Genomic DNA, 72,089 nt, shown 5'->3' with positions numbered 1-72,089 from the left:
AAACAAACATTTTTCCTGTTATATCTAACAAGGCCATAATACTACTAGCACAGGCTATTTATTTCTAAAAAATCTTTTTCCAGTGAGACAGCCGTAAGTCTACGGAGTTGAACGCTAAAATTTAGGGTTTCATTCCCCGCGGTGAAAACAGCAGATAGCTTATCTCAGTGTGGTTCTACTCTAAAATAAACAAACTAAAAATTAGAACTTAACAATATCAAAGTCTTACTATTTTATTAATCCAACTTATATGATCTTTATCATATCTAAATAGTACATTAGTAGCTATAAGTTAGAACATTATCCATCTATTTGAAAAAATCATAAATCTCTATAACTAAAATATTATTACACACATCATGTACTAGTTTTATATATCCTGCCATTAGCCACGAAATTTATTGGTTGGAAACAAGGTAAATGAAGCCAATTATTTCCAACATTTGATAAACCCCAATTTATAATGAGATTTTTGAAAGTAAACAAATACTGATAGATCGTATTCAACGGCGTCCTAGAGAAGAGATAGTCTAATGATTACAATGCGGACAAAGTTTAATCTGTTTTAAATTCCGCATATAGTTAATTACCCGGGGGCTATCCGCGCTTACTGTTCCTAATTTAGCAGGAAAAGACTAGAGGGAAAACCCTTGGACTATCCTTTTACCAATGAATAGTGAGATTAACTGAAACATTATAATGTTTCAGTCAACTGAAAGGGCGAGCAAGTTTAGTGGGGTGGGGATTCGAACCCTTAACCCCTCAGACTGCGAGTCAAACCCCCTAACCACATGGCCATGCCAAGCCTGATTTTGAACTGACAGACTACGAGAAAGCAGTTTCTCAGTGGCTTCTGTGGTAAGAATCCAAGAATAAATACATAGTTATCTAAGATTTAACAAAGGTGGCTAGTATATAACTCACACTTTTATTCCTTTCTCCTCTATCAGATGTTTCGCTTGATCTATAGTTTGATTTTTTTATAACAAATAGTTGCATAGTTGTTTATTATCCTGTATGTATATATTAATTATATGACATTAATGAAATATTATTGAACAGTCTCAGTATTGAACCACATTCCTCTGTGTCTTCTAAGAAACAGCATTTCTCAAGCTTCATCCGATTTGTTGGAAGATTTGGTATTTCATTAATAATTGGGAAATACTCTTTAGTTTTCACCAAACATCCTGTTCAGAAAAGATAAGAAACTAAATTATTTTTCTACCTTATATATATATATAGACACATATAAAGAATTCTGTGAACCATCATATTATTTGTAAGCACGACTTTTCATCTGTTTCTATTATTTTCATTTGTTTCACTGTATGTTTCCTCCCTTTTTATGTGCTTCTTCTGTCAATTATATTATGATTTTGGCTATCTGACTATCATAACTTTGTTTATACGTCTGAAAACGGTGTAGTAAGTTAGGAGTTGTAAAACTTTCGTGAAGAGCCACTTATTGATTTTCGTCCATTTACACGAGCAGACCCAGCTGACGCAACTTTAACAACTATAACGACACATCGGACAAAATGCTAGTCAGCCTAAGTGTTTCTCCCTTGTGTATCGTAAGTAGGGCAGAGATGGATCCGAACAGAGCTTTAATAGATAATTCTCAGTTGTAACCAATAAGCCGCCAACATCGAATCTATTGATTACTGGGACTCCTGGCGCCTATTACCGGCTAATGATAGGTTCTATTGGTTGCTCAGTGATGGCAACAAACCACTCAAGCCAATCAAATTTTGTAGTTTTTGTATTCAGAATGGAAGTTTAAGCACAGATTTCGTGTTGTTAAACGTATTCAGCTAACGATTTGGTGTGTGTGCTTACATAATTACGGAAACAAAGTAATTTTCTGGCGATACGCCACGATCCATAACCTGTACTTTATACATCTAATTTGTAATATTGACTCGTTCTAAAATACCTTGAAAAAGTAGTTTCGCACTTTTCTTTTTCTATTATATATATATTTAACACAATAATGTGATTTTCGAAAATATAAGAAAACGTTTCTTTCATTCTACTACAATGACAAAACCAGAGCATTATCACAAAATCCTAAGCATTTTAAGACCTACAAACATAGTTTGTATGGCTTCATCTTTTCTTCAACTCTAATAAAGATGTTAAGTTAATGACGTAAGTATGCTTCTGCAGCCCCCGCAATTACAGGGGATGGCGAGCTAAAGGGGCACCCGAAGGGGCTCACAAACTTAATAACTGCCAACAAGGGCAGAGAAATACAATTTAATACGTTTAAACTAAAGAGCACTTGCACCATTCTGTTAAGTTAATGATATAAATTAGCTAGAATCCCAATTACAATTATAGAGAAATAAATGTAGGGGCTCAATTACTTTTTATGCAAGGGTGGTGGTTATCTTTTGTACTTGGGCCATGGTGTTAAGTATGAACGTTTAAATGGTGAGAAATAAAACAGTAACTTGATTGTTAGAAGTGGTTGAGCTTGTTATTTTAAAACTACTGACTCTCATAATGTTGTTGCAATCTATGTCTCCACATCCGTTTATGCTCTATTTAATGAACGAGCATCTTGTTGAAATCTCTGCAGCATAGTTCCACTGCAAAATGCTATGTTGTGAGGTTGTCATGTCCAACACATACTATACATCCCTGTTGATTTTCATTTTCCATCTAGTGAACGAGGACGAAGATTTGCTAGTGCCCATCTCAGTAGTCCAATCACATAAAAACTATAGATGCAGCATTCCGCGACTTCACTGAAATATCTTCATATGAAATAACATGAATATCTGCTACATTCTCCAGCGTTTTTCAGGTATGCAACCTTCGAACACGTATTCCGTAGAAGTAACTTGTATGCACGTGACTTATGCCACTTTTCCATTCAGAGATTTTTCTTGATTATGTTGAATACTATTACACGTAGCAGGTCAACAGCTTCTACTACTGACCTTTGTGTACATCGTTTCTCACATATTACAAAATGCCATACTTTTTTACCTCTGCTGGAGTACAACTCACCCCAGATCTATTTCTGAATATTTCTAGTTTACCAAATTGCTTAATATTTCTTGGTTTTCAAGTGTCATTAAATACAATGAATAATGTCCCTGTTTTAGAAATTATAATTCCCTGATATGTACACATCTGAATGATCTGAAAGTATCAGTATATTTCATCGGAAAGGGATGTCGCATACCCTTACCAAAAATGATATATTTTGGAAAGCGTTACAACACACCAAAATGTAGTTCTGTTACTGTAGTTCAACTCCGACTTTATGTTTTCCGTGATTATCACATGACTTACTGATTTGCTTATTCAAAATGATTCTAACTTAATATTTTCAGTGCCCTACACAGATAAACAACTTTAATGGGCATGAATGGCCTGGCATGGCTAAGCGCGTAAGGCGCGCGACTCGTAAACCGAGGGTCGCGGGTTCGCGCCCGCGTCGCACGAAACATGCTCGCCCTTTCAGCCATAGGGGGCGTTATAACAATCGATCAATCCCACTTTTCGTTGGTAATAGGGTTGCCCAAGAGTTGGCAGTGGGTGGTGATGACTAGCTGCCTTCCCTCTATTCTTACACTGCTAAATTAGGGACGGCTAGCGCAGAAAGCCCTCGAGTAGCTTTGCGCGAAATTCAAACAACCACAATTAACCTTACTAGCTAACACAGTATATTTTCTTACAAAATATGTCAACATGTAAACAAATGGTAATATTTTCACACTACTGGATATACACAGCCTACCATTAATTAAATAAACACCCACAGAAAGAATGCCATTTTATTAATTAAGCAAGCATAAAACAAGGAGTAGACAAAAACTACCATTTTTTTTAGATTTTGTTATACTTAAACCGGAAGAGTATGGTAACATCAGCAATGTTCAACTTTTATTGATCTACGACACTACCTGGAGCTAGAAATGTGTTCCATATACCTACTATAACATTGTAATGAATAACTTGTCATGATAAGAGGTCCATTTACATCTGTCCTTCAACAGCAGAAGCCTGTTTCGATTGCACTCCACTGTTGCTGAATAATGTGAATGACAGCTCATTGAAGCTGGATGTTCCAGACAGTTTTGCAGGGAATAGCCAAGAATTTACCACAATATCTGTCAATTGAACTGACCATGAGAATGGTAATGCTCTGACATTCAAACCATCGATTTGTGATGTATTGAACAAAGGAGATCATATTCTCTTACTACTATAATCGTTTATTTGCTCAAATTGCAGTCTACGCTGTCTGCACTGAACATAAATAATACCATATTTCGTCATTATGTAAGAAAGGTTCAACAAAAAGTTCTTGGAGGATAGTTACCAAATGCAGGTACATCCGCTGTACAAGAATAATGCCAAACTGTACTTGTAGGAAAAACAAACTTAATGTTACAAAAGCAAGTGGGTATGATAGCATCCGTGATACCTACAGTTGTGCTCCCTGTATTTATGCAGTTTTTGGTCACTGATGTCAGACCTAGCTGGCCATGTGATTCTGTAAACATATGGTATAGGGTTTTGTTATTAACTTTAGCTTAGATTGTCTGCACAATCCTCAACTAGTAAATACAAGTTTATTTGTATGTAACGGTGTAATTCTAGATGTATGACATTGCACAATGGGCAGCTAAAGTGAAAGGAATCGAATGACTTTCTTTAACAAATTGGTGTGAAAACAACATAAAGTTACAAAATTTGAAAATTACTATATTAATACAGGTAGGTAAAAATAGGTAATATGTTGATGTACAACAAACTTGCACTAAGTTGTTTTTAAGCCAAAGAAAAAGATGGTTGTAGTTCACATAATTAATTAAAAATGAACTTTAAAACATACCTAATTACCCCCAATAGTTTAGCGGAAAATCTGAAGGCTCATAACGTTAAAATCAGGTTTCGATACTTGAGATAAGTATAGCACGGACAGACAGTTGTGTAGCTTTGCACTTAACAACAAAACAAACAAATATAACAACTTTCAACCTTGTATAACAATCTGTATGCTGACAAGTGATTAAATATCTCGTATAATACTACTCACAAAATGCTAGTTGGACAACATCCCTGCAATGATCTACATAATAAACATTATGTAAAGCATAACGTCATTGACAAACTGTAAAAATAATTTATTATGTTTTTTATTCTATATTAGTGCACTTTATCATAGTTTGAAGCATAATTCATTCAAAGCAATATCGTGCTGTATACCAGATATTAATAATTCCGTTGTTCTATAATTATCAAAATTTCCTGAATACAGATAGTATACAGACTATAAAATGTATAAAGAGCTATCCCAAAGTCTCTCGGTGGACCAGTAGTGAGCTTTAGAGTTCGTAACAGTAAAATTCGGTGTTCGAATCCTGCGACTGTCACAGCACTGATAATTCATTGTAAACCTTTTCGATAAACGACAAAGGAAAAAAAAATAAAAGTTATGCAAACGTCTTTTTTTAACTGTCTTGCTTTTATATAAAGATTAAAATACATAGCCTATCATTCAGCATTTTTTACCAGAATTATAACTTAATTTCTCTTATGCATAATACTTTTCTTTCAACTATTTAATATGTTAAATGCACTCTCTACAAATGTGCATTATAGAATCGAATAGAATGTATTATTTAAACTGTTTGAAGCTTTGTATTGTTAGTTTCGGTTTGTGTTTTGGTGAACGGTCCTGAAGAAGATGTAAAACGACCCGTTGAGTGTCTAATTAAATAAAAACAATATTTTGGCGTTGCAAGAATGAATTATAATATTTGATTTAATCTAATAGAAAATTTAAAATTGCCCCATTCACTTACAGTGTTAGTAGAAGTTAGTAGGTTTGATTAATGTGCATTATGTATCCACCATCGTTTGCTATTTCATGGAGAAAGAGCAGATATAATTCTGTATTGACTGATTTGCATGAGTCATCAAGACACCTTTGTAAAATTACATAACAGCGCGTGCTGCTGCGTGAATTTTCTTGTAGTAATGACGTCATTTCAAAATAATGCCACGAATATTTACGTAACTTAACTTTATTTCATCTAATCAATGCCATTTCTGTTGTCTCGTCCATTAAGAAAATAACATCTGAGATACACGGAGCCTAGCTCCGAGCGCCACAGCCATTAACAGATTAACCGCATGCACTTTACTGGAATTGTAAACATGTTATGGCTGGCTTGTCACATAGTGACTGGTGATCTTTGTAACTGTTGAATGAATAACGAACACACGAAAGAAATTAGTGTCAATTTCCCCTCTGAAAGATAAAACAAGAGAACACTTCAGAATCTGCCTGCACTTTGGAAACATTCATAATTCATTAGTCTAAACAGTTGTGGTAATGGTGGTAGATTTCATTTCACATAATATTAGACAGAACAATAATAACCACTTTGCATATTTCAACGTTGCACTGTGTTGCTTTTATTTTTCTTTCTGTTCAATGTTTTTTAATTATTTTTGAAACAATTTTAGATAAAATGTTCACGCTACTTTACCTATTGTTAGTAATTATTTGGAATACTCAGCTTTTTTCAAAGGTTTTTTTAACGTATTTTAAACCAAAAATAAGATTCTTGTTAACCTGAAGATGACCTAAAAAGGTCAAAACGTTTTCTGTACTTTATTTTAATTTAAATTTTTTATACCCATACCATCCGTCTTTAGAATTCAAAAATGATCTTCCCACTCGAATGGCAGTTCGTCTGTAATTTACGATACGCCCCTCAGTGGCACAGTGTCATGTCTGCTGATTTACAATGCTAGAAACTGAGCTTCGATGCCCGTGGTTGGTAGAACACAGATGGCCTTTCGCGTAATGTCACAGAAAACTTCAAACAAATTTACGATAATTTCAAATCTATATTTATTTTATATTTCAGTGACTGTCCGTCACAGAGCCTTTTTGTTTTATTTGTTTCTTAATATCTGTTTAATTCTTTCTCTTAAATAGTTGTCATAAACGACTAATATAATTCAATCCGTTAGCAATATCGTATGATTAAAGTGTTAAGAGTTTGGAAAATTAAAATTGAGATAAGTTAGAATATATATCAAAACAATATCTAAGTTTTATTAATATAAAACGTTTATAAATCTTCGTATAATTTTGACATTGCCGAACATTCTGTAAAATAAGTCGATTTTTTACTAAACATTAGATTCTTGTCCAATGAAAAATCACATCTTTAAATTATTAAAAATGTACTCAATAGATGGCAGTAAACGTAGCCGTATATTTGGGATAAATGTTGTTCATTATATTGTATACTGAACAAGTCGTGCTTTATTAAATTTTCCATTCATTTCAAACTTTGGTGATTCGTGTCGAAAGGAACATATTCAAACATAATATAAAACGTGAATGAGTAAGGAGCTAGTTTTTGATTACAGTTGTTTCAGTGGGGGATACTTTGATTGTTCGTGGTTGTCTGAGTGAATTCATCCATACACTCACAACTATAAACGAATACATTTACAATTTATAAAAGGATAGAGAAGAATACGAATGAACAGAATAGTGTAAAAATCGATGTGACTATTGGTCAGAATATTAAAAACGTCACATACTTTCTAGAAAATCAAAGAACGTCGAGAAAAGTTGCTCAACCTTCAAATCATAATAAACTGAATTTCCTTTTCGTGTTAATAACCGTTATTACAAAAAAACAAAACACAACAAACAAAACTGGGTGAATATATTTGATTGTAATGTATTGAATACAACTGTGGTTAGTACAACTTCTAATGGCTCCTAACGTTTGTGTCATATTTTAGTTTCGTGTGATGTTACCGTGACAAGTCGAAGATGACTAAAACGTTGACTCATTTAGCAATATACGTGTAAATATGCTTTGGTGGGTATTCTATTAAAGATGTGTTACTTTTACGTTAAATTGTTTCCAAGCGACTGCTGCAATTCCTACTTCAGTTTTAGTAATAGTTTTAAACACTGTACTTAGGGCTTTTGTCAAAACGTGTAAAACTAAGCTAGTTGTCTCTTGTTTTGAGAATAACTGAACGTTTTCTAAACTGAGTTTATTACACAAAGTCGCGTAATGCTAAAACACGTTATCACGAGACGTTCTGTAGTAAATATAGTTTAGAAAACGTTTAGTTATTCCCAAAATAAAAGACAACTACATATCTAACTGTACACTGAATAACATAACGAAGGAAGAGTGGATTAAGTAAGAAAGGGAGGGAAAAAGAATCACTCGTGGTTGGATTACAGCGTTAATGTGCTTTCTTCATTTTTTTTTCGTCACCATCTTCCGTAAGGTGAAATTTGAGCACGCTAAATACACACTAGTCTGGATTATATTCTTACTTCAGTGTGTTTATAAAGACGTCACGGCTGACACGTGTATTCTTCAACATTGAACTATCTGTCAGTTTCTCCAATGTTAAACGTCTCAATCAGTCTTCTGAGATATACATGTACATCTTTTAGGCCTGGTTTAAACCTCGTAGTAAAACCACAGTTCACATATTATCTCCTGTTTTATAGCTCGCAGTAAAACCTCAGTTTACACATCTTCTCTTATGTATTTTTCATATGATAAAGATAGACATCAAAGATATCACATTTAGCCTATCGGTCAAGAGATTGCACCAAATTAAAAGCATTTCATTTCAAAACTTTAAATCAACCATCAATAGATACATGAAACGCCCCTTTACTAATAAAATAAACACGTTTATGTAAGATTATTTTATTTATTACTGCTTTCAGTATGTTTGTAGATAGTGATAAACCTGAAACAATATACATAGCTGGCCAAGAAGTAAACAGACATCTTCGAAAATTCAAATCCATTGTTTCTTTACGTCAAATCATGTCATAAAATAGCATACATGCCACTACGAACGAAAGGGTCTCAGAAATTAACCATAATTTCAGCACATCGCATAATTGGACAATGGTCAAAGTCAGATAGAAATTGTCAGGTCACATGAAATACACTTGTTCGCAGTAAAAAGAATAACTATGCAGCTCTAGTTACATCTGAAAACAAACGTTTCTACAAGACTTGCTCTCCCATATTCGACAAAACAGTCTTTGTGCTTCGAGAGAAAGAGTTTTAACAAGGTCGGACACAACTGTTCCAGAGTGGACGTAAGCTTCCCCGATATTCTAACGTGTTATTCTCATAGCTACTCTTCTCTCCATCCACTGTCGTATGCCCTATCTGCCTTTTGAGATAGGCCTGATATGGCCCAGTAATTAGAGCTCTCGACTCCCAATCTACAGGTCTACACGTGCTTTCTCTTTAAGTCACAAGGACCTTATAATGTAATAGTCAGTCCCACTATTCGTTGATAAAAGAGTAGCCCAAGAGTTGGCGGTTGGTTGTATTGACTAGCTACTTTTTTTCTACAATATCAATACTAAATTTGGAACGACTTGCGCAGAAAGCCCTCGAGTAGCTTTGCCAGAATTTCAACACGAATAAAACCTTTTGGTTCACTAATATTGTTTATAACTAGTTTACACATCTAGGTTGGTGACTACCTTACCAGAAACGTTCAATAATTCAAGTACGCAATACAATAAACAAAGGATGGTAATTCTATAATGGTGTGCCATTTGAGCAGCTGGTGGTGCATAAAGGGATAATCTCTCTTGATAAAATATACCAGTCTCTAGAAAGACCTTTTACTTGTTTATCCCTGTGACCATCTTACCAGACAACACAACTTTTTCATACAAGATGAGAATTTCTGCTCATTTAGCTTGAAGACAAGCATATTGTCACTATCCTGTGACTACGCCAATCACCGGATATCGAGCACGAGCGATTTGTCATTCCTAATCGTTGACTGAAAAAACATCCCAAACAACCTACTTCTATGGGGACGCCTTTATCCAAGTTTTTCACCAAGAGTGGAATGAAATCCCCAAACAAGCAAATTGAGAAGTAGGGTAAAATTTCATAGGCCTATATTTTAAATGTTAGTTGTAAGGATAGTGTAAAGTTATTTCTGTATTTAAAAAATTGCAAAGGGAAAAGACATCATATACTTATAGTAGCTACTTTTATAACCTTTTGTCTTTATTAGTTCCAATATGATGTCTGTAATTTCACTTTAATATATCATTGAGGTGTTTCTAAAGATGAAATGCTCAGGAAAATAAGTTTGTTTTATTGCACTGACGTAACTGTATAAACTGTACACTACTCGTCCACAGCTGAATAGTATGTCATATATACGTAACATGAAGCTAAAGCTATTTACGGATGAAACTTATACGTTAAATATAACATACCCGTTTTGTTCTTTAAAACGTGGAGTACTTTTGTACTTCGTTAAACAGAGAAAGTGGAGTGGTCTCTTTTAGAGGGAAAATACAACATTTAAATCAATTCCGAGTTTGTCAGCACATTCAACTTCACAGAAACATGTCAAGATATCTACGTACTCGGTTACGTTTAAGACTCACGTTAAAGAACAGTTTTCATGTTGAGGTAATGTTATACCAAGCGCCAGTGGTGTTTGATTTTGTTTTTTGGTATTATGACCGTTACAAGAAAATTGGTTTTGAATGCAATTTCTCTGGTATAGCATTGTTTATGCGGTGTGCGGATAGCAATTAAATGTTGTTTTCAACATCCCAAACACACTGGAAGAAGAATTAACGGAGTTTACATCAATGCTGCAACTACCAATGAACCAGTCTTGTGTCAGTTTATCACTGGCATTTCATCACTGTTTCTATCCCAAGGAGTTTTAATTATTGGAAGGTCCAGCATGGCCAGGTGGATTAAGACGTTCGATTCGTAATCTGAGAGTCGCGGGTTCGAATCCCCATCGCACCAAACATGCTCTCCCTTTCAGCCGTGAGGGCATTATAATGTGACGGTCAACCCAACTATTCGTTGTTAAAAGAGTAGCCCAAGAGTTAGTGGTGGATAGTAACTCTGGTCTTAGACTAATAAATTAGGGACGCCCAGCACAGATAGCTCTCGTGTAGCTTTGCGCGAAATTCAAAACAAACAAACAAAAGTTATTGGAAAGAGACGTTATCAAAGGAACATCAGTGATTGGTATCTTTTGTTGTTGTTGTTTTCTGTGACTGAATGATTTTTATATATTATAATAAATACTTTTATCTTATTATCATCAATCAACACAAAAATCCTTTTTATGAAAGCATTTGTTGTGTGAAAAAACCCTCGTCACCAGTGGCTTATCGTAGTTGATTACCTTTTTGTCACAGATATATAATAGAATTTCCTTCGAAAAAACGGCCCTCGAAATTTTAGTTTACTACAAACATATTGAATCTGTATTACGAGTATTTATAGAGATCCATATTCGTGAAAGATAACGGTTTATTTGTTTGACGACATACTGTTTTGGACAATTGTTTTCTTCCTCAGATGTGAAAAGGGAGGAAACTTAACACAATTTTGTGCATTGTTTCTTCAACTGCGTTTTAATAATAATAGTTTGTCACTGTTTACCGAATACTCGCGAATACAGTTTGAAACTATAGGTTTTGTTAAATCGGCAATTCTTAGTAATAATTTAAAATCATAGTTATGTTTGATTACACAAGGAAGGAATTTGTTTGATTGTTTGTTTGTTTTTTATTTTCGCGCAAAACTACACGAGAGCTATCTGCGCTAGCCGTCCCTTTTTTAGTAATGTAAAACTAGAGGGAAGGCAAGTAGTCACAATCAACCACCGCCAGCTCTTGGGCTACTCTATTACCAATAAATAGTGAGATTGATCGCCACATTATAACGTCCCCATGGTTAGCTAAAAGATCGAGCATGTTTGGTGTGACGGGGATTCGAGCCCGCGACCCTCAGATTACGAGTCGAGCGCCCCCTAACCACGTGGCCATGCCGGGCCGCAAGAAAAGGATTCTATTGCAATTTCTCTGTTGATAGTTTTGTGAATGTTATACCTCTAAAACATTATTGTTAATGGACCTCATGCCTTTATTTATTGTTTTATCAGCGAATTAAAGCGAGGTCCATACACTTCGCTGCCACTTACTTTCCATAACTATGCGACTCTTCAGAGGACCACCTAAAGGGATCCGTGGCCCACAGATCGAGAATTAATATGCTAAAGTAACAATCTCAAATGTGTTTATCGTAAAATATTTTACTTTGTGAAATTATTTTGCTACAGCAGACTCTCTACAGATTATTAAATTGCATCGACTGTTGGAATGTTAACTTTATTACTTGAGCAATGATTACATGCGTATATATTACTATGCTACTCTATAGGTTACACAAGGAAAATCTAATATCGCGAGGAAATACCTTACAATATCGATTCGCTCTTCTACGTAAAATATTTTCTCAACCCAAACGAGCCGTTTTTTACATAAATATCGATTCTTGATCAAAAACTATTTTTCTGATTAAATGTATTTCATTTCATAGAACTTAGCCACACAACATCTGCACGTGCACATTTGGTTTCAGAGCTTATAAGGTACGTATCGTCTACAGAGGTGTAGAGCAGGCAAAAGTTGTGGGGGGACAAGGTTTATTTGACCGAGAGAGGGGAGAGAATGTTTCCAACAGGCAAAACCATTACGTCTTCGGTTCTGGATTAAGTTTTATGTATTCTCCTATTTTTCCTGAGAGTAAGTTTCCTAATTTTAATGCATTTTCACTGGGGCAGATTAAAAACTCCCCCTTCATCGATTCCTACACCATTAGTCTGTCATCTTCAGGGGAGGTACTAGTGTACTCTTCGAAATAATTAAAAACAGTTTGAGTCTTAACTTCGTATATCAGTTACTTGAAAGAAAAATGGTGTAATAAACATAAAGTGTATTGTAAATAATTGTAAGTAATAGATGTAAGAAGCAAAATAATTTTTATCACTGTGCAAATCATATAAGTAAGAATATATCCGTGAAAGAATGGATACTAAAATAATACATTACACGTATTTTCGGGAGTTTTTAATAATTTCTGTTCTCCTTTTAACCAAACCCAGATGCTGAGATATATATTTTTTTAATTGTTTATGGACCAATTCAGGTTCCGCAGCCAATTGGACAACCTGTCATGGTTAAAAGCTACAAAGCTACAAAATAGGCTATCAACGCTCTAACCATCCTTGGTACGAAACCCGAACTTTACTGTTGTAAGCACTTAGATTTACCGCCGATCCATCAGAAAGTGTTACCGACGAACAGTATGTATAGTTTTGAAACACAAGAACTTACTAAAAACACTGATATCAATATAAAAAATTGTGGAAACAGTTTTGTAAAGATAAAATAACAGCACTTGAAAAGCCAAGATTACGTCAGGTCAGTTATCTTTACAAGACATGACAGTAAATAGTGCTCATTTTGTGTCGCTAGTTTCGCAACTTAGTACTGCCATCATCTACAACTTGGAAGCCAAGTTCCAGACGTGAGGCTGATATAAAGATCTAGATGTAAATGTATGTACTTCCCGAAAAAAGAAAACAAAACCAAGCCGAAAACGTTGCACAAGTTGCAACACAAAGATGTCTGTACAAAATACGAGTTGTATATCCTAACACCTCTTGGAAACCAAAAACGTCACGCAGTTGCGATCATGTGAGTTATGAAGAAACATTTCTTTTATTTCAAATCTGCAACAGAGCGAATTACAGCCTTTAGCGGTTCATAACCCGAGTACGGCTGTTTAATAGTGCATAGGATGTCCTATTTTTACGTGACTATGTAATACTAATTAGAAAGAGGGTTATTCATAAGTAGACCAATTCGGTTGTTCCACACCTTTCTTCATAATCGATGCATCAGATGTACTGGCTTTTTTATTATAAATAAATATCTCTTAGGTGGTTTGGTTCTGTTCCACCCGTACAGGACAAAATCTTGGATTCGCTTCTGTAATTAACTAAATTCAGACTGAAACACTTACTTAAACTAATGATGGTCCATAAAAGTTTAGATTATTACTCCTTCTATATGACTTAGTGGTAAGACTATTTCATTCTTAAATTTTCTTCGAAAACAATTAGATATTTTCTGAAACTGACATATTCATTTTTGTAGTAACTGACAGTTAACGCTACACTCATAAATACGAACTTAAAACTTAGGTGCAACATTAAAATCGCCTGTTCTTCGTATGTATAACTTAACTTTATTAATTGTTTCGTGTTTTTTTCGTATTGCGACTCATATCTTACAGTTGACTTAATACACGTTTTCATGTTTTCTTGAAGACACATTCAGATGAACTTGTTTTAATCAATGTCATACTTTGTTACTAGACGAATTCCGATGAGCCATAAAACTCAGACAGGACAGGTTATGCATTTCAAAGTAAAAATATGTCTAGTCTGCACCATGTAAATGTTTCCAGTTTATAAGTGCAAAATAAGTATAAATATACTTAATAAAAAGGTAAACAAAGGTCTCGCCGATTAATATATCCTAATTCTGCTCAAAAGAATTCAAATGTCGCGGCTATTGAGGATTCCCTCTTGTTTTATTCAATCCAGGTGTCTAATATTTATTTGGATAAATACACTATGTTCAATTGGCTCACTGAAGCCACTTTTAATGCGTTCCACCAGTATGTCAGGCCCGGCAGGACCAAGTGAGTTAAGGCGTTCGACTCGAAATTTGAGGATCGCGAGTGCGAATCCCTGTCGCATCAAACATGCTCGTTCTTTCAGTCGTGGGGGCATTATAATGTGACGGTCAATCCTACTATTCGTTGGTAAAAGAGTAGCCCAAAAGTTGGCGGTGGGTGGTGATGACTAGCTGCTTTCCCTCTAGTCTTACACTGCTAAATTAGGGACGGCTAGCGCAGATAGCCCTTGCGTAGCTTTGCGCGAAATTCTAAAAGAAACAAACCAGTATGTCACGAGGTCCATAACTAAAAGTCGGTTGTGACCCACGAATAGGGAACATGACAGCAAAATCGACAAGATCATTGTTTCAGTATAAAGTGGAAATACATTACCATGCACTCGTATTGTGTTTGTCTTATAGCAAAGCCACATTGAGCTACATGCTGTGTTCATAGAGGGGAATCGAACTTCCGATTTTATCGTTGTAAATCCACCGAGAGACTACAAATTTTTTTAGCTTAACCTTTCTGTACTTTAATGTCCCTGCTTCATTATATAAAGACTATCCTTACTAGATATGGCCCAGCATGGCTAGGTGGGTTAAGGAGTTCGACTCGTAATCTGAGGGTCGTGGGTTCGAATCCCCGTCGCACCAAACATACTCGCCCTTTCAGCCGTAGGGGCGTCGTAATGTGACGGTCAATCCCACTATTCGTTGGTAAAAGAGTAGCCCAAGAGTTGGCGGTGGGTGGTGATAACTAGCCGCCTTCCCTCTAGTATAAGACTGCTAAATTATGGACGGCTAGCGCAGATAGCCCTCGAGTAGCTTTGCGCGTAATTCAAAACAAACAAACCTCACTGGAACTGTATAGTGATACAAGTTTATTGTACTTACTGGTTTTATATAATCATGCAGTTTGTTATACTTAGCGTTCTTTATTTTAAGGCCTTCGTTTTCGTTATAAGGTTCCTCTTTAGGCTATAAATATTATTTCATACACTAAGTGATAGTTTACATCATTTTCTTAATAAACGTACAGCTAACGAAAAAGGAAGCACTTGGGAAGAACTATGCATATGTTTCAGTTTTGGTATTAAATACTTTAATCGTTTTCTTTATTAAAGGTAAAATCAGACATTTTAAGTAAGCCTAAAAAAGGAATAGGGCAGCAATATCTACTTTCATATTGAAAGGCAACAAACAAAAGTTCTATTTTTGAGAAAGTAAAATACGATCAAAAATTGGTATGATGGATCTTTTGTTTTATTACTTGAGGCATTATGACGTTTTTAATTTATAGTTATCACAAAATTGATTAACCATCTTATACAGAGATAATTATTCCGGTACACACGTATGAAGACTATTTCCAAAATAATGTGCCTTACAAGACTATAGAAAGTTGAAGACAGTGAAAACATTCAAGAACACTTTAACACTTAGAAATTTAAACGGAAAAACAAAAATTAAACGCTGTTACAGTTCAGACAAATTTGTAATCAGCACCACTACCAAATTTTCAGAAAAAAATCGCCAACGTTTGTCAGGACGTGGACTGTATTCATACGTCTTCCAATGTTGCTCAAAAGTCTTAGTCTCAGGAACTCCGCGTAAAAAAAAAAAAAAAGCCTCAAAGGTAACCACTGGCACTAATTCTCTCCACATCTTCTCACATCATATCTCGCATTGTTTGTCACTGAAGAAAATATTTATTAAAACAGCCTTGAGCAAAGAGTGAAGCCATTTATCTGTCGGTAGGGGGTAGAACTTCCTCTGAGTATTTGTACAATCTGCGTGCCATAATGATTCTACTCCTATTTTTAAATCTACCAAAGTAAGAAACAACAACACGTATTATCTGTTGTTGCATACGATTTTGTAGCCTGTAGATTTTGTAAAAACGTCTAGATGTTTGAGTACAATATCTTTGAGGTTTTGTGTGTGTGTGTGTAAGTAGAGAAAGAGAAAAAAGGATTTATTAATAATTATGAACGTTTCTGGTGAAATTAATTAGTCTTAGTGCCTCATACTGCCTGCTGTAGTTGTATGTGATAGTACTAAAATTATTTAGTATTTACTATAACTGCTTGCGCTAATCATAATTAGAAAATCAACTGACAATGCATTATATACAGGCTCTCCACATTTAACGCATATGTTAGGCTTAACACTGTTTGTTGTACTACACTAAAAGTGACGAAAAAAAACTCTAGATTAGAATATTTTCTGAATGGCTTCTGAAGTACCAAAGAAAGTTTTGAACCTGTATAGTTATCATCGTTTAATGTAATAACGCTGGTCTATAGAAAATACTGAAAGGCAACTCGCCTATACTCTCGTGTACAATCTCGTGCACTTTGCTTGATTAGTGTGAGGTCAGTCTCAAGAACGTGTGTGTATGATCTTAATTATAAAAATTGTCTGATGGTCTATGGTTGAAAGGAAAACTACTATATTGTTTTACTATTGGAAATTGAGTGATTTGTTAGGTAGTGAGAACATATTTTAAGACCATCCACTAGCTGGTAATATTGATCTGATTTAGTATTGTTCACACGGCCTTGATAGCTGAATTAGCCCGTACTTTTCCTTTTCGCGAAGTCCCCGTTCCGACGGACCCACCCTTCAAAATTTTGAGGCAGTCCTGTTCACATAGTATACTGCCATTGATCAAGTTGTAGCGGTCACCTGGGTTTAACTGATTGTGACACTTGACACAAGCAAAGCATTTCAAGTGGTAGACATTTCCTTGTGTCCTCATGACGAACTCATTGGCTGGAATTAGCTGACCACAGGCACTGCAAGCTCCACTGCTTCCGAACATTCTGAAATGAATCGAAGTAAATAGGGTTAGTTTAGTATATGACTCTTTTGAGTGTGTGATGTTCTTCTTGTAAGTTGTATTGTTCGAGTTACACCACATGACTTACATTGCACATGCTCAAATATATGACATGTAATCTAAACTGCACGAGCTTAACTAACCAATCGTCCACGAAATATGCATTTGCAATTAGTACATTACCTATGGTCTGTCAATAAGTTCAAATCCATCAGATTACCTACAGTATAAATGTTCAACTCACCGGGGCTTACAATATTCTCGTTTAAACTAACAATAGCAAAAATATATACACTCAATTTGTTGTAAGCCACATTTTCAATGTTATAATCTAGTTGCTTGCTAGAGGGAGCTTCTAATCCTGATGATGACATTAGATCTAGAAATTTCACAAATGACGCCCCAGAATATAAAAACTTCCCATACTTACCAGATATGACAATCGAGTACTTGATGATAGAAAAGAATTATTCCGATTACTGAGAGTTAATGTCAGCTAATAAGTTAATCAGTTTTGTTATCAATCAAGTAAAGTTGTGTTAAATGTTATTAGCAGTACTTTCAGATTTTCTTTGAAAAGTTATACCTTTAGATGAATAGGAAAGCAAGGCTGTAGTAAACGTTAAAGAAGAAAGAAAATTGCTTCATTATCGTTATCTCGCGTTATTTTTTTTTTTTGCTGAATAATTCAAAACAGTGGAGTTGAAAATTATGTTTTTTATTTGTTTTAAATTTTGCACAAAGTTACACGAGGGCTATCTGCGATAGCCGTCCCTAATTTAGTGGTATAAGACAAGAGGGAAAGCAGTTACTTATCACTACCCGCTCTATAAGACAAGAGGGAAAGCAGCTACTTATCACTACCCGCTCTATAAGACAAGAGGGAAAGCAGTTACTTATCACTACCCGCTCTATAAGACAAGAGGGAAGCAGCTACTTATCACTACCCGCTCTATAAGACAAGAGGGAAAGCAGCTACTTATCACTACCCGCTCTATAAGACAAGAGGGAAAGCAGCTACTTATCACTACCCGCTCTATAAGACAAGAGGGAAAGCAGCTACTTATCACTACCCGCTCTATAAGACAAGAGGGAAAGAGCTCTATAAGACAAGAGGGAAAGCAGCTACTTATCACTACCCGGACAAAGCAGCTACTTATCACTACCCGCTCTATAAGACAAGAGGGAAAGCAGCTACTACTCTATACTTATCACTACCCGCTCTATAAGACAAGAGGGAAAGCAGCTACTTATCACTACCCGCTCTATAAGACAAGAGGGAAGCAGCAGTTACTTATCACTACCCGCTCTATAAGACAAGAGGGAAAGCAGCTACTTATCACTACCCGCTCTATAAGACAAGAGGGAAAGCAGTTACTTATCACTACCCGCTCTATAAGACAAGAGGGAAAGCAGCTACTTATCACTACCCGCTCTATAAGACAGGGAGGGAAAGCAGCTACTTATCACTACCCGCTCTATAAGACAAGAGGGAAAGCAGCTACTTATCACTACCCGCTCTATAAGACAAGAGGGAAAGCAGTTACTTATCACTACCCGCTCTATAAGACAAGAGGGAAAGCAGCTACTTATCACTACCCGCTCTATAAGACAAGAGGGAAAGCAGTTACTTATCACTACCCGCTCTATAAGACAAGAGGGAAAGCAGCTACTTATCACTACCCGCTCTATAAGACAAGAGGGAAAGCAGCTACTTATCACTACCCGCTCTATAAGACAAGAGGGAAAGCAGTTACTTATCACTACCCGCTCTATAAGACAAGAGGGAAAGCAGCTACTTATCACTACCCGCTCTATAAGACAAGAGGGAAAGCAGTTACTTATCACTAGCTCTATAAGACAAGAGGGAAAGCAGTTACTTATCACTACCCGCTCTATAAGACAAGAGGGAAAGCAGCTACTTATCACTACCCGCTCTATAAGACAAGAGGGAAAGCAGTTACTTATCACTACCCGCTCTATAAGACAAGAGGGAAAGCAGCTACTTATCACTACCCGCTCTATAAGACAAGAGGGAAAGCAGCTACTTATCACTACCCGCTCTATAAGACAAGAGGGAAAGCAGCTACTTATCACTACCCGCTCTATAAGACAAGAGGGAAAGCAGCTACTTATCACTACCCGCTCTATAAGACAAGAGGGAAAGCAGCTACTTATCACTACCCGCTCTTGTGCTACTCTTTTTACCAACGAATAGTGGAATTCACCGTACATAATAACGCCCCAACGGCTGAAAGGGCGAGTATGTTTGTTGTGATAAGGGTTCGAACCAGCAGCTCTCAGATTACGAGTCGAGCACCCTAATTACCTGGCCTTGCTGGGCCAAAGTACAAAGGAGATAGAAAGAGGGGTGCTTGGCTAGCACGAACATTTTACAATGGGAGACTGAAAGTCTAAAAAGCTGTGAAAACCAGTTCAATCTAGGGGGTTTAGAAGCATGATCCTCAGAAAATTAATATAATAATATAATTTAAGGTTTATATGCAAGTCAAATACGTAAAAGTAGTGGTAGCAACAACACCCCCGATTCCAACGCCCCTGCAAAATAGCCCGCCGAACCACAAAACAACATTACAATACAGTTATTTTGATTACAGAACTTTGATTTAACTTCAACTTTTAAGGCACCCACTCTGGCACAAACCAATTTAGGAAACCTGCAAGAGATGATAAGTTAATGAAAAGAAGAAGAAACAGAAAGTGACGGAACTTTAAAAAGAATATTTAAAAACGGAAATTTAGAAAAAGGAAAATAAAAATAAAAACACAGAAAGAGTAGAACTGAAAGGATTAGTTTAACAATTGGTTACCCTGAATGAAATAAAATATAAGACAATAGGTGTCTTAAGCTCAACTTGAAAAGATATATTACCAAGAAATGAAAAAAAAATCTGTTTGGAACAAAACCTCCTACCAGGGAATACCAGAAAGAAGTGTTGCAGATGTCAGAAACCTGGCGATTACAGCCGAAACTGTAAGGAATCAACAGTTGTTAATAACTAAAAAAGACACTTCCCAGAGGACGAGTCTTTGAGCTCAGTCAGATCAAAGGAACAACAAAATAGCTAACTAGATACTGGTTAGTTGAACTTGTGAAGTAAAGTTAACAGAAATAATCCTATCTGTCCCAGATGAGATAAGTTCATTTTTTAAAAATATTATTCCACAGGATTTATTAGTTGGGAACCCTTGCAGTATTTTGATCAACACTAATTTTACATCTACAATATGGTAATGAAAGGTGGAGAAATTGTATCCAGTAATGAAGAAAGAACATAGAAAGTGGGAAGTCATCTTACTGCATGAAAAATTTTGGTTTTACGATAGGTGGATAATTAATATCCAAGAAGAGTGCATTTTTGGGGCCAATTTCATGGACAGACGTGAATGCAAGGTCAGGCTAGCTTCAAATAACTTCACAGTCTATGACCAAGAAAACCTCGTGTACCTTATGACAATAACAACACCAGAGGTTGAACTTGCAATGACAATAATAAGAGCAGTCACTGTACCATTAATAAGTGAAATACTCACACAGAAACTTATTAGAAACAGATTTATATCTAGTGGCTGGGCTGTAATAAAAACAAACACTCCAGCAAAACCTGATAGATTAATGCTTGGGAAAACTCTCGTGGATTGCAAGAGTAAAAATGTTATAATTAGGGCCATGAATATTACAAACCATAAAATTCAAGTCAAATCTGGATGGGCCACTGCAACACGGGAAGCTGTACAGGTGATAATTCTAAATCAAAGAACATCAGAATAGTTGAATTGAGGGAAGATGAAGGAAGTCTGATGTAAAGTCGTCATATAAGTACAGCTTTTCACCTCACTTATATGAGCTATACGACCACAGTTGTGAAGATCTTTCATTTGATCAATACCAGAGATTATGTGACTTGCTCATGGAATATTAAAATTAAGATCAAATAAATAAAATGTAAACTTGATGCTAGTGATTCAGCATTCTCTAGTCAAACGACCCCCACTTACAAAACAGCCTAAGGCTTTCAAGGCTGTGGATGAAGTAAGAGGACCTTTGTGACTATAATCTACGGCCCGGCATGGCCAAGTGTGTTAAGGCGTTCGACTCGTAATCCGAGGGTGGCGGGTTCGAATCCCGGTCGCACCAAACATGCTCGCCCCCACGGCTGAAAGAGCGAACATGTTTGGTGTGACCGGAATTCGAACCCGCGAATTACGAGTCGAACGCCTTAACGCGCTTGGCCATGCCGGGCCACGCATATCATGAAATGTTCGTCTATTCATATAACTTAATCTTGTACAGGATCAAAGGTACCAACAACACGATGTATTATGTATATAGGTATGTGCATTAAACATTATTACATAATTACCAGTAACAATATTCAAAATACAAATTGCACTGTACATGTTCGTATCTGGAACATGATGAATATTCAAGCTTACACTGTACGTGTAAGTCTGCCATCTATGTGCGATGTTTACAACAAAAATGGAAGAAAATTTAAAATGCGGCCCACATTTTGTATATTCAAACATACTATAAATTCCATGTTAAATATGTGTACAGCCAACCACAACATCTACATTGTACACGTTCAATTTGTTTGTTTATTAAACTTCGCGCAAAGCAACACGAGAGCTTTCTGTGCTAGACGAGAGCATGACCACCAACTGCCAAGCTAAATCTTGGTCTATTTCCGTCACCCCCCCCGAAGACTTGACTGTCACTCTTATTCGTGAGTTGTATATTCTAAATGGCGGTCTGTATTGAAAACAATATTTATAAGAAATTAGAATACTCATTATGAGAAAAGAAAAAAATCGTTTCTAAAGGGTAGCGTGGGTGTCATAAAACGAACCATGGCACTCAGTTAACATCACTGTATTTCAGGTTAGGAGATAGGCGTACGCATACAATAATGATGTTATACAAACAATATGGGTGTGACCTAATAATTCGAAGCAAAGTTACTGAACAAATGAATCACACTGTTTCAGTAAAACAGTGACAAATGAAACTGTCAAGTATTGGGAATTATCTTTTCCTGTGGTGGACCTATTTTGAGTTTTGTGCCTTCGCGAATTTACTTGAATTAAAGTCTAATTTTGTTAGTCTGATTTAGTTGTTTTTTTATGATACAATTTTTATTTTTAGCTATACCGATATACTTTTCATACAAAGCCTAAAATACCTAAACCATTACTGACTTGTAATCACGGACTATCACAATACAGTTGTTTAATTTGATTTTCAATTGTGAAATCTGTCTTAGCCTAGTTTTCAGTTTAAAATATATTGTATTTCTCTCTACGTACATCTGTTATTTCCATCTCTTTCCTGCCACAGCAGTATGTATGCGAACTTTCATTCCTGTAGTACAGGTTTCGATACATGTGGTGGGCAGAGCAAAAATAGCCTATTGTGTAACTTTGCACTTAACTTCAAACAAACAAACCATCTACTTCCATCTGTCTGTCTCTGAAAAGTGTTCATATGCTAACTTTACCTTTACACTAAAATAAAGGGTTCGATTCTCCTTGGTGGACTCGGCAGATAGTCCAATGTGGTTTTGCTATAATAAAACACTCACACACACTTTACTTTTAAGATCGAATTCATATCTAAAAGTTTTATTTAATATTGTATAATAAGTCCCGCCTCTTTCCGGGTGCTCAACGGCAGGTCCAAAGGCTTATTACGCTAAAAATTGTGTTTATACGCCAATGACGGGCACATCACAGACACCCACTTTGTTGCTTTACGCTTAACAACAAATAAATCGTATACTAGGATAATATTTTTGGCCATAAACAAGTTAGAAATAACCAAGAAATTTCGGAGTTTGTGTGTATATGTGTGTGAGCACTGGTTGGATAAACTACAAAAAATAACATTTTGATTACTGACAGAGTGACAAAATAATTTTATACAAGGAAATCAACAGTAGAGTAGTAAAGATAGTTGTTTTCCCACAATTTTCTATGTTCCAGAAACACAATAAAATAGCATAACGTAAAATCATGTGATGATCAAAAAACATTGTCGAAATGACTGTTTTTTTTTTTACCTTTTTCTTTGTATCTATCACAAAGTTACTAAGGCTGTCTGTTAGTCAGCAGCTCTCTAATATCCATTGTTCAGTCTAAGGTATTGACTGTTACTTTTCTAGCACACCTATAGTTTAAAGTACAGGATATATATTTATACTATTACAGGAAATCGTACTCAGGTCGCCACCTCCAAAATCTAGAGTTATACCACACGGGACGAATTTAACAGTCACCTAAAGCTGACGAGGAAACCGTTTGCTTTCGCTTGATGTATAATATTGGTATGAATAAAGTTTACTAAGCATTTAGGCTTAGATTCGCCCTTGATACCAAAGGACCATTCTGCATCTTTGGTTTTGAAAGCAGAAAACGACTGAAACTTAACGTTACTTTAAAATACTTAAACTATTTTTTGGAATCTTTAACGTTGTTAAAAAAAATTTTTTTTTGAAAGTTAGGCCGAAATAAGATTCCATAAAAGAACCTAATATCATGTTAAAACAACTTGTCTTAGTAAATTTCAGTGATGCTTTACGGTTATCTCAAGCATTCGGAGTTTTTCACCAGAAGTGTATTTCGTTACTTAGTAAAAAAAGTAGGTTAACTTTAGAACCATCGATACAAATCCATTTGTATCCCATCAATTTTGTACACATTTTAAAAACTAATGGCACCATATTGCTAATGTCTCTGAAAATTGGTTTGTTGTTCAGCGTCAAGCTACACACTATACACTCCTCACTTGAGACATCGAAAATAGATTATTAACATTATGAATCCACAAACTTACCGCTGAGCCAACAGGGAGCAACTGGGTTAGTTACGAGGTACCTAATGATATACGACTTCCACAAGAAAAGCTGTCAGTAATGTAATTAATTCTACTAATTACTGATAGAGTTTCCAGTGTATATTACATATATTGAGTTTCACACACATCTTTTATCCAGCGCTTACAATGATCGTTGAAACAGGCTACAATGATAAAATTATTCAATGTGACGAACAATGTGGAGCCCCCATATAAAAACAACGATAGAAAAAGCGCCACAAGGTGTTGATTCAATATCTAATACTAAATCACAACAGTCTTCTCTTGCTTTCACAACTTGCTAAACAACTTTAATTCATGCTGTTGGTGTAAGGGGAAAATAGTGGATTATTGACCAAAGAGTGCTTAACTTGATATAGGTTCAGATGTAAAGTGTATTTTCACAAATTATCAAGGGTTTCAGAGCTTAAGAATTAGGTCAACCATAGAAGAAAAGTGGTATAAGGTGTTTTTCATATTGCATGCTTTATCTAAGACGATACGTTTTGTAAGAGTTAGGGTGAATCAAGAACAGACAAGAATATAAGATGTATGGTTTTAGTTGGTTTGTTTTGAATTTCGCACAAAGCTACTCGAGGGCTATCTGCGCTAGCCGTCCCTAATTTAGCAGTGTAAGACTAGAGGGAAGGACAGCTAGTCATTACCACACACCGCCAACTCTTGGGCTACTCTTTTACCAACGAATAGTGAGATTGACCGTCATATTATAACGCCCCAACGACTGAAAGAGCGAGCATGTTTGGTGCGACAGGGATTTGAACTCGCGACCCTCGGATTACGAGTCGAGTGCCTTAACCACCTGGCCATGCCGAGCCTGTTTTTAGTACATTTAAATGATTCTTACTGGTTAGCGTGACTGTACGTAATATAATAATTACCTATTACAGTTTGTTTTTATCCGGTATCTTACGTAATATAATTACCTATTATAGTTTGTTTTTATCTGATATCTCAATCTAAGTCGATTTTATATTAAAAGTTGACTTATTTCATTCGGAGATTATAAATGTACCTTGACTTGTGTGTTTCGTGCCTAATTCAAAGACATCTTACAAATTTTATGGATGATAGTGTGATATACATAAAAAGATAAACCATATGACCACAACCTCTAAAAACAATAGCTATTCATTATAGTTTCCCCCAATGATTGAAATTAGAATTTGTTTATATGTTTTTGTTTTTTGAATTTCGCGCAAAACTACTCGAGGGCTATCTGCGCTAGCCGTCCCTAATTTAGCAATGTAAGACTAGAGGGAAGGCAACTAGTCATTACCACACACCGCCAACTCTTGGGCTACTCTTTTACCAACGAATAGAGGGATTGATCGTTACATTATATCGCCCCAACGACTGAAAGGGCGAGCATGTTTGGTGCGACCGGGATTCAAACCCGCGACCCTCGGATTACGAGTCGAACGCCTTAACACACTTGGCCATGCCGGGCCTTTGTTTATATGTATATCAGGAGTAATTTAAAATCAAAGACGATTGTGTCCAAACAGGTTAATAAGTTATAATAGTTGAAACAGGTTAATAAGTTATAATAGTTGAAACAGGTTAATACGTTATAATAGTTGAAACAGGTTAATACGTTATAATAGTTGAAACGTTATAATAGTTGAAACAGGTTAATAAGTTATAATAGTTGAAACAGGTTAATAAGTTATAATAGTTGAAACAGGTTAATAAGTTATAATAGTTGAAAATACTTGAAATGCGAAAGATCAGCAGAAAGCTAACACCAGCTGATTTCGACTCCTTGTCCTTAATTCAGGACGATGCTATTTTCTAAAGAGGTGAGACATCTGTGTCTCGTTTGTTTTTGTTGGTTATCCAACCTTTAATTGTCACCAATCTGAATCTTTTTAATGAATAAATGGCAAATTATGTTTGGCAAAATCAATTAGAGACAAAAGATAAATACAATCAAGTATTGCTAGTTGATCGATTGATTGTTTGGATTTAAGCACAAAACTACAAAATGGGCTATCTGTGCTAGTATTACTAACACTACTATTGTAAAATTAAAATAGCTATGTATGTAAACATAATAAATCCACTAGTTTTCTAAACGCTTGGAAAGTGCTACGAAAATAGGATATCAAAAATATTTATAGTACGTTGTTGAAAATAGTTTTCAATGATTTTGATATTAACTACTGGAGTCATTTTTATGTTTGAAAAAGTCGTGAGTTCGCTTGTAATGCACGATTCAAATCTACGCGTACCAAAAATTGTTATTCAAACTGTACGTGGGTTATAAAAGTGGTAGTTGATCTCAAAGAGTAAATGGTGGGTCGTAAGGACTACTAACTTAGATGTCATCCCTCTTGTCAGTAGTCGAAAATTAGGGACGGCCTCAGATAATCTTAGTAGCTTTGCTATAAATACAGATATACATTCGAAAACATTTCAACCAACAAGTTAAACATGTGAGAGAGCTTAAAAGAGTGGTTAAAGGTCATCTTGCCTGTAAAAAAGTCAATGTGTGTCACGTAACGCTTGATTTTTTTTTTATGAATAGAAGGAGACATAAAAGCTAATATGCACTTATCTAGATGGAATAGTTTGATTACTGTCTGTCCATTACGATTTTAGTGACGGAGGCACGAGGGAGCCGTATGCATGAAACCTTATAAGTGTAGCGAGTGTTAATAAAATAAGCCTGAAGTGAAGACTTAGTGTGGGATCACCTTGCCTAAAGTCAAATGCATAAAATTTATCATGCAAATAAAAACATCGACTGAATTTTAAACTTAAATCGTTTCTGAATTAAGCTATTATATGTTATATCATCAACGTTTGTAATAAAAAACAAACCTCTTTAATCAATGGATACTATAAGAAATCACAAATACTTTTCCAGTTTTGTTGCTTTTGGTTATATTAGGTTATACTTTTCTTGCAACCAAAACGCACTGACATTTCTATGTAATTAGAAATTGTCAATCAACTGATTTTTTTAACAATCGTTTTTCTATGAATATGTCAATAATTCGTATCATGAGTCATCTCAATTTTGATTAACTCACAAAATATTTACCAACGTTTGACTGCTTCGACTGTATAATTTTGCCCATTTGTTGGTCAAGCTTGATTTCGCAAATTTTATTTATTTACGTTAGCTATGTAATGTGAGGTCAGAGTGTACAACCAGTCCAGTCCAGTCATGGTGGATGATGGAGCACAAAAATGTTTTGTTATCACGTATTATACATGGGTTTCGTTAATGGTAAGAAAGCCAAAGATAGGGAGCTATGAAGTCAATCTTGTTTCGATAAAACGTGTTCATGCTCAGAATCCAAATTCCCATTATTCATCTTCATTATTCATCTAGTTTTATTCTTGTACCGTATAGTTCATCGCGGCTATCGTATCTTGCGCTTAGTTTTGTTTCGAGTCATTTGCATGTTCTTCTTTGCGGGATAGGTAATGAACTGGAAAAAAAAAGGTGACTGTTAAATCTGTCACGTTTTTGCAACATCATAACTGAGAGAATAGTATCCGGTTTCCAAAGAAGATGTCATTTGTATCTCAGACATTAAACGAGGGACCAGCATGGCAGATAGTTAAGGCGCTACACTCGTAATTTGAGGGTCGTGGATTCAAACCCCCGTCACACCAAACATGCTCACCCTATCAATCGGGGAGGGGGTGTAATTATTAGTACTACTGCTAAAGAATATCTATTTATATCAGTATCAGAAGAGTGGCAAATAATGAATTCAAGATTCTGATTGGCCAATTACGAGATTGCACTCAACAGCTGATTTCTGGACGTGTTCAGAAGACAGAGGATAACTAATTAGTAATACATGTAATTATTAATACGAATAATATGATCAAAATTATCTTTTGCTGGAAAGTAATTACGAATAAGGTCATCCACCGCTGTCTAGAGGGGTAATTAATCGATGATTATAAATATCAAATATTATGAAATCATCAAAAATGTTTCCGCTTACTGGAGGTCTTCATCGTGATGTCAACATCACTGAACATGTCTTGGACCTCTTAGGGTCCACCACATTTATGACCATGAGTTCTTCCCCTTTTGTTTTTCTGTTGGAATTTCTCTCAGCCCTCCTTGATTTAGAAGTGATAGTTATTCGAGGACTATCTGTGTGACCCGACATAGCCAGGTGGTTAAGGCACTCGACTCCTAATCCGAGGGTCCAGGGTTCGAATCCTCGTCGCATCAAACATGCTGCTCGCCCTTTCAACCGTGAGGACGCCACAATGTATCGGTCAATCCGACTATTCGTTGGTAAAAGAGTAGCACAAGAGTTGGCGGTGAGTGTTAATGACTAGGTGCCATCCTCTAGTCTTACACTGATGTTGTGAATACAGCTCAACATCAATAAAGCTGAAAGGACGATAATGTTTAGCGATGGATTTCGATCCCACAACCCGCAGATTACGAGGCGAGTGCACTAATTATCAGGCCATGTTAAGGACGTCCCAGACAGGATATTACTACATATTTTCTTTTGAAAAGATAAGTTGACATCACAGGGTGCAAATATTTATTGGGAAGATGTAGATTAAACAAAATTATATCATTCAGAAAATAAAAATTCAAAACCTGGCTTGGCACCATTTTGTCATTCCAAGTTTTGTGTGGTTTACGCTCGAGCAGGGCCATGCATGGCAAGGTGGTTAGGGTCCTCGACTCGTAATATCATGATCGTGGGTTCGAATCTCCCCTCACACCAAACATTCAGCCCTTTCATTGGTAAAAGAGTAGCCAAAGAGTTGGCAGTGGGTAGTGACGACTAGCTGCCTTTCCTGTAGTCTTATACTGCTAAATTATGGATGACCAGCGCGGATAGCCCTCGTGGAGCTTCGCGCGAAATTCAAAAACAAACAAACATTGTAACGGAATTTGTGCAAAAACATTAGCAATAACGTTCCTTACTGTAAAAATAAATTAAGGATTTATTAACGTTTATAATAGCAAATGACATAATGGAAAGAATGGTTTATACCATTATGTTACAGTCAATGAACAGTAGTGTCCCTTGTTTTAAATCACAACTCATGTATGTCGAACAGAGCATAGATGACAGAATAACTCTGATGAGTTGTTTTATACAAGTAAACTGATCTGTTGTGGAACATTTTGGAGAAATAAACGATGTATTCTAAAAATATCTTAACGATAATAAAATTATTATTCACATAGAAGAGTAAACATGTAAAATTACAGCTTATTGAAGGAATCTCAGATTTTCGCCTAATTACGTCCTATAGAATTTCAAGTGGTAAGGACACTCGGCTCCCAATCTACCGGTCGCGAGATCGAAACTCTTTGTCGAACATCCTCGCCATTTCAGCCGTAGAATCCCACTGTATATTAGTAAAGAGTAGCCCAAGAGTTGATGATAAACTATGCTGTCTAACTGCTTTCTCTCTAATTATAACTTCAAAATTAGAAACGTTAGTAGAGCGTTCCTTCACGAAATTGAATAAAACAGACAAATATATTAAGTTTGCACTTAAGTTCGAAACTTGCTTAAAACAATTTAATAACGCATGACATTATAAAAAATAATTTTTCAGAACATCACAAACTTTTACATATTACGGTAGCAAGATACTCTTTAACTCGAACCAATAATCTCACGAAAAAACATTTTACTTCTTTAACGTCACTTATGAATGACGGCAGCTTTGATTTTATGTCAGCTATCTTGGTGCAGGCTGGTTATAGCTGTTTGGAAAATCACAGGACAAACATTTCTTGATGGCCTTGATTTCATCAGGTCATTGAACAAAGAGGACGAACAGGTGTAGCAAAAATCAGTTTGTTTTCAATCAGGAGGATCGCCTTAAAGAAAAGGTAAATACATTGTTTATTATTGCCTTGCTATATGAAATTTGCTTAAGTAAACGGCAATGGTAAGCTTCACTATCATACGTTAAAAGAACGGTGTTTCATATTATGTTCTACTTTTGGAACTACTTCGTCACTGTAACAAACGTCTGCGAAGGAAAATCTTAAACAACACGTCTTTGCAAAATATTGATAGACTCTCCAATGTACTTGAACGTTCGTTTCCAAGACACGTTTAGGCAAGCCAAGAGCATAAAAGCCTATTGCAGCTGCATCAGTGGTCTAATCAGACTATTGTCTTTCTACTTTCTTTAACCATCTTTACTGTGAAAATAACCACTGATTTCGAGGTGCTATTGGAAAGATTGCGACATTTGAGCTTCCAAGCTGTCATCGAATTCAAATTCTTGTTTGTTGTCTAGCTAATGGCGCTAGAAGATATTCCCTACTTTGATGCTATAGCTTTTTGGGTCGGAGGGTTCTCTTTCATACTCATAGCTATCATTTTGCGGATGAAAATGTTGTTCCAGATTGAGTTTCGGTGTAGTTTCGAAATTCCTTACTACTGTACAAGTATTTTCTTCCCACAGAAAGCCCGACGAACTTCCTTCTTCGAAATGTTGTATGTATACTCTAAATTGTTTAACAACCGCACTGCATCAAAATGTTTTGTTTGGAAAGGCTGTGGTAAATCCAATCCTTCAGCCATAGGTTTAACCTATGCGGTATTACATAGTCGAATGTTCCGCGAATTCACTTCGAACAAAATAGATAGGTGCTAAACGTGTCGCCCGAGGTGTTAATGTTCGTGCCTGTGGCATAACACCATTGTATTACTGCGTGCAAGTATCTCGAAATGAAATGGATTTAATCATCTGTTTCATCACATTTTCAATTTCTGTTGATGTAAAACGGGAAGACTAAAACACGTCTAGTTCTCGTTTTTCATAATTTTTATAACCAAGTCAAGAAACCAAGATTGCTTCACACTTGTTTAATTCTTTATGTGATCACATGAGACGATACTATACCGTAATGTAACAAGAACTGACATTTAACAGTCTCTGATTGAGGAACTTTTGATCACGTGAGAAGGGGCTATACCATAATGTAGCAAGAAGTGCCACTTAACAGTCTTTGATTGAGGAACATTTGATCATGTGAGACGATACTATACCGTAATGTAACAAGAACTGCCATTTAACAGTCCCTGATTGAGGAACTTTTGATCACGTGAGACGGGGCTATACCGTAATGTAGCAAGACGTGCCACTTAACAGTCCCTGATTGAGGAAAATTTGATCACGTAAGACGATACTATACCGTAATGTAACAAGAACTGCCACTCAACAGTCCCTAATTGAAAAACATTTGATCACGTGAGACGGGGCTATATCGTAATGTAACAAGAACTGCCATTTAACAGTCCCTGACTGAGAAACATTTGATCACGTGAGACGATACTATACCGTAATATAACAAGAACTGCCACTAAACAGTCCCTGACTGAGAAACATTTGATCACGTGAGACGGAGCTATACCGTAATGTAGCAAGAAGTGCCACTTAACAGTCCCTGATTGAGGAACATTTGATCACGTGAGACGGGGCTATACCGTAATATAACAAGAAGTGTCATTTAACAGTCCTTAATTCAGGAACATTTGACCACGTGAGACGATACTATACCGTAATATTACAAGAACTGCCACTAAACAGTCCCTGACTGAGAAACATTTGATCACGTGAGACGGGGCTATACCGTAATATAACAAGAAGTGTCATTTAACAGTCCTTAATTCAGGAACATTGGACCACGTGAGACGATACTATACCGTAATATAACAAGAACTGCCACTAAACAGTCCCTGACTGAGAAACATTTGATCACGTGAGACGGGGCTATACCGTAATGTAACAAGAACTGCCACTTAACAGTCCTTGATTGAAGAATACTAATGAAACTTTCGAGTAACTGTATTTTTAGCATAAAAATAAACATTTTAAAATGTAGAGATTAATAAGGGACAATGTACTTATTGAGTTTGTGATTTATTTCTGTCTACAGTCTATTGTGACGGATTTACTATTATTTTATTTATTTTAATTTCGATGTTTGTTTAAGTTAAATCTGTATTGCGAAATTCTCGCCTATTCACTAAAGTTGAAGAAGATTCTCGAGAGTAAGAATCAACAATATGTGTGTACGTAAACACTAGTGTATCGTCAGTATTATTGTGCAGGCTGAAATTTTTAGAAGCTCTCCTCACTCCTATACGAGTAATAAGTGTAACCAACGAGACACGCCGAGAGACAGTACATATAATTGCTTCGCTATAGTTGGTATACTATAAACCTCGGAAGGTATAACTGTGATTAACGCTTGTTAATCGAGAATTTCAGATATTTGACCATGAACGTTTACAAATTTCGAACATTACGAACAATTTACGTTCAACGGATTCACATCGGGCATTAATATTTTTACGAAAAGATTACGTAAGGTCATTGGTGGAAAACTCGATTTATAATCGGTGTGTGACCAGTGAATACCACAGAGCTAGCTAACTCTCCTTTAAATGAATTGTACCTATATTAACTCAAAATTACTTCGCTCATAATGAACCCTCGATAAGATTTCCAGATGTAAACAAGATAGAAGATACAATTTTGTTTGCAACTTTGTAAAACTTTTATATATAAATTATTACTTGTAATAATCGTTATTGTAAATTGTATTATTGTTTGTATATTAAAATTTATTTGTATTAAAAAGTAACTGCGTTTATTAATCTCGCTGACAAATATAAATTGGATATAACTTTAACTTCTTTAACTTCTAAATGTAAATTAAAATTTAACTCAATTTCACGCTATTTGAAATCGTGGTACGTAACACTGTACACTCTACAGTGAGGTCATCACGATTATTTAAATAGTTTAACTGTGATGAATCGTTGAGTGATGTATAGGAAATATGTTTAGTTTTTACTTTAGTTTGCTACGTTTGTTAGAACAACTTCAAAACCTGCTTGCAGAGCAACATGGCAGTCACACAACCATAATTATATCCCCACGAACACAAGCACACTTGTTTGTATGTAACGTGTTTCCTGTTGTAAAGATCTTACATACACACACAGAGAGATATGCATCACTATGTCCAGTATTAGTAAAATAAGAAATCTGATAGCAAGTTAAATGAATTTTAGAATTTAAAAAATGCAGTATTTTAATGTCTAAGAAACTGCCATAAGGCTGCGAAAGTACCACATTTTAAATTTAAATATATTTTTTAGCTTATATATTTTTCTTATACTGGCTGTAACAGCTGTCAGGCTAAAATAATATAATACCTATTTTCTCATCAGTGCCCTCTTGGGAGTCATTACGCCTATGGTAAATTCATATTTTGTTCATGCTAGCATTCACGGAATAGCAATTTCCTATTTAATTACCTGTGGTCTGTCTTAAACCCGTATCTTTCATAATCTTCGGAAGACGCACTTATTACTTTTCAATTTGTTGTAGGCGCTGAGCGAATACGTGGGTGAACACGCACACGTGAAGATGGAGTCTTGAGCATGCTGCTCCATGTAATACTTTTAATTATTTTCACACTTTTCCTGCTGTCAGTTTATCCACGTGAGGCACATGTTTAATTAGAATTGTTATAAGTCGGTGATGTGTGCTAGCGAAGCGTATTTTAAAAAGCTTTGAACGGCATGACTAATGGATTAAATGTAATTTATACTGTTTCCCTTTTAGATTTCGTTCTGTCAGCAGTTTACGAGCAAATATAGTAATATAAAAATTGGAATTTAATGTTTCTGATCATTCGCGTGCACTGATGTATTACGACAGGCTTTTCTACGTAATTGCTATTGGACGTGTATTCTGCCATACATACTATAATTTATTCACAGAATAAACGGAAAATAAAAACGACTCATACTGATCAAACAAAGAATTTGCAAAGTTGGTGCAGTTACTTTGTTTCAGTTTTCATTGTTTGTTACGTTATAAAATAATCAAATAGGAATCCTACTAGTGTCTTTTTTTCCTCCTATTGGTTAAATCAGAGTGGTGGCCTGGCATGGCCGAGCGCGTAAGGCGTGCGACTCGTAATCTAAACATGCTCGCCCTCCCAACCGTGGGAGCGTTATAATGTGACGGTCAATCCCACTATTCGTTGGTAAAAGAGTAGTCCAAGAGTTGGCGGTGGGTGGTGATGACTAGCTGCCTTCCCTCTTGTCTTACACTGCTAAATTAGGGACGGCTAGCACAGATAGCTCTCGAGTAGCTTTGTGCGAAATTTCAAAAAACAAACAAACAAATCAGAGTGTAATTTATTCGGAACAATTTAAATCTTAATTGTTACATTTATTTCAGACTTGATCATGTGAGTTCGTTAGTTTATTATTGCAAACCGTTTGTTTTCTAGCACAGACAGAGAGGGCGTGTCTTTTTACTAACGATAATCTTGCATTATCGAACAGCGGGATTCAGTCACTTGTCAGTCACTGGGAGGAACAGCAGAGTAAGGACGAACTTTTAAGCTTCACTTTTAACGGCTGAAGGTGAGAAATCATATTTCACTTCTCGTAGGGTGTTTGTTATAAATAAGAATCATTCTACCACGACATACACCTGTACTTCAAGCTATGAGGCACAACACGTTTCTTAATGACAAAACTATTTTAGGTTGGGAAGTGTTCGCTAGTTTTAGATATTATCTATATAGAACAAGTGTATTAGAATACACGCCCTATGTACAGTTGTGTAACTCCGAACCAAACAGCACTACTTTCTTTACAGTCACCGAGTCTTTCCACCCCATCTCCAGCTGCCCTCACAATGGATGGGTTCCCCTCGTAACAAGAATGATGAAGCCTTTAGCCACACCCAGAAAGTTTGGGATTCTTTTTCACTGTTATCACAGCATATAAAAAAAGTAGAAAGCACTTCAACAAAACAGACGAAACTACAAACATAAAACTAAGCACTATCTTGATACAGATTAAAATTTATGGAAAGATAAAGTGAATTGTAAAAAGAGTAAAAATGTGTCGTATGATATATCATGTGTAGTAACTTGAAGTAAAAATAGTAAATAAATATATAAACTTGAAGAAATCAAAGGCGTGCGAAATGATATAAAGTACACTAATAATTTCGTTAGAGGTTGAACTTAACGGATGAAGTAATACTAAACTATACCGTAACACCGCACAAAAGTCAAACGTGGATGTTGATGCTGTTTACAATTATTTTACCAATTCCAATACATTGGCGAATTCAGTGTCGCATAACCGTCTTCCTGATTATGTAACTTCAGTTGTAGGGAGTTGTACGGCTATTATAAATTAAGTTTTGGTTTTAGAAAAACTGAAAGAACACACTGAATAAACGTTTTGGTTTTAACTGGTGAGTGTATGTATGGAGAAAAAAAACTACCAGTTAGAACTACGCAAATTGCATAAATTTGGATAAATTGTTGTTAATTGTTTAGGTATGTTACGTAAAGAGGATATTTCATATACTTGTCACTATCTTGCTACGTTCTTGTTTAAACGCATTTGAAATAAAAGAAAGTATACTACCCTGTCTGTCAATAGCGTTGCTGCTGGTTCCTTGATAATGACGACTAATTATATTCAGTAGATATCTATAGGAGACATTCCAACTCCTGGGATATCTGCCAACCATAACTACTTACGGTAGGGGTTGGTTGAATGATTAAAGCGTTTGAAATTTGTTAGGTTTTAAAAAAACATATCTCTCTATAAATAATACGTTTTAACCTACAAGATATGCGATAGGCCCATCGTCTGGTAAATGTAAACCACGCTTATTATATATACAATCAAATATTTACACTACACCTGACCGTGCGACGTGTACGATTGTTGTGTGTCCAAGTGATGTACACTCCATAAAATTACTCGCAAACTAAACATAAGCAAATACATACTGTCACTGTCCACTTATGTTTCCTAGCTATATATCGTCAAATATAATTTTCTGAATTACAGCATATTGTAATGGAAATTCATTTATTCAGTAATATTCGCTGGAGTGGCTTGTTAGATATTTGAAGCAGCAACGTAACAAATATGACTTCATAATACCTCATCCATTACATCCACGTAATAACGTTTGCAATAAAACTAAGGAAAACTGTGAATAAATTTTGCAATATGCCTGAATGTCAGACGGTCCTTACTGCTTCCAGAGGAACCTCATTCTGCAATATGCCTGAATGTCAGACGGTCCTTACTGCTTCCAGACGAACCTCATTCTGCAATATGCCTGAATGTCAGACGGTCCTTACTGCTTCCAGACGAACCTCATTCTGCAATATGCCTGAATGCCAGACGGTCCTTACTGCTTCCAGACAAACCTCATTCTTTTCATAAAAATGACGTTTTAAATCTCCTTGTCGCAGATGCGTGGCGTTTTCGCTTCGTATTAAACGCTCATTTTTGGTTTCCTTACGTTTTCCTTGGCATATATCAATAATCTACTGTGTCAAGATGTTATTACTACATAACACATTGACTTTTTTTTTTTTTTTATAGTAAGTACTTCCAGTCACGGGTTTTTATGACAATTATCTTGTAAGGATTTTGTCGTCTTTAGTATTTCAGTTTAACAAATTGTTTGTTGGAAATATTTCTTTAAACAAAGGATACTGCTGTGAGAAACCTATAGCTGTAAGACTATCGCATTATAACAGTAAACACTGAATGTGTGCAGCAAAATTGCCGTTACGTTCAAATATTTGCAACCATATGCAAATAAAAATTGAACTCTTCAAAATCGATTGTTATGCAGTGATCAAGTAGAGAACAAATGCGTATACGTTAATGAGAGGCTTTTCGTTAAGTTCGAAAAAGTTTTCTTTATGAAATATTATGAAAATTAACAATATACACAAAACAAAGGACTGAAATCAACATGTCCATCCCTATTAGGAAACATTTCTGATTTTAGTCCTTTACTAATTGACTGAAATCAAGTTATATTCAATTTTTTAAGAGGTGTGGTTTTTTGTTTGTTTTTAATTTCGCGCCCTTTCAGCCGTGGGGACGTTATAAAGTCACGGTAGAAGAATAGGCCAAGAGATGACGGTGGGTGGTGATGACTAGCTGCCGTCCCTAATTTAGCAGTGAGATTAGAGGGATTGACCATGATATTATAACGCCCCCACGGCTGAAAGGACGAACATGTTTGGTAGGATAGGGATTCGAATCACCCACCGCCAGCTCTTGGGCTACTCTTTTACCAAGGAATAGTGGGAGTGATCGTCACATTATAATGCCCCCTCGGCTGAAAGGGCGAGCATGTTTGGTATGACGGGGATTCGAACCCGCGACCCTCGGATTACGAGTTGAGTGCCTTAACCACCTGGCCATGCCGGGCCTTTTTGCAGCGCAAACCATAACCGCAAATGTTCCATCAGCCTTGTTACCGTACACATTTCGCATTGTGCAGTAATAGTAAGATTTATTGTCTTTAAAATAACAGCGGATAATTTTAGGGCTCATTGTTTAAAATTCGATGTTTGATCCCTAAGTTGAACAGAGCGAAGGTAGCCCATTGTGCATTTTTCTGTTTAAAACTAACTAAAAACCACTGCTATAGGATCTATACGACACCAACAAAAACTAACTCAATAATTAATAGCTCAAGAATCAATAAAGTTGTGTGAAATCTTTCACTTCCATTTCTTAGTAGCGGAATCAACGTCAAAATAATAACGTTCATCAAAGTTACACATTTAAAGAAACTAAAATGTCAATGAATTTGAACTCTGAAACTCTGAAGAACATTGACTTCAAATTTTCAAAAACAAACATACAATGTTACTTCCACTTTATTAATTAACGTTACATACAACAAACAAATTTAAAGGGTAAACTTCGGCGTTTCAAAAGTATCTTTATGACCTCATCAGTAAGATTGACACATACCGCTTTGACATTAGATGTTCCTAATATCTGATCAGTACTGAGTGATAACACTCTAGGATTTCGCAGACACTTTTCAAAGTGTCATGAGCTCGAAAAGTATCACAGACGCCAAACCTTCAAACGCTTATAGTGCCACGTTTTGTGGCATCGAACGAAAAAAAAAAAAAGTATACGATTTGAGAAACAGGCTGTAGCGAAATATACTTTCAGTTAGAAAAATACACGACGCAGCACCAAATCGATCACGTCCTGTTCTGTATAGAAAACAGAGGATAGTTTTTATCGAAAAGAAAAACAAGGCACGTCGGTATATTCTAATGTTTGCTAATAACGCACCTGTGCTGTTTGTGGCGCCGAATAATGACAAATTAAAAAACTTTGAGATGTAATGTTCAGAAACAGAAGTGTACAAACCTTAAGTGAGTTTTGCGCAAGTAAAAACAAATATTAAATACTGATAAAATTTCAACATCTAGAAGAAAATAAATCGAAATTTAATTTATCTACGTGTTAAAGAACAACCATATAATCAACGTTGAGTCTCTTTCAAAAATTTGAAAAACCTTTCATGTATAAAACTTTTCACTTGAAAATTTGTATTTTAATAGAATTTACTAGGGTTACGTCGTTTTGTAAAATATTTCGATCTATCTTTAACTTGTACCATCATGATCAGACCTTATATTTAAAACGACATAAAACCATAAAAGCATGAGGGTCCATTTGTTTGTTGTTAATTGCAAAGATATACAAGGGGTTATCTGTGCTCTGCTCAACACGGGCATTAAAACCCGGTTTTGAACAGTAAAGATTTTCAGACTTACCGCTGAGCTACTGAGAAGCAAAAAACATGATGGGATAATTACTGAAATAACCCACACTAATATAACACAAACATGTTATTGTGCCATATACGAGGTCTGTTCAAAAAATACGCGGACTGACGTCATAAAACAAAATGTACTTTATTTAGAAGTTACAGGTCTGGGGCCCCTTCAAAGTACTCTCCTCCCCAACGCACACACTTATCCTAACGGTGTTTCCACTTGTTGAAACAGTCCTGGTACGCTTCTTTTTTAATGTCCTCCAGCTCCTTCGTCGCATTTGCCTTAATCTCGGGAATCGTCTCAAATCTTCTTCCTTTCAAGGGTCTTTTGAGTTTGGGGAACAAGAAAAAATCGCAAGGAGCAAGGTCAGGTGAGTAGGGGGGTGGGGAAGAACAGTGATCGAGTGTTTGGCCAAAAACTCACGAGTTCTGAGGGCTGAATTTCGCAGCAACGCGGTGCATCTTCAATTTTCGGTCAAAATCTCGTAACAAAATCCAACTGATATCCCACATTCTTCAGCAAGCTTCCTGAGAGTCAGACGTCGATTTGCCCGCACCAGGGTGTTGACTTTGTGTGGGTCGTCAGTTGACGTGGAAGGACGTCCAGAACGCTCATCATCTTCAATGGACTGTCGACCATCCTTAAAACGTTCATGCCACTTGAAACATGCCGTACGCTTCATAGCAACATCACCGTAAGCCGTGTTAAGCGTAGTAAAAGTTTCAGTCACAGATTTTCCAGGTTTAACACAAATTTTCACAGCAAGTCGTTGCTCCTTCAGGCCATTCATTCTGAAATCCGCCAAACGAAAAAATCGCACTTCACTTAAAACCGCGTAGCTAATACACAAATAAAGATATCTGCAATCGGGAAATGGCGTCGTAATCAGCTGATCTGTGCAAACCTAGCGACACCAAGCGGATTCCCCTGGAACCAACTGGAGCCGCGCAATTCAAACAGTCCGCGTATTTTTTGAACAGCCCTCGTATATTATATCACAAAATCACGTTTTTGTTGTTGTTGTTTTTAATAGCAGATAATCGTACACTTCGAACAAGTTTATTTGTTTTAAAATATTCTTTCAAAGCTACAAGAAAACAATCTGTCATTCAACAGAACCCACCCCCAGCTCTTGATCTACTCTTGTCTAACCAAATAATTGAATGTAGCCAACAATATTATAAAAATAGCGCGCTTATAGCCCCAACATGTGGAAACAGAACACTAAAGTTTAGAACTCACAGTCTGAACTTGCTAACTTATAGGCCACGCCCGACACCCTCAAAGCTAAAGTTATACAGTTAACAATGGAGTACAATAGTGTCATAACTGCAAAGGTTTTTTTCTAAATATTTTTAAAATTACCGTTTTTATTGACAGCTTATGCGTATACGTTAAGAAAACATTAACTTCAAGACATTGGTGTTCATTGCGAAATTCATCTTTTTTAATAAGGTTGAAGAGGCAAATTATGAGACTGAGTAATTCGCAGTTTCGGAGATGTTTTTTCCTCATAAACTCCATCTGCTGAGCCTTTTACAGACATAGCCCTACGTACTTTGGAGCGCAGGCTGTATCAGAAATATCAATACCTAACAAACGCTGTCTAAATAAGTGCCCAGAATTCTTTATGACGATAAAGAATAGACGTGTTAGTTAATAGAAGTTCAGAGTTCTTAAAGCTATCAAAAAGTCGTTATAAAAACTTGACAAATGGAATTCATATTCTTTCATTTAATATTTATGCACGACTAGCAAACCTGAACAGCCCCAGTTTTGGGCGAAAAGTCTAATCGGTATTGAATATATCAGATATAGTGTGGTTGATACATTATTATACACTCTTTTTTTGTGCTTACCGAGAAGTTCTTATAAATAATAATGAAGCATAATTTATGGCATATTTAATAAAGGCATAGTAATCTAAGTTTTTTTTTTACGTTCGTGTGACCCGGAATTGAACCTGTTACATCTCACGTTCCAACCAAGTGCAGCATAACCTGAAACCAAGATATTAACCCTTGTACCTCCTACTTGGAAGGGACTTCATATGTATTCAAACAATCTAGCCACCACACAGGGAGGTAAAGTTTATTTATGCGGACCGCACTGCTTAAGGTATATTACGTAAATGACTTCATCAATTTAGATTTGATAATGAAGTTCGTATTATCACCGAAACAATAACAAAAATAATTGAATGTTACGTATCATTTAATTTTCAAGTTTAATTAGTTGCATTTCGGGAAAATATTTAGATTTTATAAATAATTAAAAGTTAGACGATATCTTCAGCGAAAACATTTCAAAAAGGACTAATGACCGCCGTTCTGTGGTGCCGGCTTAGATTTTAACTACATTTCATTAGTTAGACATAATTACCTTATGAAGATTTATATGTTCGTTACGTTTATTAACTGTAATGAATTAAAACTATAAACAAAATTTTGCACTGAAAGTCTCTAATTATATCGGTGAAAAACAATCAAGATAAAATATTACTCAATAAAAACAACGGGTGGATAATGTTTCACACATGTTATGTTCTTATAAGTATTACATTATATTTTTATAATCTTTATATAATGACAGGAAACACAGCATTTAATTAATGTATATACGTAAACATTGAAATTCAATGAACACTTCCTTAGATTATTTAATCTAGAGACGAACGTTATTTGTAGCAAATCATGCGTTTAAATATTTCAAACAGTAAAAGTTTATCTCAGATCAGAAGAATGTTACAGTCATGTAAGTACTGAAACTTTTAAATAACGTTCCACTCTATTCAGAATATAACATTGAAACGGTTACACAACGTTTCACTCTATTCAGAATATAACATTGAAACGGTTACACAACGTTTCACTCTATTCAGAAGAATATTGCAGGTTTAAGTATTAAAACGATCAAACAACGTTCCATTCTGCTTAGAAGGATATAAAAAATCTCGTCTGTAATCTAACTATCTAAAAATAAGAACATTAAGTTATAATTATGGGTATAGGTCGTGCAGTATACCATTCTAATGTTATAATTATGGGTATAGGTCGTGCAGTATACCATTCTAATGTTATAATTATGGGTATAGGTCGTGCAGTATACCATTCTAATGTTATAATTATGGGTATAGGTCGTGCAGTATACCATTCTAATGTTATAATTATGGGTATAGGTCGTGCAGTATACCATTCTAATGTTATAATTATGGGTATAGGTCGTGCAGTATACCATTCTAATGTTATAATTATGGGTATAGGTCGTGCAGTATACCATTCTAATGTTATAATTATGGGTAGAGGTCGTGCAGTATACCATTCTAATGTTATAATTATGGGTAGAGGTCGTGCAGTATACCATTCTAATGTTATAATTATGGGTATAGGTCGTGCAGTATACCATTCTAATGTTATAATTATGGGTATAGGTCGTGCAGTATACCATTCTAATGTTATAATTATGGGTATAGGTCGTGCAGTATACCATTCTAATGTTATAATTATGGGTATAGGTCGTGCAGTATACCATTCTAATGTTATAATTATGGGTATAGGTCGTGCAGTATACCATTCTAATGTTATAATTATGGGTATAGGTCGTGCAGTATACCATTCTAATGTTATAATTATGGGTATAGGTCGTGCAGTATACCATTCTAATGTTATAATTATGGGTATAGGTCGTGCAGTATACCATTCTAATGTTATAATTATGGGTATAGGTCGTGCAGTATACCATTCTAATGTTATAATTATGGGTATAGGTCGTGCAGTATACCATTCTAATGGCAGAGTTGTGATATAAAAATTATATTACACCACATCAAAGTACGTTAAAAAGCCACATACAACGTACGATTTGACGCACATTGTTTAGTCATATTGCGCAAGATCACGACCACATTTGGATCCCCTGCCGTTGAATATCCACCCCAGGTGTGCTGAACTAGAAATCACCAGCTTCAAGCTGGACACACCATTTATTACCAACATCAACTGCAAGACCCTAGAGAGGTTTGGTGGAGTAACGGTGGGAAAACTTCCACTAAAACCTGTGTTTATTTTGAGCTAAGCCTATGCTGTGATTGGACAACTTCTAAATCATATCCAGAAAACAGTAAGATTTTCTATGTCCACAATAAACTTAACAATCAAGTACATGGAATATAATATAGCAAAACAATGTTTGTTATATTCATACAAACTAACGGCTTAACCCTTCAATGTCAATGATAAGTTTAACATTTTTTTTTTTATATAATTCGGAAACAAATTAAAGTAATACTAGAGTGTCAAGTTCAAGGTTGCTATTAATCTGAGCACAATTCATATGATATTGGAATAGGTTTGGCCTAATAGTTACAGTACCGGGCTGCGTACCCGGACGTACAAAGTTCGTGCCGCGATACCACTGAACACGCTCCATGCTTTCAACTATAGATTCAGTATAATATTGACAGTCAGTCCAGTTATTCCAGAAAAAAATACTGACTTTAGGTAGTGCTTTTTTTAAAAAAAAATTAGCTACCTTTTCTCTGACAACAGTTCAAATTATAAACACCTTAATATTAAGACAGTCGTGACCATAGCTCTTTAGTCCAAGAGTGTGTAGAGCACTGTTCAACTTACTTTAGAATTGCTGTACACATTCAAGTTCTTTATTATTCACCTGTAAGTAAGAAACTGGAACTCTATTGTTAACATAGCATCAAATACCTGTTGTTCCTAATACATATATACAACTAATCCCATATACTTTTAAAATAATGTTGTTCGTTCACACTAACCAGATGGTTTGTTGTGAATAAAAGTAAAATAACAGTACCTAGGTTATTTTGTACAGCTAGGATATTGTTTTGAATAAAATTAATATACTGTTGTTGAACCGTAATACCATTTAAATAAAAGTACGGCACTGCATTTAGTGTATAAAATCGTAAAACCTTTCTTATAATTTATACATAATATATTAAGTCAAAGGACTATTTTTTTGTAGAGCAACAACAGAAGGTCCTCATTTGTGTATCTTTACAGTGTTTCTTCTCTGTGATGAGTGATAAGTCTACACGTTCTCCGTTCTCTCAAATACAACTTACATTATTTTCATATACTGGTTTTCTATAGAATCTATGAATGCCATCCTGCTTGGCCTGTATGTTTAACATAATTTAATCTATACAACAATCATTAGGAGAGAAGACTATTGTAAGCATATTGTTTGGTTAAAAGAACATTAATAATGTAAAGGATTTTGTGTCTATTGTAGTAAATGTTATAGTTTATATCGAAAGAACATGTTTATTATTGTGCAGATGGTATGATATTGTTTTGTTCTGAGTTTTCATTTCTTTAGAGAAAAGAATAACAATGGTGCATGTTGCTGAAATGGTGCATGTTGCTGAACAACACCATTAATTTTCTCATACCCTTCACTTCAGCTGGAATAACCCACAGAATTGCGGTGTTTATTATACTCTAGAAATCTATACAGTTTTCGCCTTAACAAATCCTTTATGTGCTAGCTTAAACAGTATGAAAAATAATATTTTATTTACTATTGTCCAAATTTGATGAAAGCATATCTGATAAGTCAATATAAATATTTACAAATGTTTTGAATTAACCTATTTCCCTTTTTTAAAAATATAAATTTAAAATATTATTTTTTTCATTCATATAGCTTGTATGTGTTAATTGTGCCAGAGTTGTCACAGCATTTTAAGGCGTATAACTAAAACATTGACAAAATAAAAACCTTTTTTTCCAGGCATAGCTAGGCCTGTTTTTCGAACTAATGTGTTGGGATGAGTAACGAAAGGTCTACGGTTAAAAACACACTATATCCTGTTGAAGGGGGTGGTGAAAGGCATTCTGAACAATCACTACGCTAATCCACACGTAGGCGGCAAGTGCTACTGGCTTTTTCTCCTAACGTATGTATAACTATGCCTAAATTCTGGGATTTTGAATTTCGCCCTTTATCCCATGTTTGCTGATAGTCAGATTAAAAATACCAAAAGATAAAAAAAAGCTAGTAATCAACGTTACAACGACATTTCGGGCCCAGCGTGGCCAGGGCGCTCCACTCGCAATGTGATAGTCGCAGGTTCGAATCCCGTCACACCAAACATGCTCGTTTTTTCAGCCGTGGGGGCGTTACAATGTTATGGTTAATCCCACTATTGGTTGACAAAGAGTAGCTCAAGAGTTGGCGGTGGGTGGTGATGACTAGCTGCCATCCCTCTGGTCTTACACTGCTAAATTAGGGACGACTAGTGCAGATAGTCCTTGTGTAGCTTTGTGCGAAATTGAAACACAAAGACAGGATGTCATTTGAAACATATAGTACGTCAGACAAATGAAAGATATCTTTTAAACTTCATTTCAGATTGAAATTAGATCAGAATGCTAGATAAAACATATTATTAAAATGTCAGATAAAGTAAATAATTGCACTTTGTAACAAAATGTTTACTTTTTCTTGTTCCTGAGCAGAAAGTGTTATTTCCCAATTGCTTATGCCTAAAGTAAACAGAAAATATCTATTTTTCTCTTCAAACTTTGCTTTTGTGGCCTGGGTAATGAAATTTTCAAATTTACCCATTTTCTAGAACATTTCAGATAGATTCAGTGTTGAGTAGCTGATAGAGAATTTTCTCCAAATTACAAGAATCTTGAAGAACTTTCTAGAATGTTGTAGAACTTACGATAATTTTCAAGAACTTTCCATTGTAATATATATGTAGGGGCTCACCATTCACCACTTCAGTTTAGTTCCAGCTGCCTAAGTTGACACATAGACCTATCTGATTTTATCAGAGATGGTGTCAAAAAGATGCAAGCATTCTCCAGACGCATTCTGCAATGTATGTGGCCAATTTATCAAGACAAGAGTGAAAAAGTATACTGTGACAGCATCTGTTTAAATGTGTGAAGTCTACAAGGCATATTTAGACATGCCTATCGGGAATCAAGACAAACCCTGGGCACCTCATTTTACCTGCAAGCACTGCATAAAAACTCTAGAAGATAAGACGGACAATAAATCAATTGCTACTTCTGCATGGTGAACCCTTCCAAAAGTCGGGCTGGCAAGAATGCATCTACTATCATATATCCGGACATTCCATTATCCATCGCCCCAGTTCCACACTGCCTTGAGCTCCATGTACCCACTCCGCCAAAGAGAAGACAGCCATCCTCAAAAGAGAGCAGCAAATCAGAAGAGAAGGTAGACGTTGAATATCCAGATTACAATTCTAGAGGTGCAGCTGGTGAGAGAAACCCATACTACCCCAACCAAAGATACCTCAATGATTTGATCAGAGATCTTGGTCTAACAAAGTCGAATGCCAAGACTATATTTGGGGGGCTGATACGTGAAAGTGATTTACATTACAGTCGCAAATCTCGAAAAACTACTCACTTCTAAACATTTTTGTATAACTTTAGTATAAATACACGTAAATCTTGATTCATATGTTGTTTTATTCAGACCTTATGTAAATGAAAATATGTTAATTTCTAAATTTCATTATCCAGGTCACAAAAGGGAATAATGGTCATTTTCTGTTATTTTACAACATAAGCAATTAAGAAATAACACATACTATCCAGGAACAAAATTTGTGTTTTTCGTTTAACACTCACCTCCTATTAATGCACGTGAAGTCCACTAAAATCAGTTATTTTTAAACATTACGTGGTAAAAAAAAAGTAACGACTTTTAAAAATATAAGATTAAGAAAGGCCTAACAGTAATATTCATATTTCCTTGAAAAAACATTTATAAAAAAAATGAACATTTTATACAAAAAAAGGCTTTTTCTTGGAAGTATTGTGTGGGGTTTCGTGGATAAAAAACTGCAATATTTTATATATTTAAAGTGGTTCTCTTTATTGAAAAAAATAACATTTTTAGTACTGTATTCACAAATTACATCACTAAATATATAAACAAACCCTCACGTACAGACATAGTGTTTGTTTGTTTTAATTTCGCGCAAAGTTACTAAAGGGCTATCTACGCTAGCCGTCCCTAATTTAGCAGTGTAAGGCTAGAAAGAAGGCAGCTAGTCATCACCACCCACCGCTAACTCTTGGGATACTCTTTAACCAACGAATAGTGGGATTGACATTATAACGCCCCCACGGCTGAAAGGGCGAGCATATTTGGTGCGACAAGGATTCGGATTACGAGTCGAACGCTTTAACCTATCTGGTTTAGTTTCATTTCTATTAAGTTATTGCTGATTTATATGTATATATATATATATGTGTGTGTATATAAAACATTGTCATAGAAAATGCAATAGTACTTTGCACGTAAGCCTTTTGCTTGGCATATATCATTACACCTTTTTACACACTGTCATAAGGTTTACTAAATCAGTGTTGTGGAATATTTTTCCAAATGCTCCATATGACTCCTCGCAATCCAGAAACGTTGTTTGGTTTACTTTTGTGTTTTTACATTATTTCGATGAATATGAAGAACCTACATACTGGACGGGTTTTGTGCAAGGTTTGTTTTATATTGTACTTCGCGCAAAGCTACACGAGGGCTATCTGCGCTAGCCGTCTCTAGTTTAGCAGTGTAAGTCTAGAGGAAAGGCAGCTAGTCAGCACCACCCACCGCCAACTCTTGGGCTACTCTTCTACCAACGAATAGTGGGATTGATCGTCACATTATAACGCCCCTACGGCTGATAGGGCGAGCATGTTTGGTATGACGATGATTCGAACCCGCGACCCTCGGATTACGAGTTGAGTGCCTTAACCACCTGGCCATGCCGGGCCTTTTTGCAGCGCAAACCATAACCGCAAATGTTCCATCAGCCTTGTTACCGTACAAATATCTGTTCATCACATTTGCTTTTTATACTTGTTGTTTCGTTGTCTTGCTGGAAAAGTGAATGATGTCTGATGAGACGCATTCAAGGAAGAATGGCATGATGAATCGGAGTATACCTGTAATTGGCAGCAGTCAGGATGCCAGCAGTCTTGTAAAGGTCATTGACACCACTGGCTAAGATGAAACCCCAAACTTATAATGGTTTCCCAATATGCTTTAGTAGACGCTGTTCACTGACTACGGTATCTTTCTCCTTTCCGACTTATAAGAAACTGTTGTTAGTTATCGCCAAGCTATTCTGTAAAAAGCACACGACTCCAACTTTGTTCATTCCACTGTAGTCTGATGCTCATTTCAAAGGTTCGGATACCTCTTCTCAGAAGTGGTTTTGTAAACAGATCCTAGTAAATCATGATGAGCTGCAATACTTTTTGAGTGTAATATCGTTGACCAGTCGAAACTCTGATATATATAAACTTGGTATTTTAGCCCTTAGAGCCATGATTGATTTCACGTTAGTACTGCAGAGCATAGCGTGGTCGCCTGTACTTTTATAAGCGTTATACTGCTATGACATTTCTGATTATTTAGATCAAAAAATAATCTCATTGTAAATAAAGTACCAGCAAGACTATATTCTGGTTCAGTTCATTTTCAAACGATAAAGGGCGTTCTCGTCGTATTTGCCTTTTATAATTTGTTCCCCTCAAGTTTCCATAATAATTTCCAATACTATATTTATACATCACGACAAATATTTTCAAATGCTCTTTTTGATAGCGGCACCGCCTGGGATGGCTTAATGGCTATAGTGCTTGGCTGTGAACTCAAAGGAAAAGAATGTGTTACGTACTATGGGGTATTGGGTGCAATATAAGAGTGATAGTAAAATTCCACTAGTCATTTAGAGTAATTAATTGTATTTGTCACCTGGCATTAGTTTTAGACTTATTACATGTTTAGCATTATTTATTCAGACGTTTGGGATTTTTCAAGGATAAAAAGAGTGTATAGTAATATTTCAACCACAGTAATCTTTTATAGATGATTAAACAGAATCTTCATAAAGGTTGAATAGGTAGCAACTTTCTAGTACAGTGTAACACTTGTGAAGAACAGTCTGAGAGGACTAATTTACAAAAATAGCGCAGATGAAATGGACGACATTTCGAAAGATTTCAATCTTTCATCTTCAAATTAGCCTACACTAGTGTTATCAAGTATTTATATACCATCCAGAGGACTGAGATGAAAGTGACAAGTGACGTGATAGGTTCGTGGTTTTTCACACGCGATTGGTGTAATGAGTGATGAATTGACCAATGATAACCACCATCTGCTAATTTCCAGGGTTGAATCTCTGTTTAGCAATGGTTTTATTGCGTTGATAATGAAAGATTCTTCGATGTTTTTGTTTCTCAGAATATATCTGATTCAATGTCTCAGTAAATGCCCCAGTCTATTTTATGACCAGTCAGCATGTCATGTTCTGTCAGGGCCCACTTGTGTTTTCATCAGTCCTGTGCAGTCTTTATTCTTTTATTCTCGTCCCAAAAGACTTTCAGTTTCTCCGATGTAAGTCTGTTTACAGAAGCACGGTATCTCATAAATGACAATTTTGTATTTGTCGTCAGATTGTCTGTTTAGTTGTGACAAGGACAAATCCGAGTGTTCAGTTGCACCGTGTCCGCCATATCTAATGTTGACAACGAGTTTCGCACAGTACAGAGCTGATTAGGCTGGCGGAACGACAAACTCGGGGTAATTGTGGAACACTATTTATATAGGACATTTGTTACAACAGTAATTGCAATCGTGTCAACAGCTTTTCCAAACTGTTGAACCATAAAGATATTAATCATACTTCTTATAAAACATTAGTATTATTTTCAACATTACGTTCTTCATTCAGTCCCGTAGGATTACTCAAGAATTAGAAAAGTGCATAATAGTATTTCAACCACACTTTGTCCTTCACATCCGACGCCAACGATGAGTTTCGCTAAATACAGGGCTTATCAGGCAGAAAAGGACACAACACACACAGTAATTGCCAGAAAACCATAATAAATGTAATCCCATAGAAAAGCCCAAAACGCTGCTGTCATGGAAAGCCTTTAGTTAGCTAGGTTTAGTTTCAATTTCACGCAAAGCTACACAAGCTATCTACCTGGCCTTCTCTAACTTAGTAGTGAAATAATTCGGCAGCTAGTCATTACCAGCTACCGCCAACTGTCAGATCACTCTTTTACCAGCGAATAGTGGGATTGCCCGTAAATTATAAGGCCCTCATGGCTGAAAGGGCGAGCATGTTTGAAGAGACAGGGATTCGAACTGTATGTAAAGTTGAGCGAAAATAACAAACAAAAAGTTAAAATTATCATTACAATCAGTAAAATAAAAAACACATACCACACGTCATCATGACAATTCCTACAGTAATTAAAACTTTTCTTGCGCTTTCTTTATGAAACTAGGCTTAACTTGAGTAAAAAAGGTTAGTTTGCTTAATTTTCCTAATTCGTTTAAAAACATAAAGCTTCCCTCACAAACTGGACAAAAAAAAAACCTTTCTATGGAATCAGGTAATTTTCCGGAGTTTCGTAATGGAATAGGTTTACGACTGGTTATTAGTTTTCTTTGGCAAACTGAGAGTTTCTTTTTATATCTTTTTACATCTATATCATTTTAAACGTTCTGTCTTATACCAGTGTTCTTTGTTACTGAAGTACAGCCACTAACTTACCTAGTCTGTCAGCTAGTTGAAAGTTGATTATAGACCGCACTTTGTGTTCTTTGGGTTAGCGCACGGTCCGATCAATAGAATCGTTATTAGAACTTGTCATGAGGTTTATGGCAGAAAGTAATTTACCTCGTTTCTTTTCTTTATTTTTTTTGGTTTACTTCAAATTTTCTACGAAAACTTTGCCTATATCAATAAAATTACGATAATTATAAAGAAACTATCAGCAGTCTGTAATTTAGTGTAAGGCAGACCAAGCAGAAACTTTTAACAGAAATGAATTCAGTCACGTGAGAATATACACTTTATATATAGGTGTGGCTAACTTAATGAAACTCTTAGCACAAGGATCGCGTGAGAAAAGGCCGTTGGTAGCAACTGGTTAGTGAGTTAAAAAAAAAGTTATTAGAGAAATTAATCAGAATGAAATGAAATCATTAAACACGTTACGGCTTTTTAATCTACCGTCACTAATATAACTCGACTGGCACCATAACTCGCATGAATAATTATAAACGAAATGCAGTTTTTTTTTTAAGTTCAAACAATGTTGTATTAAATTCTGAACACTAAAATACACATAACATGCACATCAGTAACATACCGATTCGACTGTTTTCTGAATTTTCACGCGAAACTACACGACAGTTTGTTTTGAATTTCGCGCAAAGCTACTCGAGGGCTATCTGCGCTAGTCATCCCTAATTTAGCAGTGTAAGACTAGAGGGAAGGTAGCTAGTCATTGCCACCCACCGTCAACTCTTGGGCTACAACGAATAGTGGGATTGACCGTCATATTATAACGCCCCCACGACTGAAAAGCAAGCATGTTTAGTGTGACGGGTATTAGAACCCGCGACGCTAAGCTTACGAGTCGAGCGCCTTAACCACCTGGCCATGCAGGGCCCTACTCGAGAGTGAACTACACAAAAATTGAAATGACAAAATGGTGCCGAACCAGCTTTTGAATTTTTATTTTTTGGATGATTTAATTTTGTTCAATCCACATCTTCCCAGTAAGTATTTGCACCCTGTGATGCCAACTTTTTTAAACGAACATACAAAGTAATAATAGGAGTGGAGAGTCCTTAACATGACTTGGTAATTAGTGCGTTCGCCTTGCAATCTGTTGGTCATAGGGTCGAAATTCGTCGTCCAACATTATCGTCCTTTCAGCTGTGGGAAAGTTATAATTTGCAAACAATCCCACTATTCATTGATGTTTAGCGGTATTAACTAACCACCTTCCTTTTAGAATAACACTTCAAAATTAGCGACGACTACCACAGTTAATCCTCCAGTAACTATCACTTCTATATCAGGGAAGGCTGAGAGAAGTCCTAACAAACAAACAACAACCAGGAGGACGTTCATGTGTTTATGATACTCTAAATAAATTAAGGTAAACAACGTCAGAAAGAAAGAAAATAATTTAAACTTTTTTTTTCTTGTGCGAATGGAGAAAAATTATGAAATTCCATTGCAACTTCAAATGTAAAATTTTGTTTTATGTTAGTTGTGGTTAAAGCGTTCTTTTTAAAAGCGTACTGAGTGTGATGTACCCTCCAAAATGATTAGTTGAAATGCAGCTAAATTTGATTTAGTTTCTATAAGGAAAGACGAGAAAAACTCAAATTGCCATAGGTTCAACTTTTGTTGTTGTTGTTTGGTGATTATATTATTCTTAAAGAGTCAACTGTCATTTTTCACAAGGGCTAAGCGCGTGCAGTATTGATTTATTTAGGGTTACAACCACTCCATCTGCCAAGAGCCGGGTCAGAATCCCATGGCACAAACGTGGTGGACCCTAAGGAGCGAAGGCACGTCCAATGATGTTGACGTCACAATGGAGGTCTCCAGTAAGCGGAGACATTTTTATGAGTTCATAATATTTGTTACATATAATCAGTGATTAATTACCCCTCGAGACAATGATGGATGACCTTGTTTATAATTACCTTCAAGCAAAAGATAATTTTGATCATATTATTCGTATTAATAATCACACGGATTACTAATTAGTTATCTTCTGAACACGTCTAGAAATCAGCTTTTGAGTGCTCTCTCGTAATTGGCCAATCAAAATCATGAATTCCTTACTTACTACTCTTCTGATACTCATATAAATAGATACCAGATGTACTCTGTGGCAATATAACTAATTTTAATCCGCGTGTTGATTGATCACCTCACGAGAACGACTAACCAATCATGTTGGATTTTAATACACAAGATATGAAGAAAGAACCCTATCATCCTTCCTTCCACGATCCTCTGATATATCTTTTTATTTATTTTTGTAAATTTCGCGCAAAGCTACACGAGGGCTATCTGCGCTAGCCGTCCCTAATTTAGCAGTGTAAAACTAGAGGGAAGGCAGCTAGTCATCACCACCCACCGGTAACTCGTGGGCTACTCTTTGACCAACGAATTGTGAGATTGACCGTCACCTTATAACGCCCCCACGGCTTAAAGGGTGAGCACTGTTTGGTGGGACGGGGATTCGAACCCGCGAGCCTCAGATTACGAGTCAAACGCCTTAACCCACCTGGCCATGCCGGGCCCCTTTGATATATCGCTATACCAGCACAAGAGTGAAAGTGCTTTGTGTGAAAACAAACAGAATGACCGATGGTCATGGAAGCTTATGACACTAAAAGTTTACGATACTTCCACTGGCCGAGAGACATTTACAGCCACCCACCCTTACACACATATTTTATATGTATGAGTTTCTAATGGCAGTTAATTGAATTTTCACTCCAGCAAATGTTTTCAAAGCCGCCTGAACAGATTCTATTTATCATATTCATCTTCGCTCACTATTTTTTCGTTTGGTTTGAATGACTAGAACCTTCACAACTATGCCAGATCAGAAATGGTCTTTTGCAAGATTTCCTTTATTCCCTTGTATTAATTTACGTTTCTCATTGTAAGCCTTCATCAGAGCTATTAATACTTACTTTAGAATTCTCGGATCGTTCTTGTTGTTTCCTTAGTGTAAAGCTACACAGTGGACACTCTGCACTCTGTTCACCACAGGTAACCGAACACTAGATTTTAGCTTTGTTAGTCCATAAATGTGCCTTTGACCCACCGAAGGAAATTATCACCAATTCTTCAGTAGTCTCTCTTCGCAAAAGCATCAACCTTGTCAAATATGTCTTTTTGTTTGATAAACCTAACTAAATATATCTCTCGTTTAACTTTGAGTGAGTAACTTTTTTTTTTACTCTTTTGTTATAGATAAATAAATTTATCTCACACTAGTTATTAACTGCTAAATCATGATTTAGAGCATCTATAAGATGTTCTATAAATGTTATTCATAAAATACGTAACAAGGGTCGCGAGTGGTTCGTGAATGTGATGAGAGTAAATTATTAGTATTCATGAATCACTGAGTTGCTCATGAGACTGAGTTGCCAATTCCATGAAACTAAAAATGACATTTCAATCAGCTTAGTCATTCGATATAAATCTAAGGAACCGAACCCCATCTTATAATCATACCAAATTACAGATATGTATCGTAGGAACCGATCCCCATCTTATAATCATACCAAATTACAGATACGTATAAGATGTTTTAAGTGAAATTTCTATTTTGAAAAAGCAAGAAGCAATTATACTTGAAATGGAGAAAATATCCATTGAAGATGATACTTAGGAATGAATGCTGTTCTAATCGATATCTTGGGAAAGATTGATGACATAAGAATCTTTTATGAAGTTGATGCTTCTAGCGAAAACGAATTCTATAAGAGAAATTCCACTGACGATAGCCTGAGTAATACTAGCTTTGATTTAAACTCTTAAAATAAGAAACGAATTACAAAATTACTTAGAAGAGATAAAAGGAATCTTACAAAAGGCAGACCCTGGTTAAGTCCTAAGTAAACGTATCATAACAGAAGCAAGAACAAAATATGAAGAACTAGAATCTAAGGTTTGGTTTGAATTTCGCGCAAAGCTACACGAGGGCTATCTGCGCTAATTTAACTCTGTAAAACGAGAGGGAAAACAGCTAGTCATCACCATCCACCGCCAACTCTTGTGCTACACTTTTACCAACGAATAATGGGATTGATTGTCCTATTATAACGCCCTCACGGCTGAAAGGGCGAGCATGTTTGGTGTGACGGGGATTTGAACCCGCGGCCCTTGGATTACGAGTGGAGTGCCTTAACCACATCACCATGCCGGGACAGGATCTAAGAGAAAAGCACTCAGCGAAGTTATACCATTACAACACGAATATCATTTGTCAGGTATTAGAAAACAATTCAGAAAAAGTCATTTAAAAAGAGTAAACATCTATGAATAGTTCAAACATTACCTAACTTTGTAATCATTCACACAAACCAAATGAAAAGTAATGGATAAAGAAGAATATGTTAAATTGGAATCTGTTCAAGTTGCTTCGAAAAATAGCAAATTTTTGTTGAAGAGAAATTCAATTAATGATAATACACTTATTAATAAATAAAATTACTCATAAATGGCTCTTCGAAATACTAAATTGCATGTGTGTATCATTAGCAAATGATAAAAACAAACAAAAATAAGTAACTGCATCCTTGATGTGGATGAAAGTACTTCCGATCTTCACTTCGTGTCCAACATATCAAAACTTTAATAACCATGCCAACCAAAAGAGAATGTATTGACGTCGTGGTTTTTTTCATTTATTGTGTTTTAAAATCCATCGAGTCAGTTAGAACGTTTTCAAAAAGTGATCAACAAACAAGAGGAAATCATTTGTTCTATCACCTGAAGTCGTTAAACATGCAGTGGCTTATTCTAGTATCATAAAAATGTTGAGAAATTAACCCACGATTCTAAGTGGTCAATTATAATTGTGCACTCAAAGACCAGTTTCTGATAGTATTCTAGTGACAGAGGGTAAGTAATCGATTATTTGTATGGTCATTAATATGCATGAGAAAGATCCAACGTGATCTATCGCCTGATGGTAATTAATAATAATTAAAGATAAGTCACCCAAGATTGGCTGGAGGATAATTAATTAGTGATTAAGAATAAAAACTATATATATATGACGTCATCCAGGAGTGATGCGCACACTGGGATCCTCCATCTTGAGGTCAAATGGATCTGACGTCATTCAACTCAGCTGCACCTACTGGGGACAGCAATTCATATAACTGTTCCTGCTGTTAGTGGGCGAAGTAGTTAGCTGTCATTCCAAATCGAAGATGTCTTGTACCAATATTGCTAACGTAAAAGACAACACGGATAGTCAATACATTTAGTTTGCGTAATTAAGTTTGTAATAACTGACATCTCTAACTTTGTAGAGGGAATCAGTAAAGAAAGGTTTTGGTTTGATTTGGTTTTGAATTTAGTGCAAAGCTACACGAGGGCTATCTACACTAGCCGCCCCTAATTTAGCAATGTAAGACTAAAGGGAAGGCAGCTAGTCACCACCACCCACCGCCAACTGTTTGGCTACTCTTTTACTAACGAATAGTGAGCAGTTAAGAAAGTTCCCTGCGTGAAGCTTCATGTAATGTGAACCTAATATATAAACAAGAACTTTGGTACATTTGAAAAACAATAGATGTGAATGTGTGTATTTAATTATAGCAAAGTCACATCGAATCCCTGATTTTAGCGTTGTAAATCCGTAGGCTTATTGCTGCACTAGCGAGGGGCAAATGTGAGAGAAAAGTACGAATTAGTGAATCGTCTAATAAAAGCACAGTGATGTAAACAGATAAACTAAAAAGAAGGCAGCTAATTATCACAATCCATTGCCAACTCTTAGGCTATTCTTTACCAACGAATAGTGGGAGTGACTACTGCATTAAAACGTCCTTAGGACTAAAAGGACGAACATGGTTGGTGGAATAGTGATTCAATTCCGCGATCCGCAGATTGCTCCAACCACCTGGCCATGTCAAGCCACGATAGATTATGGATCGGAAGGTCCGAGATTCGAGACGTAATATTCCGCTAAACACGCGCTATATTTTCAGCTGTGTGATAGTAAACACTGTTACTCGATGGAGTTTAGCCTTAATTGATTGCTATATATCTCTGATCAGCACTTTAAAACAAGGGACGGCTATGTCTAAATATTTGAGTGTCTAAAATGATCGTTTTAAGTAACATATTGCATGAACTTTGTTGTTGAATCCAGTGTATGCTATTCTCACCACTGGTACCGAAACCTGATTTTTTAATGTTATAAATCGGCCGATGTTTAAGCTGAAAATATCAAATTATATTTGTTTACAATCATAAATGACAGGAAGACCATATAGAATTAGATCCTCTTTTGTTTAGTTCGTAAGAATGACGTAGTTGATATATAATGTTTATAATTACATGCATATATATTTATGAGTACAAAATTATCTTTGTTATATGTCTTTTGTATTCTACTCATGTATTCACAAATCTGTATTGAGAATAACCTAGATAAAACATAAGACAAAAATTTTATTAATAACTTACACATCGTGCAGATTAAATGTTTATTTTCGAAATCTCTTTCTCGTTAATATACTGATACAGAAGCGCCATCTAATGTAATCGCCAACGTGCTGTCTACTAATCTCGGCAGGCCAATTTCATACACTTACATGCGTAAATCCAGTAGATCAGAGTCGGTAACTAATTTCTTGCTCACCAAAAGCGCTACAGCCGATTGGCAAATAAGACCAAGTCTGCAAGCAATCTACTGTTGGACAAAGTACTTACTACATAGCGTTTCTCATAGTCTAGAATGTGTAACTATATATCTATATAAAGAGAGTGAAAGGACTTATGTGTGTATATCTGACTGTGAATGTGTGTGTCTATGTATACATATATATATATATATAAAGATCTGGAATCTTCAATACTGTCGTATCTAATAATGGTCAAAGCAATTTCACATTCCTCCATTCTGATAGTGGTGGTAAATTTCGCGTGCGTTCACCAAATGAGAAAACGTAAGAGGACGAAATTGAACCAAATCTCTCTTGCTTGTTCGCTGTCTCTCTATCTACTTCCCGCACTAGATGCATCTTATATGATTACATTTCGACTAGTGAACCCAGACTGTTTGTGTGTGTGTATGTGTATAAATATATATTCAGGCACGTGTATGCACACACAAAAACTAATTTTATGAATTTCCCTTGTATATTCCCTATCGATGTTCACTACAATTGAAAAGCCAATAACTAACTTTCACGTCAGATTCTTCCCCTTATTACACCAAAAGTAATAAATCCTTCGAATGAGGTATAACGCTTATATCTCTGAAAACCACTTACTAATTGTTGAGAGAATCTACAATACATCACAAATGAAATTTACTACTTCCTTGAAGGTATATATATTTAAGATAAAATATTTTATTTTACACTTAAAATCCTTTCATTTTACCCTCCCTACCCATATGAGTAATCATCTGGAATTACTAACATTTTATGTTTTATAACAATATGAGTTTATACAGCAGTGTATCTGTTACACACTTGAATTAGGTATATACACGACTGTACTGTACGCAAATGAAGGCTATGTTGACGATTTTCTACAGTTCCTAGGACACTCAGCCAATCACAGACCTGAATATTCAGAAGGCTCGAGCCATTAGTATACTAATTAGTAATTCGGACTGGATATGTGAAGATTTCGAGTTCAGTGCTACAAAAGACTTCATATTTTTAGTTTTGGATGAATTATAAGACAGCAGAGTTCATATTTAGTGTTATTCAAGTTAACAAAAAAAAACATAATTAAGGTGCAGTTTTGCCACAAAATGTACATAATTTATTACCTCAAGTGGCGTTAGGAGCACCTTATATTATACAAATTATTATAAGTTAACCTACGTTCACCTAATATAATTTAAGAAGAGATTAATTAAACTAAACTCCAACGACATCTATACAATTACTCTTTTAATATTGTTAATAAAGAGTCTATACTAATTAATCTGTTAAGTCTGTTAACAAATGGTTTATAACACTTACTCTGTTGATACTGTTAACAAATGGTTTATAACACTTACTCTGTTGAGACTGTTAACAAATGGTTTATAACAATTTCTCTGTTAAGATTGTTAAAAAGGTTTATCACAATTACTCCATTAAGACTATTAAAAAGAACTTTAACAATTACTTTGTAAAAAATATTAAAAAGGATTTATAAAAATTACTCTCTTAAGATTGAGGTCCGAGATGACCAGGTGGTTAAGACACTCGACTCGTAATCTGAGGGTCGCGGGTTCAAATCCCCGTCGCACCAAATATGCTCGCTCTTTTAGCCGTGGGGGCGTTATAATGTTGATAAAAGAGGAGTCCAAGTGTTGACGGTGGGTGGTGATGACTAGCTGCCTTCCCTCTAGCCTTACACTGCTAAATTAGGGATGGCCAGCGCAGATAGCCCTTGCAGCTTTGCGCGAAATTCAAAAACAAACTGTCAAGGTTGTTACAAATGATTAGGCCTGGCATGGCCTAGCGCGTTAAAGCGTGCGCTTCGTAATCTGAGGGTCGCGGGTTCGCGCCCGAATCGCGCCAAACATGCTCGCCCTCCCAGCCGTGGGGGCGTTATAATGTGACGGTCAATCCCACTTTTCGTTGGTAAAAGAGTAGCCCAATGCATCAAGATTGTTGAAAAAGGATTAAAACAATTACACTGTTAAAACTGTTAAGAAAGGGTTTATAAAGAGTTAAAAATGCAGATTCAAGAGAAAACACAGAGGTTTACCATATGTATGACTTTAGAGAAAAATACATTTCTATATAGCTGCGTAATATATCGAAAGAATTGTAGCGTGACATGTATGAGCGTGTTTTTTATAGCAAAGCCACATCGGGCTCCCTGTGAGCGCAGCGAAGTGAATCGAACTCCTGATTTTAGCGTTGTAAATCCGTAGACTCACCGCTGCACTAGAGATGGGGCGTAGCATGGCATAAAAAAAGAAAAACAAAAGCAGTGGGTGGAAATCCTGCCTGTAATACAGCTATAACAAGATCACAAATGTGTCTATGTTTTTTAAATAAAAATTTTACGTATCAATCGTAAAACATTGTTTACTGATGTCAAACAGTTGTTCTAACTTCTTATGCTTGCTGTTAAGCTGCGTAAAATATTTAGATACAGTATATGTGATTTGATGCTATACAATCACGTATTCAGTTATTTTATACAGAGGGTGGTCGAATGAATGAATACTTCTTAAAATATCTTTCTAAGTATTAACACCTCCGGATAAACCCTATACGAACTATACTAAGTTTTAACGTAGTTTTGTTAAACTGAGTAAATAATTACTATTTTCACTGTCGAAGGTGACGGAGGTTATGTTTCACCCTGTGTGTGTGTGTGTTAACAAAATTTTTCGAAGACGGCTGAATGGATTTGAAAGAAAGTTAGTATATATTTATACTATGACCCAACTTAGAAATGATTAGTTTTTGCAGGATCAGAGTCAAATGTCAAGATCACGAGAATTAAAGAATCCCTATCTCTTAACATGGACGCCAATTTTTAAGACTTTCTTTGCTCAAAAACTCGGTCAAAAATGATTAGATTTTGATGAAACTTGGTAGATATGTGTAGACTATTATTTCTCATTGTCCTACCAAATACTGTTCGTGTCTGTTGAAAACAAATAAACATACGAACAAATTTTCCTATTTTTTTAAGGCCTCTCTAGTTTTATATCCTTTACCAGAAGAGGACCTGGCATGGCTTCGTGGTTAGGGCGTTCGACTTACAACCTGTGGGTTGCAGGTTCTAATCCCGTTATCAAATACGCATATCCTTTTAGCTGTATGGGGTGTTATAATATGATCGTCTATCCCTCTATTGATTGATAAAAGAGTAGACCAAGAGTTCGCGGTGAACAGTGTTGACTAGCTGACTTTCATCTTGTATATCACATGTGAATTGGGACAGATAGAGCAAATAGCTTTCAAGTAGCTTTGCAGAATATTAAAAACAAACTGCCACAATAATTATTATTTTTTAAATAAAATGAGTAACAGGTAAATCATCCACCCCAAACGCTCTATGAATAATTTGTCTTTAGGATTTGCGCAACGAAAATATCTAAAGTTCTACAATCGCACCCCAAATGTACAATAAAAAAAAGATCAGTCACTGACAGTTCCCCCATTATCTAACCAAATACTACTATTAATAGGCTCTCCAATACTGCCGTCTGTACGGAATAAAAAGGATAAGTTTAACAGGTTTCACTAATCATCCAAGAGAAGAGCATAAGAAACAGTACGGAATGTTTACGATTTTGATAAGTTGCCTAATCACACAGATGATGGCGAGCCGATAAAAATTAGATCCATATTAATAATGTTTTTTAAATTGCAGGGAAGGAAAGGAGTGAGCACGGTGGAAGGTCAAGCATATGTTAATCCAATATATATTTACACAGAAGAGGAACCTATAAGCAGACATTAATGAATGACACCATTTTCAACACCCTGGATGCAGCTCATAAATATAGTTAATACGCTTTTTAATTAAGTATGGAATGTAATTAAGGTTCTAAGTGCCACACCATGCCGTTCCAGGTAATCAAAAACGTCAGTGACTGATCCTTCAACTTTTTCATTCGACTTAATTAGCCTGAAAATGGTTTTAAAACACGCATTATGAATATCGTTTCTAAGTTACGAACAAACTACGACGTAACATACATATTTGTAAGTCTACATTAAAGATAAAACGTAAAATAAAATGTACGTTTTTTATAGCTTTTTTACGGAATTACGGAACAACCATAATATCAGATGACTATTACACTGACTTGCCGTTTCATTAGAACTGTCGTTGTCTGGTGATTAGGGCGCAGTATCAGATGACTATTACACTGACTTGCCGTTTCACTAGAACTGTCGTTGTCTGGTGATTAGGGCGCAGTATCAGATGACTATTACACAGACTTGCCGTTTCATTAGAACTGTCGTTGTCTGGTGATTAGGGCGCAGTATCAGATGACTATTACACTGACTTGCCGTTTCACTAGAACTGTCGTTGTCTGGTGATTAGGACGCTCGACTCGCAATCTGCCGATTTGAATCCTCGTCACACCGAATATTCTCGCCCTTTCAGCTGTGGGAGCGTCATAACATGACAGTCAATCCCATTATTCGTTGGTAAAAAAGTAGTCAAAGAGTTGGCAGTGGATGGTGATGACTAGTTGTCTTCCCTCTAGTCTTAGACTGTTAAATTATGGATGTCTTGCGCAAATTGCGCAGGATCGTCACCCAGTGTAGAATTGGACAACTTTTAGCAAATGCAAAATCCTGCTAGTTTGAGATATACAAAACACCGGGTGTTAAGAACAGCAGAGATATAGTTCATTGTGTAGCTTTGTGCTTAACTACAAACAAGGTACCAGACGATGTGGTGTTGAACTGGAAATATTCGTTGAGAAATGTGATCTACAGCTAATCTACAGCTGTTATAAATACGTGTATAGGAACAGGCAGTAGATATGTCTGAAGATTACGGTAACGAATACCAGTTTTAGATTCTTCATCTCAAAGATGCCACGCTGGATTTAGATCCACATCTAGAAATGGATTTAAAAAATGACAGAAGTCACTGTAGCGTTAAGTTGTTCTATTATTACCTTGGAAAAACTCTTGACCACGGGGTATTAATGCAGCATTAAAGAGTGGGCACTATAGGCAACTCTCGACATTATTCGTTCTTCTAAATAAGTCACATGACCAGCTCCTGTCACTAAAACACTCTAACATCACTATAGAAATCCTTAAAAGGTAGATCGTGAGACTACATAACACGCTTCTCATTTTCCTTTATCCAGTTTTGGGCATCGAAGTTGTGGTACCTTTTTTGTTCCCTCATTCTATAAAACCAAGTATTCTTCCGGCTGTCAGTTACCAACTGGTTGTTTTAATAATGCTTCTTACATAATATGGTTATAGTTAGTCATATCCTGGCTACTGTTGAAAAAATGTGTACATTGGGAAACAATCTGCTACAATTTACGCCTACTTAATCAATTTTTCCCTAAGTATCTTACCAACAGTTGATGACCACAGTTTTCTTACTATAAGATGTGTTTCATTTTCTTTGTCATGACGACAGATTGTTGAAGGTATCTTTGAACGTCTGATGAAAGAAATGATATTGGATAATAATGCATCCTACTGGCGGTCATCCACTACAATGCACCTTTGAGAGCCAAAGAAATCCTTACTCTTTCCACTATCTATCATCTTACACTTACAGATTTCATACAATTACTTAATAATCAATTTCGCATATACAACATATTGGTGTGTCTAAAAAAATGTTAATTTTTTTATATAATAAGATGGTCAACTGGTATACGTCTATGGTGTGGAAAAAGGGCAAAAAAATCACTGGTCATCGGCTCAAATCATAAAATAAATGGTAGGTTAACGAAAAAGTAAATTAATGTCTGAAGCAACTACTATCGAATCTCAAGGTTGCTTCAAGGCTAAGCATAACTGAAACAAGTATTTAATTTACGAAATTTTTTTGCTAGTTAGGCCTACTTTTCAACAGTAGGACATGTTGGCACTTGTTACCTAAGGTTATCAGAATCGAAATAATACTAGTTGGTAAATGAACTATTAGAAAGTGAGGAAGCTTAGTCGCACAAAGTTCAGTGTCCTTCATTCAGAAATGGTTTCTAGTAAACATATCGCTATGCGTTACACTTCAGTTATCGATTTTGCACAACAATGCAGTGGCCACCTACCGTTTAGTAAAGCAGTTTCATTATTTTTTATAAAAATAAACATTTTTTTTCTTTTCGCAAATATATACTAACTACTCATGTATATTATACTGAAGGCACCAGTTTCAATAAAATAATAGAATAAACCATCGAAATGAATATGTGCAGTAACTTTCAAATAACACAGCTTTTTACTTATCAACATTTTCCTAAAACAGAAAATATCTGTTCACAACATAGTCTATGTGTTAACTCTTTTTTAAGACACAAAACATCTAACACTTTGTGATGTAAACGTTCAGAACTTTTCTGCGCATGAACATGGAAGCAAATTGTGCTCTTACTTGCGTTGGCGTGACAGAGCTTGACGGTAAGGCGTTCGACATACAATCGGAAGTTCGTGGGTTCAAATCCCGACACCAAAACCGTCTTTTCAGCCATGGGAGCATAACAATGTGAGGGTCACTCCTACTGTTCGTTGGTAAGAGAGTAACCCATGAATTGGCAGTGGGTGGTGATGACTGGCTGCTTTCTCTCTAGTCTTTCACTACTATATTAGGGAAAACTGGTACAGTTTTGTGTTAAATTAAAAAGAAACTTACGCGTGTACTTACCTGTTAATAATAAAGCTTCAAGGTGGTACAACTAAATTTTGCACAACGGAATGTTTGATAATACACTTTACAGAGGCCCGACATAACCAGGTGGTTTTGGCACTCGACTCGTAATCCGAAGGTCACGGGTTTGAATCCCCGTCACACTAAAAATGCTCGCCTTTTCAGCTGTGGGGCGTTATAATGTGACAGCCAATCCCACAATTCGTGGGTAAAAAGAGCAGCCCAAGAACCTGGTTAAACTTCGACTTAAAGTTTTTCATATAAACATGCTGTTATTTTACCCTTTTGTAAGTTTTACTTAGGCATATTTAAATAATTTTAAAGAAGTTAAAATACGAGGTTTGTTTTCAGGCAGTGGTGATGTGAAAACAGTCAGTATTTTATAATTCAAGATCGCTTTATTTATAATATACAGTTTTTCATTTTCTAAAGCGAAGCAGAATAACAGTTTGTCATAAATAAAAGCTGCCACACACAACCTGCCAAATTTAACTAAACACGTAGATTTATTTTCTCAACATTTTAATTTTTTTTTCACATGTAATTCATCCACTCGCGGAAAACCAAATCACTCATGTGCTTCTGAGTGTTGGGTTTGTTTGGTTTTTGAATTTCGCGCAAAGCTACACGAGAGCTATCTCCGCTAGCCGTCCATAATTTAGCAATGTAAAACTAGAGAGAAGGCAGCTATTCATCACCACCCATCGCTAAGTCTTGGACTACTCTTTTACCAACGAACAGTGGCATTGATCGTAACAATATAACGCCTCCACGGCTGAAAGAACGAGCATATTTGGTATCACGGAGATTCGAACCCTCGATCCTCGGATAACGAGTCGAGTTGTCTTAACCACCTGGCCATGCCGGGCCGATATGTTCATTATGTCTTTTCGAGAAACTGTTTCGTAAGTATTAATATCTCTATTATGCTCTTTCTAATTAAAAGATATTTCCGTTTTTTTATATGAATGTATGAAACAACCTTCAAAGTACAATCTAGACCTCGATGATCACCCGTGCTAACAGTTAGATCGTATCGCCCTCTATATTGCATTTCAAGTTCGCGGACAAAGTCCGTCGAACTATCGAAAAGGAGTCATTTTTCTCAATTTAAGGTTTTTCTTTAGACTAAAATGACTTGACAGTTGGAATTAGACGTTCCTTTTGGCAAACGTCTTAGTTTTTTAGCCAACTCACCAACAGTGTTTGCACAGCTTATAAAATACGCTCCAATTTTCTTAATATATATAAAGAGTACAGTGCTACTTAAATAAAAATCTAGTTAATAACACGAAGTTTTTTGGTTTTTTTCAGTAATTATCAGAACTTCTGTTCTTGTACAGTTGCTTCTAAAAGTAAGCACTACTAATAACGGAACATGAAAATGCTCTAATGTATTTTGATAGACACAAATACAAGACTCAACATGCATATATTCCTCGCAAAACTCTCCACCTCGATAAACGTTTTACATTAAAATGCCAATTCACTTTTAGAAACCCCTCCCTTTTAAAGTACATATTAATCTAAGAGACTTAACCAATTGGGACTGTTATATATCATAAATACATCGATAACACATACGCCAGCGACTCTGCGATCAATACAACGCATTAACAAAGCTTTTAACTGAGTTTATTAAAGTAATGGGATTTTTAGGATATCGTATTAGCTATATATATATATTTCTATTTCTCGAGGACTAATGTAGCGGGCACTGCACGAGAAAGAAAATAAATTCATTAACCAAGTAATATTATCTTTCTAATTATCTGTCTGATTTTCTCTCTGTTTACTTTCCATCTACCTACTGCTTGCCTGTCTGTCTTTCTACCGATCTGACTTCCTATACTTGTCTATTTTTCGCTGTAAAAGAACCCTATCTGATAACAGTCGTTAAATGGTAGCATTCCAAATTTCATCATTTAAATAGCATTCTATGCCGATATCTAAACCTCCTAAAAACAAACAAAAAATGGCACATTTTCATAACACAAATTACGAGAAATCAAAATTACGGCTAAAACAATTTAGTTTTATTCCCTCATTTCGACGCTATATCGTAAATGCAATGGTAATTTGAGTGGTCACAACCAAGTAAAGTTTGTCATTCACAAAATCGTATATTGTTTCACATTAGGTGTTCTTGAATTTATTTATTTGTACGAGACTTCGCCCACAATTTTAAAGCAGGGAATATCAAACATGTCACCCGAAGTCGGGGTATCCAGGGGTGTGCTTATCTATATGGCTCAGCCCCCTATCGAGGAGAGGGGCTAAAAGATGCACTGAAGGTCACAAATATATATTAGAGATATAATAGTGGATTTAGAGTAGCTGAACCAGAAAATGGTATCATAATTTACGTTCTTGTTTACTTTCAGAATTCTGAGGGCGCCATGTTTGAAATTGTGCCCTTATTCTCACTCACAAGCTCGGTACTAATTGAAGTACCACAAGCGAATGTTCGTAATGGATTACTTTTCAGGTATAAAAACAACTTGGGGCACCAATAAAAGTATCTGGGAATAATGAGGAAGCTTAATTGTTACTCAGAAATTTTTATGAATTATGAGGGGTCCTTTGGGCTCCCCGTAATACCAAAGTGATAAACCAGGGGGGAAGGCAAAGAGTAAACCCCACTCATTGCCAAATGTTAAGCTACTCATGTCAGATCGAATAGATAGAACTTGCCATCAGTCATATAAAGAACTCACAGCTCCACATAGAAATAATAACACGTCGTACCTCATAATAGGATCTGAGAAGGAAACTTTTCTCGAGTACTGAATCATATAATGTTTGAATGAAACCAAATTACCTTGAAGAAGTGATGTATATTTAATGAAACAAGACTGTAATGACTTACTCAGTATTTGAGAAATGTTTCATTAGCTTCACAATGGCATTTCTGCACTGCATATGCCGCGGATATCGAACACCAAATCTAGATTTATAAGGCATAAGGATGAATAACTAGTGTTATACTTATTGATAACACAAAAGAAGTATTTATAGATAATTACCTAAACACTGATAAACACATCAGATACTTAAAAAAGTCATCTAATTCTCTGGGCCACACTATTTTCCATTCATTCAACAGAATATCTAACTTGTTCTATCAAATAATTCAACAACAATAAAACACCTTTTTTTTTTGTATCAAAGTCTCTCATCAGAAGTGTTTACACCACTAAGTCAAATACCAACTGGTTTAAAGTTTCATGTCAAGAGATAAACGTAACATTTCGTATTGACCAACAACACATAACCACTGTTTTCGTATCATAATTACTTTAATCTTTGTAGAACAGCGACGTTCACAAAAATTGCTTAGATCACAATATCCTCTTTGATTATGGAAGCAGACAACATTTTTATCTAAGTCCAAAATACATACAATAACTTGTGTTTTTAGATCACCACTCGTAGCATTTCTTGCCTAACACACGAACCGCAACTATAGTGGGAAATATGTATCAACAATGCTTTATAAATATTCTAAAGTTAGAACTCAGTTCCCTAGGTCGTAAAAAAAAAGAATGTTATTTAGCGTAGGGTATCTCTAAGGTCCAGGCACATAAGTTAAATCGTTTTTTTGTTGTTGTTTCTTTTACGGGTGCGATACTGTTTCCGTCCATACCTAGCATATGCTTAACAAGTCTTCCTCGAACCCAGTAACTAGGCGGTAAGTCCGAGGTCAGTTAACGGTAAAATTCAGGTTTAAATACCTGCAGTGTGGAGAACACAGATAATCTTTTGCGTAGATTTTAGCTTTTCGCTTAACAACAAACATTAGTGTCTTCAGTCTTATTATTTATGTAAAGAAAAAATTGAAGCGATTAGAAATTTTATTTTTTTAGTTTTAAAAGGAAAGTTTTCCTTTGGGGAGGGGGGGGGTCACTAAACTAAACGAAGCTGCGTTTTTTCCGCCGAGGATATCGAACAATAAGTTTTTGCTTTATAAGCCCTCAAACTTATCGTTGAGCCACCGGTGGGCTTAAAACAAGGGTATTAAGGATTATGAAAGCTATAGTGTTACAGCCCATACTATGTAAACGTATTAACAACACGCACTAAAATTATGTAATTATAATTTTATAAACTTGGGTCTTCGATCATTAATACAGATATCTCCACATTTCATACGCAAGGAGCTGACTCTGTTATACTTTTATATAAACTATAGTTACACTATGGTGCTGTTTTATATTCCTCTTGAAATTATTAAACTGTATAATTACTTAGGCCTGGTTGCTAGGGCACTAGACTTGAAATCTACGGAGTTGAATCCCGTCATCTAACATACTCGCTTTTCAACCGTGCGGACGTTATAATGTGTCAGTCAATCCCACTATTCATTGGCTGTGTGTGGTGTTGACTAGCTACCTTCCCTCTAGGCTATCACTTTAAAATTAAGAGATAGCCAACATAAATAGCTGTAGCAAATTTGTGCAAAATTAAACAAACAAACGAAAAACAGCTTTTGTAAAATCAACATAATTAAATTAACAACTCGATGTACTATTTTTAAATTTATTTCTGTACTTTAGTGCTAAACGCCACACAGTATTTGTATCGTATTTTTACCTATAATATGATTAATGATTTGTTTTAATGTTAGTGTGGCCCTCATACTGCATAATATTGAGTAAATTTGCTCACGTATTTTATTGTACTCACGTAAAAAAACTGACAAAAACCTATATCTGCGGACTTCTACTGTTTGAAACTGGGTTTCGATACCGGTGTTAAGCAGAGCACAGACAGCCCTTTGTGTAACTTTGTACACAATAACAAAACAAACAAAAACTTACAATATTATTAACGACTTATTTTTAATGCTAATGGAGTTCTCGTATTACATAATATTGAGTACTTTTTCTCCTACATTTTATAATACCAACGTAAAAAACGTACAACCCCCTCCCCACCAGCGGCACAGCTGTACTCTTTGGACTGACAACGCTAGAAAGCCAGTTTTTATATCTGTAGTGGGCAAAGCGCAGATATCCCAATGTTTAGCTTTACGCTTGACTTCAAACAAACCTACACTAAATGAATGAAGTATATATTATTTTATGTCAATTACATACAAAGCCTAGCAGTAATTACTGAGATTAACTGAAAATCTCTACGTAAATTTTTTGTATTTTTTTCTGTGTATAAGTCGTATGTTATTGGACGCTCCTACACCAACTAGCAATTTGTTGCATAAATAGGTCAAAAGTACGTTTAAAAAACTGATGGAATTCACGAACTCCATCGATAATTGCAAAATTAAATAGACCTTTGTATTCAATAAAAGTTTTATTATCTAGTACGGTCTAAAAAAAACACCAGAGGACAGCGTACCTGAATGTGAATCAGAAGGACTAACGGTTCTAGTCTTAGGAATCGTGGGTGTCTCATGTGAATAACAGTCCAATTCTGCTATTCGATTAAAATAGCCCAAGAATTTCTGGTAGGTGATTTTGTACATACGCCTTCCCTCTATTCTGTGAGTTCAAAGGACGTTTAGCGCATATAGTCCTTGTGTAGCTTTGCGCGAATATTCGCGCTGATATTCATTGTGTTAAAATTACTTTAAAATTAATTACCCTTTGTTCAAGTTTAATTTCTTTTTGCTACCTATGTAACGCTATAATGGCTAAATACTGTCGAAACATGACCGATTTTCACTATTACATTAGCTTAAGTTGTGTTTTTATTTGCGTTAAGATTAAATTACAACCGTCTAAATATACGGAAATCTTCAATAATTTTTGATAAAGGACTAAGTAAATTAAAAGCTAACACTTTTTTCAGCTTTCAGTATCTGGATTACTGACTTCTACTTACCTGACGTAATCATTTTTACAAAGAATCATTCCAGCTTTGGTGAAACAAGAACTACCTATGTCTGCCAGGGTCGCTTGGCAACATGAACACTTCAAACAGCCAGTGTGCCAATACCTATCCAAGGCGTGTAAAAGAAAACGGTCCAAAATTTTGCCACCACATCCAGCACAGCTGCGTCCTGTTGTAGTTCCTGACGTCGGTAGGGGTTGTTGATGATGGGGAAGGGGTTGAGAATGCATGCGAGCCATAGGTCCTCCACCCTGTGGATTCATCATACTCATCATATGACCTCCAGGATCCCCATTCTGTCTTCCAGTATTCATAGCTCGAGTACTGATGATGAAATAAACGATTGCAACTTTTAAAACGGTGGCATTTTAACTCTAAGAAAGAAAACAGGATTTCGTGGTTTTTCGGCCGGAGGTTTTCAGAGTTAATGGAGTTAAAAGTTGAAAAAAACAGTTCAGTTCCTCACATTTTTCTAAACTGCTGTAATACGAATGACCACAGGAGTCGACAGTGATGTCGCATTCGCAAAACCTAAAATAAAATAACAGACGTTATTAAAACCTATAATGTTAAATAGTATTACTAGTAGAGGATTTTAAAACATCTATAACCTGGAGAACACCTTCATTATTCTCACACAATATACAATAAAGACTGTTCACGTTCCACTGTAACAATATGTGTATCAGTCGCCTTGTTCTTACGTAAATACAGTATACAGGAAAGACTTTTCATGTCCCATGGTAACAATGTGTGTATCAGTCGCCTTGTTCTAATATACACTATAAAATAAAGAATGTTCACATCCAACAGTAACAATGTGTGTATCAGTCGAATTCTTCCTATATACAGTACACAATAGAGATTGTTCACGTCCTACTGTAACAATGTACGTATCAGTCGCCTTGTTCTTACATACACAACACAATAACGACTGTTCAATGTCCCACGGTAACAACGTGTGTATGTAATAAAACTTGTTTTCATTGTTACCTCCATGGTTCTTGAGAGTCCTCAGCTTCTCGTTGCAATTGATTTGAAGTATGGTGATATGGAAGTGCAGATGATACCTAAAATTATAACTTTTGTGATAATGTTTCATTACAGGACTTTCTGGCAGGACGTCATGTTCTGTAATTACCAAAACACTTAACGCAGTGGCATGAATACTACCCTACCGAACCTCTCATAAAAATAACTTGGCCCTCTACATTTATTTCGCTTGTTGCCAACTCTCAAGTTTGCCAGACACTTTTCTCACCCCCAACCCCTACATGGATGCGGGTAAGTAGTTATGCCACTGATTCAAGCCACTAGTCTTTGTTAATACGTTAAAAGGGGAGCCACTGATTCAAGCCACTAGTCTTTGTTAATTCGTTAAAAGGGGATATATGTAGTTTTAAACCGTAATGGTTACATTAGAAGTTTATGAATTGATTTTCCAGGAACGAACGTTCACTTGAATACTGTACTTGAGTTTAGCTAATGATACAATGACAGACTTTAAAAACCGTATTTTAGCTGAAACATCTCGTAGCTGTATTCTGTCGTTTACTCCTATGTTTGTCAGTTCTTTTTTAAAAACATCTATTTTTGTTCATTAATGCCCAGTCATATTAACCATTTGCAATTTTCTTTCAAAGAGTTTTTAAAGAAACGTTAATTTGTCAATTAAACAAACTAAACAATCTCCCACCGATATAATTCGTCAGTTTTTATAACAAATCAACAAAGAAAATATTCTCGAGTCGATGAATATCTCTTGCTAATTGGTTTGCATAAGATATTCTGCTCAGAGTAGACGAAACATTTTTTGATAAATCTACATTAATTTAATGGAATGAGCTTGGTATATTTTTAGTTAATTTCTAAAGTTTTATCTTGTACATAAGACTTAGTGTTTTTATCGAACCAAAAATAAGTTTGTTTGATACGACTGGCTTTATTCATTTTCTGAATATATCTAAGTTACATACTACTTTGCGAATAGGCCTTCTATGAGTGGTCTATACGGCAGTCCATGGTCTGAATATAGGGAAACAATTATAGAGTTAAATATGTAAGCGACACTGCTGTTGTATTTGATACCTTGTTCTGTTCTTTATGATGTTTGTCCTTTTTAATAGCATGATATACTCCATAACACAGTACTCAAGGAGTAAATCTGGCTAAGTGACATAACAGTGCCACCTGTAGGTAACATATTCTTGTACTTATTGAAGACGAGAGAAATTGAATTCGTAATTTTCATTTTGTTCATTTTATTATTTGTATTCCTTCCCCCCTACTACAAGCTTCATTGCAGTACAGTTCACTGAAACTAATTCGTGC

The 72,089-nt window shown here is 35.8% G+C and overlaps 1 protein-coding gene across 1 annotated transcript; it reads right to left on the bottom strand.

Moving 5' to 3' along the window:
• Positions 1-15,826: 15,826 nt before the first annotated feature.
• Positions 15,827-70,072, bottom strand: LOC143227243 (LIM domain transcription factor LMO4-like). The gene is made up of 2 exons (XM_076458715.1): positions 69,750-70,072; positions 15,827-17,406 (listed from the first exon to the last, which is right to left on the bottom strand). The coding sequence occupies exons 1-2, from the start codon at positions 70,070-70,072 to the stop codon at positions 17,133-17,135; spliced, it is 597 nt and encodes a 198-aa protein (XP_076314830.1). The 3' UTR covers positions 15,827-17,132.
• Positions 70,073-72,089: the final 2,017 nt, after the last annotated feature.

The sequence above is a fragment of the Tachypleus tridentatus genome, chromosome 1 (assembly GCF_004210375.1).
Source record: "Tachypleus tridentatus isolate NWPU-2018 chromosome 1, ASM421037v1, whole genome shotgun sequence".
NCBI lineage: Eukaryota > Metazoa > Arthropoda > Merostomata > Xiphosura > Limulidae > Tachypleus > Tachypleus tridentatus.
The sequence above is the reverse complement of the archived record's forward strand: the minus strand, read 5'-3'. Positions and strand labels throughout refer to the sequence as shown.

Bases quoted from the DNA above. Each gene is read 5' to 3' on its own strand.
- LOC143227243 (XM_076458715.1), bottom strand. From the start codon at position 70,072: ATGAATACTGGAAGACAGAATGGGGATCCTGGAGGTCATATGATGAGT. The intron at 17,407-69,749 runs GTAAGTAGAAGT...GATTCATTTCAG, and splicing joins TGTAAAAATGATTACGTCAG to AATGTTCGGAAGCAGTGGAG.